At 46.2% G+C, this 72,089-nt stretch overlaps 1 long non-coding RNA gene across 1 annotated transcript; it reads right to left on the reverse strand.

The window, feature by feature from the left end:
- Positions 1-11,070: 11,070 nt before the first annotated feature.
- LOC142587507 (uncharacterized) lies at positions 11,071-16,099 on the reverse strand. Its single transcript, XR_012829558.1, has 2 exons — positions 15,500-16,099; positions 11,071-13,231 (listed from the first exon to the last, which is right to left on the reverse strand). It is a non-coding gene; the product is annotated as an uncharacterized LOC142587507 (long non-coding RNA).
- Positions 16,100-72,089: the final 55,990 nt, after the last annotated feature.

A 72,089-nucleotide genomic window follows, 5' to 3' on the forward strand; every position in this document is an offset into this window, starting at 1 on the left:
GAAGGACGATTATGGAATAGTGTAGAGCAGGTCATATCGTTAACAGTGTTAAAACATGGATGTTGATGGTTGGAGTGCATTTTTAGGAAATATGTAATAATAATAATAATAATATTTGGGGTTTTACGTGCCAAAACCACTTTCTGATTATAAGGCACGCCGTAGTGGAGGACTCCGGAAATTTCGACCACCTGGGGTTCTTTAACGTGCACCTAAATCTAAGTACGCGGGTGTTTTCGCATTTCGCCCCCATCGAAATGCGGCCGCCGTGGCCGGGATACGATCCCGCGACCTCGTGCTCAGCAGCCTAACACCATAGCCACTGAGCAACCACGGCGGGTAGGAAATATGTAAGGCTGATGTAACTTCTCTTCTCTGTAGATGGAGCGACCATTCATTTGATTCCGCGTATAAGCTTTCAATCGGGCTTGTTCTGAAAGCACCAGTGGCTAAGCGGATACCTAGATGGTGGATAGGATCTAGGATCTTTAGTGCACTCGGAGCGGCAGAGTTATATACGACGGCACCATAGTCCAATCGTGATCGAATTAGGCTCTTATAAACATTAATCAGACACTTCCTGTCGCTACCCATGTTGAGTGGGATAGAATTTTAAGTAAGTTCATTGTACTTAGACATTTTTCTTTAAGATATTTAATGTGCTGTATAAAAGTAAGCTTGGAGTCTAGTATAATACCTAAAAATTTGTGTTCTTTGTTTATGGGTATTTGATGTCCCCACAGTTGAACACAAAGATCTGGAACGAGGCCTCTCTTTCTAGTAAAAAGAACACAAGAGCTTTTGTGGGGGTTGATCTTAAATCCGTTTTCGTCAGCCCACTTGGAGACCTTGTTCAGGCTCTGCTGTACCTGTCTCTCGCATACTGCGAGGTTGCAGGATTTAAAGCCTATTTGTATATCGTCGACGTATACGGAATAAAAAATGGCCGGTGGCAGTGAAGCACGTAGTGTGTTCATCTTAACAATAAAAAGAGTGCAGCTGAGCACACCTCCCTGGGGTACATCAGTTTCCTGCGTAAAAGGACGTGACAGTGCATTACCGACTTTTACTCGGAAGGTACGGTTGGACAAATAACTTTCTATTAGGGCGACCATATTGCCACGGATGCCCATTCCCGACAAGTCTCTCAAGATTCCGTAGCGCCACGTTGTGTCGTACGCCTTCTCCATATCGAGGAACACGAATAGGAAATATTGCTTATGTAGAAAGGCGTCGCGAATGTTTCCCTCAATGCGCACAAGGTGATCAATTGTGGACCGCCCTTCCCTGAAGCCACACTCAAAGGGATCAAGCATTTGGTTTAATTCCAGGAAATGTATGAGTCGCCGATTAATCATTTTCTCAAACAGCTTGCAAATGCAACTTGTGAGGGCTATCGGGCGGTAACTTGACGCCAACGAAGGATCTTTACCTTGCTTCAGAATGGGAATCACAATCGCTTCTCTCCATGCAAGTGGAAGATATCCAGCAGCCCAAATAGTGTTAAAAAGTGCAAGTAAAGTCAGTTGTGTATCAGTGTGTACGTTCTTAATTATGTCGTACATAATTCTGTCAGGTCCTGGTGCAGAGCTCTTGCATGTGATCAAGGCAGCTCTTAGCTCGGCAATGCTAAAGGGACGGTTGTAAGGCTCATTCTCTCGACCTTTACTTGTTAATGGCTTACGTTCTTCTGTTTGTTTGTATTTGAGAAAGGATTGTGTATAATTTGTCGCACTTGACACGCTCTCAAAATATTCCCCAAGTGAGTCCGCCTGAGCTTGTAGGGTATCGCCTTCTGTGTTTACTAAAGGGAGTGCATGTGCTTGTCGCCCTCTTATCCTATTGACCCTGTTCCAGGCTGTCGCCTCATCTCTGAACGAATTAATACTCGATAGAAATTTCTGACAACTTTCTCGTCTGGCCTGTCGGCGGGTTCGCCTGCCTTCGGATTTTACCTTTTTAATGTTGACTAGATTCTCTGCAGTGGGAAAAGCGCGTAGCAACCCCCACGCCTTGTTCTGATTCTTACGGGCGATCCTACATTCGCTGTTCCACCACGGCACACGTCGTTTGCATGCCAGACCACTCACTTCGGATATGCATTTTGATGCGGCATCTATTATGAATGATGTAAGATATTCCACAGCAGCATCAATTTCTAAAGAAGACATGTCGGCCCATGAGATGTTAGTGAGAGCTCGAAATTTCTCCCAGTCGGCTGTGTCTATCTTCCACCTAGGAGCTTGCGGAGGATATTCGTTTTCTTTAGATGTTCTTATCAGTATAGGGAAGTGGTCGCTCCCGTAAGGATTGTTCGTTACTTCCCATTCGAGTTCGGGCAGTATGGACGGGGAAACTATGCTAAGATCTATTGAAGAAAAGGTTCTGTTTGCTAGGGAGTAATACGTGGGTTCCTTCTTATTCAGTAAGCACGCACCTGAAGAAAAGAGGAACTGTTCAACGAGACGACCTCGCGCGTCTGTACGAGAGTCGCCCCACAGGGAGCTGTGCGCATTGAAATCGCCGAGAACAACATAAGGTTCTGGCAATTGATCTATATAGGATTGAAATTCTTGTTTCGTTAATTTGTAATGTGGGGGTATGTAAAGAGAGCTAATGGTGATGAGTTTGTTTAGGAGAACAGCTCGAACCGCCACTGCTTCGAGAGGCGTTTGTAGCTGTAAAAGTTGACACGCAATGCTCTTATGGATAACAATGGCGACACCGCCCGATGATGCAACAGCATCATCGCGATCTTTGCGAAAAGTTATGTACTGTCGGAGAAAGTTTGTGTGTTTGGATTTTAAGAGTGTTTCCTGTAAACACAGCACATTTGGATTGTGTTGGTGGATTAGTTCTTGTACATCATCAAGGTTTCTAAGGAGACCTCTGACGTTCCATTGTATGATTTGTGTATCCATATTTAATGTAAATTAGTGCTGTGTGTACGGAAACGGAAAGATGCCTTAGGTTACAGAGCCCTTTCGAGGCCCTGTAATAGGTGTTTTGTTCTTTCTGAAGCGTTCGAGCGATTCTCGACGCTCCTTAGGCGTTTGGTGCGCCTTGGGGACTGGTGTAGTGTCCGTTGCCTCGTGTGAGGCTCCGGACACGAGCTCTTGCGAGCGAGAGGTTTTCAGGGGGAGTCCCACCTTGGAGGGCAAGACCCCTGTGCCCACCAGCCCGGAGGTCGATGAAGCTCCCTGAGGGATTTGGCTGTGCTGGCCGTTGCCAGCGCTGGAGGGGGCCTCTGAGGTTGGGGCAGCCTCGGCTGCGCCCACCTTCGGGGTCGATGGCTCCGTGTGCTCGGTTGGCGGAGCAGCGCTAGCTGCAACCACCGTGGGGGCAGATGGCGTGACTGCCGACTCACTGCCTGTGGGTCGGACAGCCGCCGGAGGCCGTTGTGACGCTGTCCCCTGACGCGCCACATCGGCAAAGGTTTTCTTTGGCAGGTATGCTACCCGCTTTCGTGCCTCTTTGAACGATATATTCTCTTTTACTTTTATAGTCACAATTTCTTTTTCCTTCTTCCAGGAGGGGCACGACCGCGAGTACGCGGCGTGGTCCCCGTCACAGTTTACACAGTGTAGAGAGTTGTTACATGCTTCAGTGGCGTGTTCAAGCGCACTGCATTTGGCGCATGTTTGGCGGCCTCGGCAGCTCTGCGAGCTGTGGCCAAAATGTTGGCATTTGAAACATCTCAAGGGATTCGGCACATACGGTCTTATACGAAGCTTGATGTACCCGGCCTCGATTGACTCGGGCAGGACACTGGAGTTGAAGGTGAGTATTAGGTGTTTGGTCGCAATTTCTTTTCCGTCTCCCCTCATCTTGATTCTTCTGACATATATGACATTCTGTTCGCTGAAGCCCTCCAAGAGCTCAGCCTCAGTCAGCTCCAATAAATCATCATCGGAGACTACGCCACGGGTGGTATTCATGGTACGATGAGGAGTTACTGTTACTTTGGCGTCACCAAATGAAACTAGATTGGGTAGATATTCATATTGTTTCTGGTTGCGGAGCTCCAAGAGGAGATCGCCGCTTGCCATCCTGGATGCTTTATAACCTGTACCAAAAACTTGGGTAAGAGACTTGGACACGAGGAATGGAGAGATTCTTCGCACGGGTTTGCCTGGTGTTTCAGAGTGCACTACATGGAAACGAGGAAAAGTTTCTTTTTAGCGGGCAAAAAATTCAAAGAGAACATCGGTGCGCCCCCTCTTGAGGGAGCGATCAGGTAATGGGGGGAAAAAAGAAGCCATAAGAGATTGTGATTTCGGCAGTAACGCCAGCCACCCACCGTGGAGTCCTACAAGGGGACGCTGCAGGATCCGTAAAACACGGCCTGCAAACGCCAGCAGTACGTTACCACTATAACCAAATACGAAATAACCTAGGTTGGCTATTCACACAAGGTTAACCCTTGCTGCCTGGAAAAATTGGAAGTAAGTGGAAGCTAGGAGAAGACAGGAGAGATAAAAAGTGAGAGAAAGACGAAGATTAGAGGAAGAGAGAGACAGGAAAAGGCAACTACCGATTTCCCCCGGGTGGGTCAGTCCGGGGGTGCCGTCTACGTGATGCCGAGGCCAAAGGGGTGTGTTGCCGTCGCCGAGGGGCCGTAAAGGTCCAAACACCCGGCATTGGCTCAACCCCCAGGATCCCCTTTTCCCCGGACGCGGCTAAGCCGCGCACGGCTACACGCGGGAGGGTCCAACCCTCGTGTGCTCGGGTCCGTGGTGTCGCAACACACCAAACGCCTGCTGACGCAGACGCCCCTGCGGGGATTAGTAAAATGCTGTCCCTAAATAATTGTATTGTCTATCGCGCAAATTCTGATTTCTTTCGCCGTTATGAACCTTTCACACCAATAAAATGGCATTTTGTCTTACGATGTGCATATCTAATAGTTTTAGACAGAATCACGTCCCAGAATTTTGGACGTAGCTCCTCCGGCTGCTTTCATGAAATTTTTTTGTCATATATCGTATAGGCATAAGTATTGCACGCCTTCAGAAGCGCGTCCTTCTGCGCATGCCCCTGAATTTTGTTCATGTCTCCTTCGACCATCTACGGAACATCTCTGCAGACCGCTGACGTGTATTGTTGAGCAACGGTTAAAAAAAATGCTTTTTCAGAAGCTCTGCCGAAGTTAACGATCTTCCGGTTAACTACGTCAAACGTATACCTTTTTTCTGATAACATATGCTTGTACCGCACTTTGTCGTATTTAGGACGATGTGCCTTCAATGCCCATATATATTCAGGAGAGTATCCTGTTGACGTTGCTAACTGGAAGTTGCTGAATTTTGGCTGACCTTTTGAAATAGGATTTTTATAAAGTGCTTCTCAGTGAGTTAGGCTAGCGCATTGCGGTGAAGTTTGACGGATGGCCGGAGAGTCACTTGTCCTATATTTATGGGCCCGCACAGAATGACGCACGGGTCAAGAGTTATAAAACAGTCCCTATACAAAAGGTTACAATACAAAAAGACTGCGTGTGCCTATTTTAAAAGTTATTATATGCTTTTTAATTCATATTTGAACGAAATTGTGACCTATGCCAGCCAGTATCCACATTCCACGTCTACCCGTGTCGCTTCTAACAACCGCTATTTACTACCAAAACCTAGAAATAATTATGGTTAATTTACTACTAATTTTTCAGCCACAGTTCTTTGGAACTCATTGGGAATAATTGGGGATAAGAGTTAATGGAGAATACCTTAGTAAGTTGCGATTCGCTGATGATATCGCCTTGCTTAGTAACTCAGGGAACCAATTGCAATGCATGCTCACTGACCTGCAGAGGCAAAGTACAAGGGTGGGTCTAAAAATTAATCTGCAGAAAACTAAAGTAATGTTTACCAGTCTAGTAAGAGAACAGCCGTTTAGGATAGGTAGCGAGGCACTGGAAGTGGTAAGGGAATACATCTACTTAGGACAGGTAGTGACCGCGGATCCGGATCATGAGACTGAAATAATCAGAAGAATAAGAAAGGGCTGGGGTGCGTTTGGCAGGCATTCTCAAATCATGAACAGCAGGTTGCCACTATCCATCAACAAAAAAGTATATAACAGCTGTGTCGTACCAGTATTCACGTGTGGGGTAGAAACCTGGAGGCTTACGAACAGGGTTCTGCTTAAATTGAGGACGACGCAATGAGCTATGGAAAGAAGAATGATGAGTGTAACGTTAAGGGATAAGAGCTTTGGGTGAGGGAACAAACGCGAGTTAATCACATCTTAGTTGAAATCAAGAAAAAGAAATGGGGGCATGGGCAGGACATGTGATGAGGAGGAAAGATAACCGATGGTCATTAAGGGTTACGGACTGGATTCCAAAGGAAGGGAAACGTAGCAGGGGGCGGCAGAAAGTTAAGTGGGCGGATAAGATTAAGAAGTTTGCAGGGACAACGTGGTCACAATTAGTACGTGACCGGGGTAGTTGGAGAAGTGTGGCAGAGGCCTTTTCTCCGCAGTTGGCTTAACAAGGCTGACGATGATGATGATGACGCATTTCTGTATGCAACATTGCCTGTATCAAATCAAAGTTTATGGAGGTATGAGGCAGCACAAGCCACATTATGGAAATGATGTGTGTAGCAACTGTGACAGGAGAGAAGCTGACTCAAAAACTTTAATGAAATAGTCATGATTGGTTTATTTGCATATACAAAACAAGGTTATTCAACGTTTTTCTTTCGCAACTAAAAATAGATTTTCTCTTTCTCTCCTTTCTTTCCTTCGCGGCCACGAACCAATAAAGAAAAGAACCTTCTGGCACAGCGCTGCGTGGTAGCACACATTTATTTGTACAGCGGCACCACGAATGATGCAAATATACATAAATGTTGATGGTTCGTGTACAGTACGTCTAAATACGAATACAGATAAGTTTATGCCATCATAAGGAAGGCGACCTCAGCATCGTCGGAACGCACAGGCATGTCGGGCAATATGCCAGTTGCTAATTCTCCGATCTCCTTGGTGTGGTAGTGGCACCTACACGGGCAGAAGAGTAAGCTTAGAGGCGTTTAGTTACTTGTTTAGGTTGTACTGCAAAGGGCTATCAACATGTAAGGAACGAGGTAGGAATAAACCACAGACAAATAAAACATTACCAGAGAACATCTAATAAAACACGCAAAAGTTGAGTATGATCTATCATGGAAATTTCGGGAAGAAGAAAACTTCAAGATTATTTATTTAAAAATTATTAATCAGCTCAAAATAATAATTGCAAAATATTTCCAGTCAGTTGTACTCCACTCCAGTACAAACAAAGAACACCGCAAGAATGTGACAATTTAACAGTAAAAACGCGATGTTAAGTGATTACAAACTTAGTTGCTGGAATTAACATTCTTTAATTAAGGATGCTTTACAATTCATTTGTATACATATGACCAGATGAGCACAAAACACCGGTTCTGTGCATGATGTTTAATGCCGTGTGTACGCACAAAAGTGCAAGATATACGCGACTTTTAGGAATAACCAACACGGTGCCTCATAGAGATAAAAAAAAGGTATGTTTATGAAGCCAGCAAATAGTTCGCTTCAATAAAACTGAGTATCGTAAGCATGAGCATGAATTGACGGTGAAATACACGGCACGCACAAATCAGCTAATAAACAATTCAGCAAGAAGCATTGCTTACCTAGGTCACGTTTATTGATGCCTTCGTCGTTCGTTCCAGCAGTCACAACATAAGCGATGCTCACCACTCTCACGGAAGCAAAGAACCTTTAACACTGTGCAACGGCAATGCGTCTCCTTGACTCTAAAAACTAAGGGAGTGCCGGGCACTCTCTTTGAGGGAGTAGCTGCTCGTCCCATATTTCACTCTCTTTTCGAGAGTAGATCGACCCTCTTTGAGAGAGAGTAGGTCAACTCCTCCTGACAGAGTTTTGTTACTCCACCGCAAGGGATTGCTAGTACTCTTCCGCAGAGTGCTAATACTCTCCCCGCAGGGTTAATAGTACACCGCCAGACCGAGTACTTCTACTCCCCCAAACAGAGTGCTTGTACTCCTTCAGAACAGAGTACTAGTACTCTTCCCAATACCCTCTTAGCCAAGTCCTGGTCACGCATGCGGGCAGGAAATCAGATCAAATTAGGGCCGCTGATATACTGTTCCCTAGGCGGCTCCTCAGAGACACTGGCCCGATTCCAAGCGGCCTTCAGAATATGCGTGAGCATAGTTATGCAGGATATTAAAGTCATTTTTTCCTGGCTATTTGCTGCCTACCGTGAGGCGTGACTGCTCCGAAGCGGCCTATGCGTATGCGTAACGAACGCCACTGACGAGAAAAAAAAGCGAATTATCACTTAATCTGCAAATATCTTCGCAAATTTCACAATGAGGAGTCACGCAATGTAATTAGAATACAATTGTCAAGGGAATCACATACTTATCAAGAATCACAATGCTCTATCATCATGTGAATTCGAACCCGCGTACACTCGCATTTGTACAATTCAAAACACACATCATAACCATTACACCACAGCGCCGCCACGCCAAGTCGTGTTCTTTTAGAGGTTATATTTATACCTAACGTATTTGATGAATCGGCTGTGGTGTGTGGGGTTTCTCTGCAGTGTGCTGTGCTGTTGTGTACTGGAATACGTGTGCGTTTGCATCATTTCCATTCCTTGCTACGACTAACGAAGGAAGACAACGTAGACGACAACGTGAGAACTATTCACGGCTTGTCGTCACCGCAGGAAAATAACAAATGTGCCGTTCAGCTCATGATCGAATGCTTCTCCAGTCCATGTTCTCCAAAATACGCGGATACAAAGTATTGCGCCAACCATCCACGTATGTGAATTTAATTCGCGCGTATACTGGTGAGCAACTGCGACGCCAGTACCAGGCATTTCGACGTGCCTCACGCTGCCGTGTAGGCGTTCTTTTCAAGTGCATTAGTTTAGAGTTTGGTTCAGTCCGCTGTGAGCTGTTGTCCTGCATTCGCAGCGGATCGTTAGCGTTTTGAAGCGCATGCATTCCAACATTTGGAGACCGCTTATGCCGATAGCCGCGTCAAATGCATTGGCACGCATGTTTAAATGACTAATGTGTCCACTTGTTACGCGTGCACTGCTCGTATCCTGTGGCAGTGCTCGTTCTAAAAGCTTCGAAGACCATCTACACTCATGTGTGTGTTCTATTTATATATGCACAGGATGGACTTGCCGGCTAGTTGGTTGAGCATTTTAGAAGAAACAGCGCAACACAAGGACGACGCAAAAACATGCCACACCACGAAGCGCTGGTGTGGTTGATGCTTTTTTTCGTCCTTGTGTTTGCGCTGTTTCTTCTTCCACGATGCACGCACACCACAGGTACGCGAAAGTTTAGGAGCATAAGTGGTTAACTCTGTTTTCCCCGTTTTCTCTCGGTGTCAATGGCACAGTGCGTTGCCCGGAATTGTGCACGCTTACCCCCATATGCAGAAATGCATCATAACTTGAAGCCCATGCTTGACTTGATCTAAACGATGCAAGTCGTGAACGCACCAAAAGAAAGGCAGTGAGCGTCGTGGGGGACGTTCGCACCAGGCGTCGTTTATATCAAGTCAAGCATGAGCTTTGTATTAAGATACATTTCTGAATACGGGGGCTAGACATCTGCTTCTCGAAGAAACGCCCGCCAAAACCAGGCACATTCGTAAACTTAACTAGGCAATACGAAGCTCCATAGAAAAAAAGAAGAGTGGTATTAAAAGCTTTCAGTATTTTTCTTTACTCCAAAATAGTTGCGCTCTCGTGGCTTCACTGTACAGAGATAGTGCAGCGTTAGCTAGAAAGCATGAATTTCCTAACTCCATGCCAAAATAAGCTTGTAAAATTATTTAGGTGCTAGAATCCAGGGTTTGTAGCGAGCCTTGAAAATTCTTTATTTCTAAAATGCCATTTTCAAGGCATTGAAAACCCTTGAATTTTTAGAAGTACTGGAAAGTCCTTAAACTTGTACACTTGGCTAGACTTAGCAGACATTGCCAAGCGCTTTTTTCCCTTCTGTGACACTCTTTCGCATGTCACAGAAAATTGTCTCTGGAGGTAATAGGAGGAAAGCGACATCCTTAAAGTTGAAATTACAAAGGAGCTGCAGATACCAGTTTTATGCACATGGAACCGGCGACAAATGTGCTTGGAGGAGCAGGAGCAGGAAGCTCAACAGTTGAGGCATTCAAAGAGAAGCCGTGAAGAGTAAATTGAGAGCGACAGACACAATAAAAATAAATTAGAAATGACTATTGCTTATTTGATGGTGAAAAAAGCTGAGGCAACAGATGACATCACATACACTGTCAAACCAAACAGTATTCAAAAACTGCAAATGTTGCAGGTCCAAGTAGTTAATTGTGCTATTGCAGAAAAACTTTGAGCGCTTTCTTGAAATGCTTCCTTGTGTGCGTTTAGTGGTGGGCGGTGAAAGGCAAATTAGCAGTCTTTCAAATGTTTGAAATCACTGAAATGCGATTTGTTTTGTTTTCTTTTGTTTGCATTAAAGTTAACGGTGTTCTTGAACAAGTTATTGCCTGTCCAAACTACTACACACATTGCACGAGGTCCTTGAAGTTACTGTGTCGGGGCCTCGAAAGTCCTTGAAAACCATTGAATTTTTTTCTTCAATATTGCTACGAACCCAGTAGAACAACTGTCATGGAGTAAAAACCTTGGCTGAACAGGGGCTTATACGCAGAGCACAGGAAGACTAGAAATGCAGTAGTAGGCATGGAGGGCCCTGAAAAAAATGTGCCACATCCGCTCGTCTGCCTTATGTTTCTGCACCGACTGTCGCATTTTTAATAGAAGTGCACTTTCTGTTCTACTCCAATAAACGCAACATTACGAACTCCAGTGTGGGGCAGTCCTTCAGCCAGTGCAGAACTTTTTCTGTACATCTGAGTCAGCTCTGTCATTTTTCCAGCATTGTAGTACAAGATTTGTTAAACTGGTTTAGCAGAATATGAGCAGTATACTCTTAAATTAGCTGTTTATTTGTATGCACAAGTTCAGGTCCTCAGTTTGGTTGCATGACAAATTGCCATACCTCAATAGATACAAGAAACAATTTTATTACAGTTTAATAAAATCCAAACAGTAATAATCACAACAATATAATGACATACATTTCTTTTGGTACGTATACAGCCCATGTCCTGGCAGTGTATAAATTCAACTATACACCACAAGTACTGTGTCCTGACCACTATTATTCACATGTGTAAAACCATCACAGCAATTCAACAAATATCACAGTAATTAGTGACATACACTTTGTAACTGCTTTACATGAGCATAATGTATACAAATGGTCCCTGTGTACCTACACATGACTAGTGTTACCCGAGTACTATTACTCACAGGTGTAAAACCAACAAAGCAGTTCTTTAAAAAATATCACAGCGCTTAGTGACGTACATGCTGTAACTCCCTTGTAGAAACTTAATACAAACACGTGAGGACACAGAAAGCTAGCAGTGGGCATACATGGGAATACCACCGCCTCAATACTAATTCACAAGTGTAAAACCAACCAAGCAGTTCTTTAAAGAATATCACAATGCTTAGTGACATACATTTTCTAACTAGCTTATATAAGCTTTATACAAACATGAGAACATACACAAAGCTAGCGGTGCACCCGCATAGAAGTGCGGCCATCTGAACACGATTATTTGCAAGTGTAAGCTCAACAGAACAGTTCGTTATAGTGACGCACATTTTGTAACTGCCTTATACAAGCTTAGTGCAAGCACAAGAATGCAGAAAAATATAAATTAAAAACTTGCTCTATGCATACACAAACAGATCAACACAAATGGTAAACACTGCTTTGAAGACAAATGTGACTGTGGCAAAGCGCAGTGCTGTGCCGGTTGAAATTGCCACCCACAAAAGTATTGAGCAATGCTTAAACCACAGGCAATAAAGTGCTGAAAGACTGCGTCTCTAACGTAACTATTTTAATTCAAATTTCTTGAATATAGGGCTCGCTTGCAGATAAGGCATCTGATCCAACTGACCTGATTTTACACCTGCTACATGCATACAATGCACTCAGATATAACTGGTAATAATAATTATAAAAGGCATTTAAAAACTTGATAGTATGATGAAGATGCATGACTAGAAAAGTTCTGTCCCCCTCGTACTTGTTAAAAAGGTGTAAGTACGACACATGTTCTTTTTTCCCTCAATTTTTGCATTAATGGACAGCCGGGAACCTCGAACCGACACAAAAAACAAGATACTGCTATGTTAATAGTGTTATGAATAATTTTTTGCGAAAGCTTTTTACAGACAAGTTGCAGTCTCGTTTCTGGAGGTTGAGCTGTATCTTGCAAAATAACTTGAAAAGTGGTCACATGGGAGCATGACACTATATCATAATGTTAGTTTCAGTTTACTCTCTTGCCCTACAAGTCGCTGCTCACTGTGGCCAGTGATGCAACAGCAGTGTCTGTGTGATTTTCATCACACTTCCGTCCTATGCCATTCTTACCAGAGTTGGCGGCACATAGATACCCAAATTTCGATAGTGTTGCTTTCTCAGGTGGTTGCTTTTGATTTGCTCAATATCAGTTGGCACTTCAGCTGCATCAAACTTCTTTTTTACCTCTTCAACAACAACATCAACAACAATCTTATGACACCTGTGTTGTCCTTCTAGTTGCCTACAAAGACCAGTCAATCTAGCAACAACACTGACAGTCTCTACTATCTTGTAATGGGAGAGAGGTGTGTCCCACCATGTGTTCCACATTGTTGTCACTATGTGGGCTGGCTGGGGAGGCAACAACTGTAATATGTTTGCATTTGCATATATTAAAGTGATGCTTGTACTGTGTTATAACACCTAACTTAGTCTTGCACTTGCTGCACAGTAACACTGGCTCACAGTCGTGGTGAAAAGCTTTTGTATGTTGAGCAAATGAGTTGTATCCACTACAAAAAAAGTCAGTGATAGCACACATGTTGCTCTACCAGGCCTGGTGTGGTTCCTTCTGACACTGCTGCTGATGCTGACGCGCTGCTGCTTGCCTCGTACACTGTTGCAGCTGCAGTAGACATGGCAGTCTCTGTATCTATTGCTGCCGTGTCATCTGTCATGGTAACTTCCAAGTGGTATCGGGCTCACTTCTGCAACAGAGATGTTGTTTGCCCCTTGAGGGCTCTCATGATCAGGGCCAATAATTTCGTAGGCATTGTCTCCTGCATCGAAGAACCAATAAGAACAGCATGAATTAATAAAGATAGCTCTAAAAAGTACGGACATCAAGACTTAACCACAAGCTTTGCACATAAGTGATCGGGCTTAATGAATAATACTTGCAGGAGGAGTTACACAATTGTTTGTGTATATTACAGTAAAGCCTCACCAGAAGATATTCAAGAGGCACGGGAAACATGTCTCTCGAAACCAAAAATTTTAAGACACTGAGGAGCCAGACTAGATCACTTTATTATGCATCATCACTAAAGTATGTTTTGATATATCTGAAGGAATAAATGCTCAGGGTGGCTTAAAGGGCCTCTAAACCACTTCTCGACATTTTTTGAACATTTCAAGTAAACACGCGTATCGAAATCAGAATGCCGTCACGATCGACAAAGCCAAATGCCAGAGTGCGTAGCACTGCCGGAGCACCACAATATGAAGAAAATGACCCCGTGCGCCTCTCTGGACCTATCCTGCACCCCCCAGTTTGTCCTGACGTCACCAGGCTGTCTCTGATGATGTCACCAGTTTCCGGTGCTGTCGATTGGTCGAACGAAAGTGTACGACTGCCGGCAAGGCCTGCAAGCAAATACACACACTCCTTCTTCCTCGTCGCGTTGCCCGCGATGCCATTGTGGGCAGCCAATGGGGGCAAAGAACAGAAACGCCAACAGAAGGGTCTCCCTATGAGGCTCTTCAACACGAGTCACCATACAGTTCCGTTGTATTAGCGCCACTCCTCGCAGGACGACGGGCCAGCGCGGCAGGAACAGAGCTCGTTGGTGTTGGCCTGTCCCGTAACATTTGGAGGTGTACTAGGCAAGGAAAAGACGATACTGTCCATATGGCGTGTACCAGATGAAAGAGTAAAATGAGTGGGGACTACTTTTCCATAATCAAACACACGTAGCTCCACTATTACTGCACCGTTTCGAAAAATTCTCGTGGCTACCTGTTCATTGCCTTATTGTGTAGAACTGCAACACCGCAACTAAATTTCAACCTCGGTGGTTTAGAGGCCCTTTAAATAAGACATTCACAGCTTTTTAGTGACTGTAGATTGTGTTAGCTTCCTTCCCAACTTCTGGAATTTGAACACTTCACTTTGCAAGCCTTGTTGCTCGCAGTACCTTTGAGGTGCTCTTATACGCTCGTCAGCTTCAACTGCCGACACTTTCTGCCCTGCACTGTCCTCGTTGCCCTCCTTTTCTGGTTCATGCTAAAAGAGACATGCGCAATTGACTTGTGTAAGGATTGCGTGATCTTTACGCCCTTCGGAGCACACAAGGTGCACAAAGTGAATGTGTCTGGGTTGTGTGCCTTCGAAGTAGTGAATACTTAAAAAGTCATCCTTAGTAACAAAGGTGTCTCTTGTATACAGTATTGTTAACGTGGCAAACATCGGAAAACCAACCAAACCATTTTCAGATGTCTCTTACAACCAAGTGCATCTTGTAATGAGATTCTACTGTACTGAATATTTTTCAACTATGGATCATCTGCATGTACATATAGTCATAAAGACATGTTGTGTGGAATGGCGAATCGGGAAACAGTTCGTACTCTTACTTTTTGTCCCTAACATAAGCAGCTGATAACAATATGATAAAAAAGCAGGCAATGAGGCTAGAATGGAACATAATCCTTCAGCTCTAAACAGTTTTTCGGGCCCACATCATTCCCTCATATGACATAAGGAAACAACTTGATTGCAGTAATGGCTGCACGTGATCTGAGTTGATTGAAACAAACTATACGTAAGATTGTCCTGCTGGTGATCCTGGCTGCGCGATGCTTCTCATGCTTTTTGGCACGATTCCTTTGTTTCCACTCCACTTTTTTTTCAGATTTTCTCCCCTTTCCCTTCCCCCTTGTGTAAAATAGCACACTTGAAGTATCAAATCTGTTGAACTAACGTGTGTATCAAACCTGTTAACATGTGTGCTTCTCTGTGGTCTGTGTTGTATTTTTGCGCTGCACAATTCAATTCAAGATGAAAGATGGAACGTCCCTGCCTTTAGTTTAATTGTGTGTGTGTGTGTATGTCATGTTTTGAAATATATGTACATTCAGGAGTGCCTGCATGCCCTTCTCTCCTGCTCCAGTGACGAAAAGGAGAGCCTGTTTATGTACCATAGTAAAAAATTCAAAGGTTTTCGCTGTGCCCATTACATCCCTTATCATATGGATCTGTCACAATACAGAGTAGCAGTGGTCCATAATACTAGCCCATCCCAACATAATTATAAATTAACACATACCGACATGCTGCGAAACAGCTGTTGCAAAGCCGCTGGTGAAGGCAATTTCCGCAGCACTGCAGTGGTACAGCCGAGTTTCACCTGTATAGTGACAAATCCATATGCGTGTTAGCAACTCAGTAGTTGCTGATGGTTTCATAAGCTTTACACTGCACAATAAAGTAATCTAGACAACTTTGTTGGAACAAATGCACATAATTAGGACACCACTTAAACACTAACACGATTAATTGCCCCCAATCTCTCACTCACTAAGGGATAATACTACGGAAACATCGGTGGAGAGCTCAGATTAACACAGCCCATAAAGGACAAGCGTTCTTTGAGGAAAACAGCTATAACAGCGGTTAGTTTTCTTGATCATTTTATGTGGTAGCTTTGATTTAAATGTCATGCAGTACTATAAAATACGAAGTGCCACATTTCTAGCAGCAGAAGGCGTCGTCAGGCTCATGGTACAACAGATTTTTGCACTGTTTGTCAGTGAGCCGACACATACAAAGAAAACCGAATTCACACATACATATACAGTGTCAAGTGCACTTCTCCTTCTGAAAACGCAGCCACCAGTTCCAATGTTGCTGAAAGGAAAGGTAATATAAAGTGCGAGACTGCATGGAACTGCCACTTATGACTGTGAATGTATGGTCTGCTGATTGCAGAGGTAGTCACATGCTACTTCTAGTCTCTTTTAGAAGCATTACTAAAGAATAAATGAAATTCTATTCATAAGTCACGAATTTCATGCATCCACAGTTTGGCTAAATAACTTGTGAGAAAAAGGCATGTTTACCTGGAATAGCAACCTTTTTTCCTGCTGCAAAACTTTCCTTCGAATTAATGAAATAACTTTACAGTGTCATAATGCGTTTCTCGCAACTACTTGCCGGCAGTGGCGAGTTAGTGTTTATATGTGACTCATTGGGCGACAATACTGCCAAACACAAATGCTTCACGAACACGAGAACACGTCCCTCGCAGAGAATAGCAACCATATATGCCTCTGTGAGACATGATCGCACCTTTGTGGTCAAAATCTACATTAGAACGACATCACCATCTCATTTAAAAAAAAAGCCTCCGTACAAGGCAGCCGCCAACTGCATAATGTGAAATTGCAACTGATGTCCACTTACTGGTGGCCAGTATTTGAGTCACTTTTGGCAGTTGACTGGGTGCTGAGAAATGCACGTCCTGGGTTGTCCCTGCAAAACATACAGGGTTATGTCAAATGTTGAAAATATATATATGCCGGCATTTCATCAGTCGCAAAACAAACGAGTAAACTAATAAACAACTGTAATGTAAACAGAGTACACATCATAAGATAGGCTCTCAACTGTTAATGCATTACGCAAGAAACCTAATGCATAGGAAAGACTATATGTATACACACGAAGCTGACACACAATTTAATTCGCTCTAGGTTTTTCCGTACAGTATATTCAAATTATAATGTCTCGTGGTTAGAGCAAAATTAGTGTAAATTACGAACTAAATTATCTACCCTGGAAACTTTTCTTCAATATGCACCTGTGCGTGCTTCGAACGAGTAGCGTTGTAAAATTTACGTACATGGCATTTAAAATAGTTGCTGAACACGCATTTCCTTTGCCCTGTATCGTGTACAGTGAGCTACATATATTTGCCCCCCCCCCCTTTTTTGTACTAGCCATACTGCGTGCCATTGCACCTATACGCACGTCAATAAACCTCACGACACAGAAATAAAAAAAGCGCCAATCACCCATGCCTGCATGTTGTAGTGGGCCTAACCTAACCAAGCATGGGCTGTTGCTTTTTATAGTAAACACAGGCACCGTGCTCATTGCATGTATCATGTCGCTAAGCAAATATGCAATTTCATTGTACCACTATTTTTTTATCACATGGATATACCTGTTGAGAGGCAAGACAAAAAGCAGTCACTTCTCAGAACTAATCAGCTTTCTTAAAACACATTTTTAACTTTTCAATGACACTTGCTGCTATGTGTTTGTCTCCAGAGAGCATACTTGATTTGACTTTCCAATCAGAGACATTACATAAATATACCATGTTAAGATGACTGCCTGGAGCACGTGAGAATTTTCATCTTCGTGTAACATACTGTATCTTGATTTTGTTGACATTTGGTCAAATGGTACACCCAATATACCCACATACTAGTTTTCTTGTCCAAATAACATGCCAATGTATTTTGATTTTTTGGCATTGGCTCCTCTGCACTACGTGAAGTCGCGCTGCACTGGCTCTTTCACATCCTCGTGTCCTTGCAGCTGCCTTCTTGCGTTATATAAAGCGGGTGCCTGAAAAATATCGTATGCAAAAGTCAACACAAGGGCATGGTGCAAAACAACATCAAGACAGTCAAAGCCATGGCAATAAAAAAGTCTTAGCTCTTAGTCTTCCTAGTGAAATGCATGCAAAACATCCAAATGACTGCAACAGTCAACTGCTAAACTAACTTCAATTTTTAGATTTAAGCAAAAAAACAAATAAACCACAGTTCATCCTTGTTTTTCATGAATGTTAGAATACTCCTGCTAATGAATGGAATATTGGTCATTTTCAGACGTCACAGGTCTGTCATGAGTCTGGTGTATCGCAAACACCACTTGTGACACATCCTAAGCACGTGCCCAGTGTGCCCCCCCCCCCCCCACCATCCCTGGTTGTGCCACTGCTGAAGCCATAATTTGAGGATTATAGCTGCAAACATGATGCTCAGTAGGGATGAAAATATTGTCCTTCAGCTCAATGGATATATGGATGTGCCTATAAAAAAGGGCAACAAGGCTTGTTATGGCAAGCTTAACCACATTTCAATACTAACAAGTTCACTGCGGCCTGCATCTAAGCTTACTAAAAGGCATGAACTTATTTTCATGCATGAGGTGCGCAGTGGAGATCATTTTTGACAGACCCGACTACTGCTGCAGTTTGAAATCTAGCATTTTAGATTCTTGTAGGCACGTAAAAGTTGCAGTTAAACCGCAGTTATTAGTTTATTACACCAACCTATTGTTCTGTGTACGACAGACTGGTAACACGGAATTAAAGCAACATTTTATTTTGATATTTTATTTCTCTACTAAAAATATTCAAGCGATAAACACATCTTGATCTGCCATGCTATAGCAAAATGCACACATTACGCTCGTAACCCCCAGAGGAAGGCTGATGTAGCTGTTCATATGACATAACTCTGACACGCCAACTCATATTAGCAAATGCACAGGCATGTCCAAAACAATAAGCGTATGCAAAGCGCCCCTGCAATTGTTTTTCCACACAGCAGCCGTTATATTCGATGCCGATGCGTAACTAGCTGCTCGACAATTCACCGAATTCGTAGACATAAGCATCCTTCCAGTTTCGCACCGTGCACGAAAACCGCAACAGGAGACAAAACCAGACCTATAATCACACCATTTCAACATGAGCAAAAACAGTTCAGTCTTAGGGATAAACACTGTGAGAGCGATTTATTGCGCGACGACGACGAGCGACAAAATGGGCCGTCGCTTGAACAGATGGCTCGGTTCTGGAAATCTAGAAATTGTCGCTGGTCGCCCGAAAATGCTATGAGCGACTAGCCAATAGCGCGAAGCCGGAACTGGATGTACTTTACATAAATCGCTCAAATACTACCGATTGTCGCGCGGAACGAGCAAATGATTCAATTTTTATACGTGCAAGGATAAGAAGGTACTGCAAGACCTCCGGAAATATATTATGCTACTTTTTATAGTAAAATACATCAACGTAAATTACTAAAGCACGCGTCACGCGTGACTGCAGCTCTCGTGCCGGCAACAAAGGGGAGGCGTCGCTCAAAATCGTCGCTCGCACGGAGTACGACTTGTAGGCGACGAGCGAACGCGACAGCCATCTCCGTCGCGTCGCTTGTAGCTGCCGCGCGCAAGATCGCTTATATGGGGTTTATACTTTTTTTCAGCATAAAACATGGATTCCTGATGCGTTTTCAGTAAGTTCAAGATAACGCGCCCAACTGACCTCTTGCAGCATGCAGCTGAATGCCTGCGGCAAAGTTTCTAACTAGCACTGGTGCTGCACGTAACTTCAGTGGTCGCAGATTCCCCCTGCGCGAGACACCATCAAGCGCGCGGTTTATTTATAAAAAAAAGCATGCTGCCAGCAAAATGACGTTTTCTGTTATGTGATTCCTTAGTTCAACAGCGTTCCGTACACAGTAGACTGCCAAACTGAATAAATTCAAACACACAAAACGCACGCTAATCACGCTCCGCATAGGCTCGGAATCACGGGCTGGTGAACTGACCATTTTAAGCGTCCTCTCGCCTGGCGTCTTATTGAACATACCATAGCTCTGGCAGCGTTTGCGATTTTTAAAGCTCTTACGGACAACGGCAAAGTGATAAAATCACATGCAGTTATCGCGACGACTGCCTTTTTCGATTGACATCGAGAGACACAGCGCGTATGTCTAGTCCTTTGTCAATCGCGTCGGCTAAGCGCAGCGACGACTTCCTGGCGATAGCATGACATATACGGACAATGTGCACCTAAGTTAGAATTCACTTACCGTGGAGGATTTGCTGTTATATCCAAGGCATGACGAACGACAGTCGTGTTTTCGTGGCGACGCGAGATGGCTGACATACGATCTCCCTTGGCTGGCCTTTGCTGCTGAAATGCATTGGCTGCTGCTGTGCTGCTCGGCGGACGCTCACCTTTCTCCGGTGCTGTGTTGTTCCGCGATCTTGAGCGCGCGCGCGCGCGGTGGAGCAACTCCGAGTGAAAAAGTAGAGCGCTCGCTACGCGTTCCGTTGAACTGCGGCGGCCTGTTCTCTTAGAAGCAAAACGATGTGTTCTTTGCACAGCGTGCATGAATGATACATTGCCATGTTCGGGGCCAGCCACCTACAGTTGAAGCAGAAGATTACGCTACGTTTTGTTTTCTATTGCCGCAAGAGTCTCTCTTTTCTAATGTCGCAAGAGTCTTTTCACTCTCTCTCTCTGAAGGGGAGAGTGAAAAGCACATTTCACTCTCTCCTTGGTGACAGAGTGAACAATGCATTTCACTCTCCTCGACATTTTGCGAGAGTAAAACGACGCTTTGAAGAGTGAACCGGCAGCTTCACTCCTGCGATACCCTTCCTAGTTTTTAGAGTGTTGCAGCGACGATGCAGCGCGCTAAACACATCGCTGCTCCACCGTAGCATGGCTTCTTTTATGTGGCACGCGCGCCTTTAAGAGTATTTTTGGCAAGTGTACCACGCGTCACGTCGTGTGGGGAAAGTGTACCATACACAACAAGTGTGGTAAGCGCATGCCACCAAATCATAGAGCGTTAAAACGTGGTTAACACGACAAAAGAAAGCGTGATACGACCGTTACAAAAACACCGCATCTGCGATAATCTTCGCGCGATGCTCCTTGAGTGCTACACAACGCAGAGGAGATATGACTGTGCTCATGTTTCGCTGAAGCTGAATCGCGTTTTATTATGGCATCCATCTAAAGAGCGTGACTAAAAATAATAATCAAGGTACAGTTCCGTCAAAGTTTCCCATATTAGTATATCGAGATTCTAATTCTATAGCTTAAAGACGTTGCTGTTCGTTTGTATTTGTATATTTTCTCTCTGCTCATTTGGCCGGCCGCCATTGTGGCCTCACACCGTGTGCGCGTGTTCATCTCTCTACGAGACCTTACTGGAGCGGCTGTCGCCCGCTGTCATGTGAATATAGCGGCGTCTTTCTCGCGTGTTAGTGAGCGGGCAAAAGTGATGCGTGTCTGGCGTTCTCTAAGGAAACCGACATTTGCTGCAGTTTAGGAATCACCCTCTTATGCGTTAGAAACGTAAAAAAAATAATCACACAGCGGCATATTACATTCCGCGTCAGTGTAGAAAAAATTTTTCCCCTATAGAATACTTATTGGGCCTGCTCGAGCCTTTTATTCTGTCGGTCGAAGAGTTTGTGCACTATTCCTGCATGTGCCCACGAGCGCCCTTCACTGGATCCTGCTGTCGAAGGGTGACATCTTTCAGAAGACATAACAAACGCCACTAAAAGAAGCAGTGATACACATGAAAATAAAAAAAAAGTTATTGGGTACAAATGTATATTCACTCACCACACTACATCTACGTTTAGTCATTGTGCATGTAGGTTTTAAATCGCAGCCTAAAATGACGGCAGTGCGAGCGGGTGGCTTTCCACCACCCTGAACCATAGTTATATTTTATGCCACAGCATCGTTCGCCGCAATTATCTACGATGTAAGGTGAATGCTATTATGGCTTGCTTTTACACTATAATGGCAAGTATGCAGTATATTCAGCACAATGCGTTGGCGGGCTTGTTGGTGCGAATCCATGAATACATTTGTTAAGCGCAAAAAGACAGACACAAGAAAGACGACAGGACAAGGCGCTACTCTCAACGGTAGTATATATTACCGCCCACTGAATTTCTGGTGGTTGAATTGAACATGCGTTCGTGCAAGATCTGAACTGTTTTTTATATTGCGAAAACAACCATTCCGACTGGCGCTAATAACATCTCAATTTTGTCCAACCTACCTCCGTCCCGTGGAGCACACAATATTTCAAACGTTTGTCCTGGCTGAAAATGTCATATCAGGATTGCAATGCGACACCATAATCAGGAAACATCCAATCCCTACAGAAGGTCTATGAACTACGAATTACAACATTCTTTAAAAGTTACAATCTAAAAGTTACGAGACATTTGGCGTTGCAGTAACATTTAAAATGGATGCTTTGACACATGTAATCTCTAGCTGCGATGCAGATTAACAAAATCAAAAATATCAAGTTGGTTTACTAAAACCTCTTAAACTTCGTAAAGTAGTGACACTCTCCTCCTCCGCCTTCACCCCTCCTCGTTTCTCCTCTTGTTCGCGCTCCCTCCTCGACCGTGGCGCCAGCTACATTGCTGGAGCGTAGCGACGGCGCCAACATGCGCTCCTTGCCACTCCGCAGACACTTCTCGAGCAAAAATGGCGCAGATGCAAGGCGCGAGGGCCCACGTGGTGCTATTAGGCCAATAGCGACGCGGCGGCGGCCTCGGCCAGAGCACGCGAGGAGGCGGCATTCTTCAAAGCGTGACATTACTTTACGAAGTTTAAGGGGCTTTATGTTTTCTTACTTAGTAACGTTTATGTGATAGATTACTTGCAAGTAATTAAAAACGAGGCAGATCTGAAAAACGTAAAGCGGCCATTGCACCATAAACGCAGTTGCAGCTGAACCGCTAGCGCAGTCTGCGTCACGCGCAGAATGCTTCTTCGAAATTTTACATGACCTTACCAATTGTGGGAAGTGGATGAACTGAATGGCTTACGGAGCATCCAACAAAGCCACGCTTCAGTTGTCAGACATTCGACTACTAGTTCTGCGATTCGTTTATCAGCCTTCCCGTAGCTCGCCAATGACCAATCTGCCACCCAACCAAGTTCACCTGCGACGTGACGCCTGCAGCAGAAAGGATGTTCTACATCCGCCCCTAAGGACGCGAGTAGATGTGCTGGCTAACACGACCATGGTTAACTATAGTCGATATATATAAACACCGAAGAAAGTGTACGAATAAAGCGGCGCCGCGGTAGTTAGAACATTGCGCGCGTTGTCCGTAAACATAGGTACACATCCATGCTGCGGCCAGTTGTTTTTTAAGGCGAAAGTGTTTTATCCTACGGTATTGAGTAAACTTGTTGCAATGGCTGTGAAGTCGCTGCCAACGCGTAAAAAAAATTGTAGGACGCTTAAGCTTCAACTTTTAGAGTGGAATGCAACAGCACTCAGAGATCCTCGACTGTTTGTCGCGCTCTCGGCTATAGTAGCATTCTTCTTTTAGTGCGATAGCAATTATTGGACACTCAAGCCGCATTTATGCCGTCACCTTCGACGTCGACGTGAGGTTCCGTATTAGTAAAAGCATGTGGGGAAGAGCCGGCGAACGCGGTTCAATCGCTTGCGCGAGCGAGGAACGCGGCCAGTATGCGTGCCCTCTCCTGTTGAGCGAAGAGGGGCGTTCATGTCCGGCGGCTTCTACGGTGCCTCGACGTCCACCTCACCCGCCGCTCGGTACGGAGTGCAGGCAGGAAGAGGCAGCCAAGGCGTCTACGACGCGGCCACGCGAATCGCGGACGCTGCAGTAGACGCGTTTGGTGGACACGTTGCCGCCGCTCCTGTGTTTCGAAAGCGGTCTGCGATGTTTGCAGAGTGCGCATAGTGCCGGTAGCTTTGCATGCGCTGTGCTTTCGGCATTTCTTACGCGTTGAAGCGACAGATGCACAGAGGTAAATTGGCTCGCGCTTTCTGCGGCGATTCGTAACTTCAGTGTTTTTACAGACAGTTTCCGCTGTCATCGAGCTATGTATGTTCATGTTTACCTGTGTGCTTGACACCGTGCTGGTTAATTTAGTTGAAACGTGTTGACGGGCTAATTGGTTTGAATCCATGAAATAATGCGTAAGCGCGACTGAACAAGGACGTAGAAAGAACCGGACACACAAATAGAGCGCGGTCTCCTTGTGTCTGTCTCTCTACGTCCTCGTTGAGTCACGCTTACATATTCTGTGATTTTTAATTTAGTTAGTAAGCAAATGTTTACTAGTTCATGCAGCCGATAAATCTACAATCCTTACTTCGTAGAGCTATCTGCTAATTTGCGTTTGCAATCGGTGCTTCGCCTTTCCGGCAGAACTGCGATATTTTTGATACACCTTCGCCTCCGCGCCCGGCTGGCATGCATGCGCGGAGGCGAGCGCCACCTGGACGGTGTTGCTGCAAGGAACGGAGCGTAGGGCGCCGCTCTACTAACGGCTAAGCGCTGAAAAAGGGGTTTGGGTTTGAGTTACCGCGTACCAGAATTATGCTTTCGCGTATATTACAATTACAGATGAATGTTATCATGTCTCTAGCTTGTGCTTAATTCGTAATTTCCGATCTTTCTGATACGTTTTACTGGCAAAAATTCAATTAGTTTAGTGACGCTTCTTCGCCACGCGGAGGGCTTGCGTTTTTTGAAATGATTTTTCGCTTATACAGGGTGTGCGGAGGCAACGACGCGCGGTGGGGCGCTGACCCTCACTCTAAGAACAGTTTATAACCTCTGGCGAGCCCCTTCTGCCACACAACAATAATCGTCATCTGCCTTGATGCGTTTCCTTTCTTTAACGCTGCGAGCCCGGAACTTTCCAGTAACGAACGGCACGCGTGTTATCAGCATACAACAGTTTATACTATTTAGAGTGCCCCTTCTGAGAACGGGCGTGCCGTTCGTTACTGGAAAATTCCGGCCTCGCAGCGATAAAGAAAGGTAACGCATCAAGGCAGAGGACAGTTATTGTTGTGTGGCAGAAGGGGCACGCCAAAGGGTGTAAACTGTTCTTAGAGTGCTTAACACTACCACGTAGTATGCTACATCCTGACAGGTACGGCAGCGCCACGTAGGAGCGGTGACGCGAAACACTGCATCATGACGCTAACGAGCACCGACCGTGAACGTTTCGGTAGTCTCATTAAAGCTTCAAGCTTGGGCAGAGAATAATGGTATTTTGGGGGAACTTCGGAATGGCTTCAGAATAGGTACGCGTTTAGATGATAACTTATTTGTTCTTACTCATTGTATTGAAATATCAAAAGAAGAAAGCAGACTGTTATATGTGGCCTTTTTATACAATACAAAAGCATATGACAACGTAGACCGCAAGGTTTTGTGGGATATTCTGAAACGGGAAGGCTTAGGTGACGATTCTCTACAGCCTTTGAGAGAGATTTACCTAGAAAATACCATTTGTATTGAATGGGAAGGGATGAGAGGCGAGGTGAAAGTTCATATCAACAAGACACTGAGGCAGGGGTGCCCTTTATCCCCGCTGCTGTTTATGATGTACATGGTGGGATGGAGAGGGCGCTAGAAGTAATATCGGGTTTGATCTCTCATGCAAACAGGCGGGTACACTAGTACCGCAGCAACTCCCAGGTTTATATTATGTGGATGACATTGTGTTGCTAGCTAACAAGCAAAGTGATTTGCAACGTTTGTCTAATACCTGTAGGACGGGAAGGCAACAATTTAGGTTTTAAATTTAGTGTTAGAAAATCAGCTGTTATGTTATTCAATGAGAACAGTGAACAGACAGCGGAGATACAAGGCCAGGAAATACCTCGGTTAACAGAATATAAATACCTTGGTATATGGATAAACGACGGCAATAGATATATGGAAACACAGGAAAAAAACAAGAACAGTGTAGGGGAAGAGAAATGCAGCCATAATGAAACACAGAGCCCTATGGGGATACAATAGGTACGAGGTCCTCCGAGGTATGTGGAAAGGTGTAATGGTTCCAGGACTTACTTTTGGAAATGCGGTTGTTTGCTTTAAATCAGGGACGCAATCAGGACTCGATGGGAACCAAAGGTCAGTGGGTCGCATCGCATTGGGCGCTTACGGGTAGAGTACAAATGAAGCTGTGCAGGGTGATATGGGTTGGACTAGTTTTGAAGTGAGGGAAGCTCGCAGTAAAATTGAGTATGAAGAACGGCTGTGGAATATGGAAGAAAGTAAATGGGCTGGGAGAGAGTTCAGGTATCTGTACAGGAAAAGCATTGATTCACAGTGGAGGAAAAGAACTAGGAAGCTTACCAGCAAGTATGCGGCGTGTATGGTGGGCAACACAGCAACAAAGGTCAAGCGGAAAGTCAGAGAGGCTAAAATAATCTCATGGGTGGCGGCAATGAAAAATAAACCTTCCATGAGTAACTACTTAAGAGGAAAAAACGAAATTAGGAAAGAAACCATTTATCATAACTCAAAGGGAAGCTGATTACTTTTAGAAGCGAGATCGGGATGCCTTAGAACACGCACCTATAAAGCGAGATATAAGAAGTTACAAGAAGCATGTGCTTGCTGCGGTAAAGCTCGGGAAACTATGGAGCATCTTTCATTAGAATGTGAAGACGTCTACATAGCGGTCGATTTAGGCACCACTGGCCTCTTTGAAGCCCTTGGGTTCAGCAGGAGCAGTGGAAAAGTAAACATGTCCGCAATAGGCATTAGTAAGAGGCCATTGGAGGATTGGAGGGACGAAAAGTAGGGAAACGACAAAAAACGGAAACGTACAAAAGCACAGTTAGGAATGGGGCATAAGAAAATTAGGGTGTGTAGTTCATAGTGCTTATTTTTTAATTTTTATTGTTTAACCTAATTAGGACATTAGGCAGTATAATAGCAAGAGCTTGGTGGGGAATCCCACCACTCCGTTCCAAAGGAGACATCCATAACATCCATCCACCCATCCGCATTGAAGCCTCCAACATGGCGCATGCGATATAGGCCTTCTGCTTAGGTGACGACGCAGTTTCCGCAGATAGTTACTTTTTCGCGTCTGATTGCCTGTGACGCCTCGTCGCCTACCAAGTTTAGCGTCGACATGCATCAGCTGCGCTTACACATCACCAAGCGCTTCGCTCCCGATGGCATCAACTAATGGGGGCGCTAGGTGGCGCGGAAGGGCAACGACGTTGACGGGCGAATCTCCCTTTGGTCCAACGAGAGGCACGCCAACGTGAAGCGGAACTCCGCGTGTTTATAGTGCAAGCTGTGGGCTCTGGCACTCGTATTCCTGAAGCTCAGCGCGTCGCAACTCAACTGGCTGCCACAGACACTCGTACCACAATGCTCGTGCCTTCGCCCAAGTGTCTCGGCAGCAGGACGCCGTCCCGCAAATCCTGCGCCTTTCGCTGCAGCGCACCGTATGCTCAGGAAGCAAACAAGCAAACTCAATTTCGTGTTCTACTGATTGCAACGAAAGAAGTAGAAACCATATCTCTTTTTCTTTGACTCAAGATAAACAAGTGGTTTCTGTCTGCTTGCCAACACACAAACAAGTTGTGTGTTGGCTGTCTGCTTTTACACCTTTGACGAGCGGCTTGACGAATACGCCTGATTCTAGGTCTTCCTTCTGCGGCCGCTTGACATGAAATCAAGTGAAGAACCAGGCTCCTACAACTTCTGTTCTCTTTTACTCTGAATTTTTTTCCATCTGAAGGGCTAGAAATTCATAAGTTACGTAAAATTCAGCTAGCCCAGCTTTCTCCCATCCGTTATTCAATTCTGCCTTGTGCGGCGGGTAGGATTTAGCGCATGGGCGCTTTTTTGATGTAGTAAGCCCACGCTGACGTAGCAACCCTTGTGCAAACCATGATGCGATGACGTTCAACACATGCTGTCGCAGAGCCAGAAGTGCCCAGTTGGACTCAAAGTGCGTGGATCGTCGGTAGTAGGGTGAGTCATTTAGGCTCCGATGAATGCATGTTCGCACGAGAAGTCGGTGAACTAGCTTATCAGTGAAGAACCTGAATGTAGCCTGTGCATTTGAAGTGACTCTAATATACCGGCACACCATCCTGACGCCTCCTATAGGTTATCCTATGGATCCTAGGTCTCCATGTAGTGTACACACTGTGATGTCGTTAGCTGGTAGAAAAAAACATACCGATGGTAACCCTGTGTAGATGAATTCCTTCACCGATTTGCATACGCACAAACAATAAACATACGGGATGGCGCAGTAGTAGAATTTCTTGAAACTACTTTTGGTAGAGGAGCCTGTCTATTTCCTTGTGATAACCTCGTATACTACATCAATCGTACGGGAAGCTAGCGTATGCAAGTAACACATTGCGAATTCAGCCACCCTCATGGCCATTGTTCATTGCTAGGTATCGAGAACACCCCCTGTGGTCTGTGTGTCGTGTACACCATGTGACGTCGTCAGCGTGTGGCAAAAAGAACGATGATATTTTTTATTTATATGACTTAGTTCGCATATGTTGACAAGGAAATTTATTCACCCGTAGGCACGCTTTACAACTGTAGTATGAACGAAAAGTACAATATAAGGTACAGCACATGTAATACATCATACTTGATGTAAACAAAACAGATCAGCAAACGAAATAATAGACGGTGTCTGCTTGACACTGCCTTTGCCACACGCAACAGCAACAACAACAAAACTCATTACAGCGTCCACGCAAAAGCATTATTGTCAGCCCCGAATTTATGAAAGGTACCCGCGGCACATACAGATCCAGTCTGAACTCGGGCAACAAAATTGAGCATTATTCTGGCTGTAGAAAGATTTTGCGTCGGGAGACGGTTATATACCGCGTAGACCAGTGGCGAAGAAACTCGGCTTCACCGAGTTTGAACAACTGTTCTTCAAGATGACCCCATACTATCACCCGTAGTTTTCGCATTCTGGGGTACATTGCTATATTTGACTGCCGAGATCGTACTGCAATGTTGCGGAAGCACCACAAAACGTTGCTAGCGCTGTAGTAGACGAGACTCGCAAACCGATTTCGGCGCTGTGGTGGCCGCACGATGGATATTCCGAACAGTCTTGCAACTAGCTTCCAGAAGGTGCGTGCTACAACGCAGTCTTTTACTACATGCGCGTTGGTCTCTGTTTGTGCGCAATATATGCATTTATCATTCGCTACCATACGCCAGCGTTCAAGCCTGTCTCTTATAGGTAGAATGCCCCACTGATATTGCCAATGAAAATCCTTCTGTTGAGAGGGCAAATCAGGTGAAAGCACGGCTGTCTATTTTTGTGTAGTAGCATTTTTGAACCAACGTTTCAGAGAAGAGCCTCTTCTATCTCTTAGTGATAGTCTCGTATACTATATCAAGCCAGACGAAGGGAGGATAGACCTGTCAATTCAACGAACGTTTCATAGAGGAGCGTGTTCGTCTGTTAGTGATGTGTTTAGAAAAAGTTTATTTCGACAAGTGACAATACGAACACTGAGTCATAATCACGGCACGATTCCACCCGGACGATAACATGTAAGAAACGAAACAAAGCGCGTTCTCAACGTAAGTAGTGTCCGAGTCCTCACGCACCAACATATAGACACGTATACCCACGGAAAGGCACAGTTACACATAAACTAAATGCCACATGTACAAAATGATTTTCAATATATACAGCGTACACAATGGTTATATACAATGATGATGTGATAGAACACTTTACACAATTTTGAAGTGATGTGCACGAGATGTGTATATACAAAAATGATCATGTATACGAGAGTGCACACACACAGAAATCACGGGCACGTGCATTCTATGTGCATTAAATGAATAATTCTGATGGTCTCGCTACAAGAACCAGGTTGGACGAAAATTCAGCCATACGCGTCCATCAGCCACCGACAGGAAACGACATGACCACTGTCGAAGGAACTCTTCTTCTCCAAGGAAGAACAACTCCTCCGACAGAAACGACAGTAGCTCAGAGTAGAGCCTCCCCATAAGTGGAAACAGAGCGCGGTGACGACGTCCCATGGCAACTGCCTCGCACCGGTTACGCCATAGACAGAAGGCCCCCGCAGCAATTAAAAGTCGCGCGAAGCGGCCACGTGAGCAGCGACCAGATGTAATAAAGCGGTTAACACCAAGGCCACGAAATCCAGTATGCACGGCCCTCCAAAATATCCTGGCAACGACGTATTTCAGCAGTACCTGTTTATTGGATTCTTGAAGGGGGCAATTGGTACACTGCGAAGATGGGACAACGCCCGACCGCTCAAGCCTGTCCCGAGTTGGAAGCACTTGCCACCCTAGACGCCACATGAAGTCGCTTAGGTGGCCAGGCAAAAATGACGCCGTTATCGCATCCCACGACACATTATTGGAACGTGCGAGGCGCGCTGGGGGAACTAGAGGAAGCAGTAAGGCTGACATAGTATCTACTACGCGGTTTTGGAGAACGTCTACATCAGTGCATACCTGTTGTATGTGGCGATAAAATGCCACGGCCGTACAGTAAAATGTAGGTGCGTTTAACACTAGTGGGCCGCGATTTATGTGTACGCCCGGTAACATGTAGCGAATTTTCGTGCCAAGGAAGTAGCAAGCGAGTTCACGCGCTGGACACTGATCATGCTGTAACAGACGGAGCAGAAAGCGCAGAGCAAGCAGCCGGCAGCGGACAGACACGGATGGGAAGGCGAACCCACCGCGAGAGCGTGGTTGCCCAAGCGCCGCGCGACAGACTAGTTCTGTGCGGCCCGACGAGAAGAAGGCACCAAGAAGGGATTGCAAGGACCTAATAACCCGTAATGGTGGCTGTACGACGTGACAAACGTACCACACTCGGCCGCAAAATACAGACTGCGCTAAGTGCCTTCTTTCTGATAGGGGTAAGTCATAACCTTGAACATCTTCAATATTTCGCCTTACATCTTCAAGAATTGAGAGCCACACAGAGTCTGATATGCCATTAGAGGTGTAGTCAAGGCCTAAAATGCGAAGAGAATTGCTCTTTTGAAGACGGAAAAGGGGACTTAGGCGTGTCTGTGGTGAACCAATGAACAAATAACGACATTTTGAAAAATTTAGCGCAGCACCTGAAATATTTCCGTACTCAGTGAAAATTCGAAGGCTACGGGTTAAGCTATCTTCATTCCTGAGATATAATGTGATGTCATCGGCGAAGGCTGTCACCTTCACAACACCGCTACCAGGCAGTGGGAGACCGCATACGTAAGGGTCTCTCACTATTGAGCGCAGAAATGGTTCTAGGCTGACCACAAAAAGTACTGGGGATAGAGGGCACCCTTGACGAACGCCACGAGTAACGGGAAACGGTGCACTTTCTCGACCATCAAGGAACAATGTACTTCGGATATTTGAATAGGTATTCCTAATAAGTTCAACAAAATTTGACGAGAAGCCGAACGAGGTCAGTACATTAAAAATGTAGTTATGTTCAAGGCGATCGAATGCCTTTTCTTGATCCAGTGAAACTAAGAGACCACGTGCCGACCTGGTCAGCGTGTATGTCATTATGTCACGAGTAACGAACGAAAGACTGTGTATCTCTCTGCCAGGGACTGAGCATGCCTGATGGTGTCCTATTATGGAAGGCATCAGGCTTCTCAAGCGCCGGGTGAGAACAGTTGTGAAGGTTTTGTAGTCGACGTTGAGAAGCGTGATTGGCCTCCATTCCTCTGGACGAACTGATGACGGATCATGCTTAGGTATCAGCACAATACGACCGTCCCGAAAACTAAACGGTAAATCAAAGTTCTCTAAGCATTGGCTGATAACCGATACGAAAGTGGCACAAATATCTTCCCAGAACGTTAGATAAAACTCCACGGGTAACCCGTCCGGCCCTGGGGCCGAGCCACGCTCCATGGAAGATAACGCTGCCTTCACTTCCTCGGCTGATGGTCGTGCTAAAAGACGGTCAGCTACCTCAGGTGGAACCTGAGGCAGCCCACTAAGCAAAGTATGAAGTCCTTGAGAGCCAGATTCTATTTGCATGGTCGTACGCGCCATGTTTTCAAAATGCGTTACAAATAGCGAATAATCACGTGTGGGAGGTGGTGTAAGAGGAAGTGTTCTTGGGGCCGCAGAACCGAATGCATTCGGCTGTCTAAAAAGCGAGTTTCTTGAAAAGCGCAGAACTTCGGGGTGCGCACACGGATTACGTCTGCATCGCCAAGCAGCAGCTGACAAAGACGACGCCGCGATGAGGCGTTCGAAACGCCTCCGTAGCTCACGCTGCCAGGACCGCATCAACGGAGTCAGTTGATTGACCCGAAGGGCGATGCGCAGCTTCGTGGCAGTATCCGCAAGTTCCTCTGACATACGTCGTCTGAGTGCACGTCCTTCAACTGAACAGTGTAGACGCCACTGCACCTTGAGCGCATCCCATGACTCTCGGTCAGATCTAGAAACAGAGGCGCCCAAAACTCGTGACAAACAAGAGCGCGTGCGCGCGTCATGTAGAACGCGCATGTCCAGACGCCAGGGTTTTACTGATGAGGAAGCAGGGAAGCGAATTTCAAGTATTACTGGTTTGTGATCGGAAATATAAACCGCGGATGAAGGTAACGTTATCACATCAGACTGGGTGACATACTGAGCTAAACTGCTTGGCACATAGGCACGGTCTAACCTGCTTGACGACGCACCGCGTCGCGAGGTCCAGGCAAATAAAGAACCATGAAAAAGTTGATATGTATCTAGCAACGAAAAATGCTGGACGAGGCGCCGCAACTCCCGTGCGTTCCGATCAGGGCGACCCCAGCCCGGGCCTTGTACATTTGCTCGCGTGTCTAAGACGCAGTTAAAATCCCCAACGAGCACCACGTGACGGCCGTCAAGGAAATACACGTCCAGGTCTCGGAAAAAATCATTGGACTTAATGGCCTGCGCGGGTCCATATATGCACAAAAGCCGTAACCTAAATGAAGATAGTGCACAATGAAATGCCAATATTCGCCCAGTCCCATCATAAAAGACATGATGATCTCGCAAGAGAGCTCTGTTGAAAATAATAATACCAACTCCGCTAGATCGTGATGTAGCGAAGGAGAAGAAACCGTCTAGGTTAAAAGTGCGTTTGAAAGTAAGGACATGTCCAATGGTGAAAAAATTTGTTTCTTGTAAACACAGTATGTCACACTGTTTTGCGCGGGCCACGCTGATAATTTCGGCTTGTTTTACAGGACTTCGGAACCCTTGTGCATTTAATGAAATAATCTTCAAGGTGTCAGCCATAATTAATTAAATGTATCACCAAACTGACCTGGTCGTGTTGTTCAAGTCGGCGCCCCGGGAACAAGTCCAGGGGTTGAGCAGTGCACGCGTCACTTCTTCGACCCTCTCGAAGAAGGCCGAGGTTTTTTGGGCCGCTTTGACTCGGCACGGCGATCGGGGCCGCCTTCCGAGCCAGAGGCTGACGCATGAGCGCGCTTTACGTCTCGTGGGGCCGCCATTTCTATGTCGAGTTCATCCAGGCGTGGCGACAGTCCAACGCTGCTATCAACTCCGAGGCTGAAGATGTTTTCTGATGCGGATGATGTCGGTAGCGGTAGGACGGCGGGATTGATTTCATCGTCGCCGACAACCTCGGCAGCCGGGGGCCCACCCGGATGCAATGGCTGCGCCGCTGTAGGAGATGCAACTGAGGCGGATGAAGCCGCAGCAGACTTCGTGGGTACATCGACTGCAGCGATCGCAGAGTCAGGCGCTTTATCCGCGTTCAAAATTTTGCTGGGATCAGGAGGAGTGATGGTAGCAGCCGAAGTGGAGGCGCTTTCGGCCACAGCACGCGTGCCCTTCGCTGCTTGGAAGGCCAGCGAACATGGCGTGTTGCGATCCGCCACGTCACGGTCTTCTTTTTCAGTAGAGGAGGCCGGCGAACATGACGCGCTGGGACTTCTCGAGCTGCATGCCTCTTCTTTTTCATTTCTTGACGCTAGTTCTTGCGGTGTCAGTGCAATTTCTTTGGTTATGGCCTCACGCGCAGTCGCAACCTCAGCTGACGACGGCGGTAAGGGGGGAAAGGCCCCAGTAGCAGCGTCTGAGTATGAACGCCGCACAGGGCACGCGACTGTAGGGTGACTATCCCCGCAACGCCGACAAGGACGGTCACACCCGTCGCTTTCGTGGCCATGGACGCCACGACGGCCACAGAACGCTGCGGTGCACTGTGCAGGGTAGTGGTCGCTGGAACCGCATCGACGACACACGCGTTGCAAGCCGCGGTAGTCAAACGTCACACGATGACCAGAGACTCGCAGATAATTTGGGACCGGGGTTGTGGCACTCATTTCCATACGCACGAAGCGCGTGCCCGTGAGCACGCCACGTCGTCCGCTCATGAGACCAGCATTGACAGACAGAACCTTGCCGTATGGTGATAGTGTCTGGACGAGGACTTCATTCGGAACGAAGGACGGCAAAAAGAGGCAGGTTACGTTGGTTACCTGCGGGCCAACGGGAACGATGGGACAACGCTCGCCACCGATGACGATGCAGCCAGCATCGACGATTAGATTCATGGAAGCCATGCTCTTGACGGTGACTTGAAAGTTGAGGCCTCCCATGTGCTGAACGCAGTAGACCTCAGAGAGGCCAACTATTGAGGCCGTCGCGTCGACGACGGTCTCGGGACCATTCCCCGTTGGGACAACAACATCGAAGACGTGGGCCTTCGAGGGAGTCCATGACGCTGTAGGCGCCATGGCGTGAGAGGTGGACGTCCCCGACGTGGAACACGCAGGGGCGTCGGTAGAAACGCTTGTTCCGTTGCAGAAAATCCGGTGTCGGCGTTCCGCGTCAGATTGGGGCAGGCAGGGGTCCAGTGTCAATGGAGCCAGTCTGCTAGCATTTGTTCACTGCTTGGTATGCTGAACACCCATCACATTGTCGCGAGGATTGTTCTCAGTTTCGACTTAATAAATTGTAACAATGATTAAGTTTATAAAAGCAGGAGTATAGACATTTCAAGCACCTTCTTCAGCTCTCTTTGTTCTTTAATTCAATATTTGTATACTTGGCATACCATAGCAAGGAGTGATATTTCCGCCGCAAAATGCAAGCTGTTTCCGCGCATCACACGCTATACGCGGATGATATTACGATCTGGACGAAAACGGGCAGCGACGGAGTGATCGAGCAACGTTTACAACAGGCCATCCAGTGCGTAGAAAACTACCTCGTGGGCACGGGACTCGCCTGCTCGGCCGAAAAATCCGAACTGCTGCTATATAGACCAGTCAGAAAGGGGCGCCCACCTAAATGCTACACCCCCGTGGAAAAGCAAAAGATCCAATTAACGGCATCAAATGGCCTACCCGTCCTGATAGTAGAGAAAATCCGGGTACTAGGAACGATGATAGAGCATAAGGGTGGCAATGGCGAAGCACTTCGCAAGATAACGGCAAAGGCCACCAGCACGATGCAGCTCATTCGACGCATCACCAACAAACACGCGGGCATGCGCGAAGGCAGCGTCATCCGACTCATACAAGTGTTCGTCATTTCTCAGATAAGGTACACGGCAGCGTTTAGCAACTGGACGGTTGCGGAAAAAAACAAGCTCAACGCGCTCATACGCAAGGCGTACAAATGTGCGTTGGGACTTGCGCCTGGAGTTAGCACCACCAAGCTCTTGGAACTAGGACTACACAATACGCTCGAAGAACTCGTGGAGGCGCAACATGTGTCCCAACTTGAACGCCTATCCAAGACCCGCCCGGGGAGACACGTACTTGAAAATCTCGGCATCACATACCACTCGCAAAACGGCGTCAAAGTAGACATTCCAAGACCCATGCGCGAGCAACTATACGTACCCCCATTGCCTCGCAACATGCACCCCCAACACCACACGGAGATGCGTAAAGCGAGGGCACAACAAATGAACAAAAGTTACTCTAACGACAAGGCGGCGGTCTTCACCGACGCAGCCCGCTATCAAGACAGGAAGAGTTTCGTGGCGGGAGTTACTAGCCACCGAGGCAACCACCTCACGAGCGTCACCGTGAACACGGCACATGCCGAAGCGGCAGAGGAAGCGGCCATAGCACTGGCCCTCACACAAACCACAGCTACTTACGTGATCTGCGACTCGCAAACCGCAATTCGCAATTTTGCAAATGGGCGCATCTCGCAAGAGGCGTATCAGATACTCCAGCGACATCCCATACACCAGGGAGCCGACGTTGATAACCGAAGGCATTTGCTATGGATCCCGGCACACACTGGAATAAGCACCCCCAACGAAGCGGCTCACGGCGTTGCTGGAGGCCTGACTCACCGAGCAGCATCGGAGGACGAGCCCCCGCGGGGTACTGCAAATATCTGGGCATGGGAGGATCGTATGACCACTTTTCACGACATCATGGCACACTACCAATTACAAAGACGCATATACCCATTCCCTCACGCTCGGTTAGACAGGACGCAAGCAGTACACTTCAGACAATTACAAACAGACTCTTACAGAAACCCCAGACTCATGCACGCCATGTATCGAGACATGTACACTACAAACAGCTGCACATCGTGTGGCGAGGTTGCCACACTAAATCATATGTTATGGGAGTGTCGGGACCTAACAAACAAGTCGGGCAGTGCCGAACCCTCAGTCTATTCCACCGCCAGCCTCCAGTCACGCTGAATGACCGCACTGCTCAGCTCTGACCTGACAGCACAACTCTGGGCCGTCCAGCGAGCCGAGGAAGCCGCTTCGAGACAAGGTCTCGGAACCGCGTCCGCGGCGGGTGCCCAGACCCACTAAAAGGACGCCGGACTCAAATCTTGTTGATTTGAAATAAAAGTTTACGCTCTCTCTCTCGGGTTATAACAAAATCGCAAGGTGCTTGCACTCCGAAAATGCGCTGGCATAACTACCGATCTGCATAAATTTTGTAGAGCAGATATTTCATCAAAATAATTGCAGCTACACCTGAAAGACGAAGCACCGATTGCGATAGCAAGTTACTATATAGCAGGTACGAGGTAAGCATAGTCGTTTTCTCGGTCGTAGAAATTGTAAACATTCGCTTGCTAATTGACCAGTGATAAAATATGTAAGCGTGACTCGACGAGGACGTAGAAAGAAACCGACAGACAAAGGCAGCACTGTCTTTCTGTGTGCTTGTTTCTAGGTCCTTGTTCAGTCGCGGTTACACTTTCAATCAGGGGTTCAAACCAACTAGCACGTTACCGTGTTTGTCTAAATTAACCAGCACGGTGTCACGTATGTGTGCACAGGTAAACATAAGCACATCCCGCTCATGACAGCTGAAAGTGTCTGAAAATACTGGACTTAGAAATCACGACATCAGCCGTGAGCCAATTCACCTCCGTTCATATGTCGCCTCAACGTGAACGAAACGTCCAATGCACAGCCCGTATGAAGCTACCGGCACTACGCGCACTCTGCGAGCAACGCAGATCGCTTTCAAGACTCAAAAGCGCCTTCAACATATCTTTATACACAGTAAAATAATTTACATCCTGGATGGTGAAAACTGCGAATCATAACACCCTTAAGGGGTGTTTTCATTCAAGAAACATCCCATCATCGTGACTTGTTGCGAAGCCTTGGGCAGGTCGAGATGTCATAACACCCTTTTACCGACCAAAATGCTGCACTGACTAAGAATATTGGGGGTGGGTGCAAGCGTGTTTTTGTTTATTTTTATCACGTTCACAAAGATACGGTTGCACGAAGAGATAGCGCGTCCCACGGCACTGCAAACCAGTGGCGGATCTAGAAGCGAGCCCTGCCCTACACCAACCCCTTCCCCGCGAGACATGTCGGGCTTTCAATGTCGACAAAACTCCCGAAGAGAGTCCTCCTCCGTCTCACTGTCTGTTTTGATTAACCATTTTAAATATGTCCTGCGAAAAACCTGTTCCTGATACACTACTATCTATTATGTCATAGTGTTCTAGGTGGCACACAGTTCTTTGTTGTCGTCACGCACAAATTCCGCGAATCCAAAAGCGCGCAACTTCTTTTTCTAGTACTGAATATTTACCCAAAAGAAAAGTGTTCAAAACGTTTTCAGCAAGGCAGAACTAGTGCAGCTCTTGCTTTTGAGACGCCAGGAATCCAGCAAAGTTAATAAGCCAAGTGACAGCATGCAGCTGGACGCGCCACAACTGCACCAAAGCAATGCGGTCGTCTAGGTTTCTTTCAAGCATGACAAAACAGGCAGAAAAGGGCGCGACGTACCATACGCGGACAAAAGATACGCCGATTCGAGAAGCTTTGACCCCACCTGACATTCTTTTGCCGTTGTAGGCAAACTTATTTTACCTTTGCTTCTGCTGATTACATGTCCATAGGCAGCAACAAATTATTCTGTCTCCTATCATTGCTTTCTTTCAAATGGCAGGAAGTAATTATCACTATGACACTCTTGCATTCCTGCTAATTATTCTATAACCAATTTGCATATTATGCTTCATTATCGCAATATTACATCAACAAATGAATGAAGCAAATACAATTGGTTTAATTTTCTTTAAACGAAAGTAAAAACAGCGCCTACCAACACTTCAAAACTTTCTTGTAACGAAGTTTCTTCAAGCAAAAGTCGTAACACAGCCTACCAACTTTTTTAACACTTTCTTTTAACAAACTTTCTTCAAAGAAAAGTAAAAACAGAGCCTACCTTCTTTTTAAAACTTTCTTTTAACAAACTTTCTTCAAACGAAAGTAAGAACCGAGCGTACATACTTTAGTGTAACAAGCGTTAATAGGAAGTAAAAGCACATAGGATGGTAATAAAGTTGATAGAAAGTTGGAAAGAAGTCTAAAGAAAGTAAGTATGCATTTTTCTATGGGTTAGGTGCTGGTGCTGAGTTTGTCACTGCTGATCTCCGAGCTGAATAAACCCCCATTAAATATGGAGGAGGTGCTGGGTACAACCCGTATTCTGGAACTTCGTAATCCGACACTGCAGCCCGTCTTCAATATGCCGGAAGAAGGACCACCACAAGCACAACCCGCTGCCCCGATGACTACCGTGCTCTGCCCCAGCCCGTTGCGTCAACGCGACCCACCCATGTTCAGGGGAATTGAAGACCACAACGCAGAAGACTGGCTCGATGACTACGACAGGGTGAGCCGGCGCAACCACTAAGGCGACATAAAAAAACAGAATTTCGTGCCGTTTTATTTGAGCGGTGTCGGCCACGTGTGGCTCCGCAACCTCGAACGTGATCTCACGACGTGCATGGCCTTCAAGACTAACGTGACAGCCCAGCCATTCGCAAGCTTCGCGCCGAGCAACGTTTGCGTGGCCGTGTGCAACAGTGCGGGGAGGCATTTACCAGTTATATAGAAGATGTCGACCTCTGTAACAGCGTTGGCGTCACAATGGCTGGTGCAAGGAAGATCCGTCATATCTTAAAATGCATTGTAGACGAAGCCTTCCAGATGTAGTTGGCGAAATATCTGTTGACAGTCCCTGAACTCGTCAGTCTCTGTCAAAGCTTCGTCGAACTACGCAAACAACGCATAGTCACCCGCCATTGTACACTTCAGGCCACTTCAATGTCGAGCTTGGCTGTTACCCCGAATAACACTTCGCTGCTGCTACAGATCAAGGATTTCGTCCGTGAAGAGGTGCCCCGTCAGCTTTATTTGATTCCACTTACGCCATTCGAGTACTCCGTTGGCGCCCGTTCCCCAATCTGTCATCAATAAGGAGGTAGTCGTCCACGTTTTGCCTTATCACCAGGAGGCTCCGACGGCTGCTCCCCAGATGTACGCCGAAGTCGCGACGAGGCCTGCACCACAGACCTACGGTCCGCTTCGCCCACCTTTGCGCCTACCCGTACCCCCTCCACATTCTGGCCACTGGTGCACTATGCAGGACCACAAGACCATTGGCGCACGGAAGAAAATCGTCCGATTTGTTTTTATTGTGGCCGCGCTGGACACGTGGCACGTCACTGTCCCCTGCTTACACCGAAAGTTCCCAACAATGTGCGTCCCTATTCGCCACGTTTCCAACAACGCGGCAACTATTCAGACACCTTTGAACCTCCTCCAGCCGTCGAGACCGCATTCCCCGCCGCTCGCCATTCACGTTCTCCTCGCCAGCGCGCCCTTTCCCCCATACACTTGTGGCGGAGCCCTCTGCGCCAGGAAATCCTAAAATTGCAGTTCAGGAGGCGAGAACTGCGGTGTCGGCGAAATGTATAACGCCTCACACTTCCCCGAAAGACGTTATAGAAGTCGCAATAGAACGCACGTTGACGATAGTACTTGTCGACACTGGCGCTGCACTTTCCCCAATAAATGCGCGTATTTGCCGCAAGATGGGAAAAGTGACGAAGCCGCTTTCTGGACTGTCCCTTCGGACTACCAACGCGCTTCACGTCGAGCCATTCGGCGCCTGCACCGCTGGTGTCCTCATTCAGGACGTCCTTTATAACATAGCATTCATCGCGTTGCCATCATGTTCAGACGAACACTACCCAATACTTCACTGTAAATACCCAGTTGTGGTTAATGGCAGAGCTGTTCAATTAGCACCCCATATCCGGTTGCTGGAAACATTCTGCCGCAGAGTGTTCTCAAGAACACATACTGCAAACATGTCATAAAATGTACTCCTCTTCCACTTGAGATGCTTATGTAGAGAATGCTGCTGCAGAGCGTGCACAAACAATAAATAAAACAGCAACCCGCTTAATTACAGATGCTTACATTCCAATTTCTGCAAAGTCGTGCCAGACAAAATTTATGGCAAATTGGCATGCTTTCAGTACTTGCTGCGTTCAATATGCTGTAACATGTCCCCTGAAGAAATTGAAAAATCTCATTAGTAAAATGTTGTCCCTAAATAATTGTATTGTCTATCGCGCAAATTCTGATTTATTTCGCCGTTATGAACCTTTCACAGCAATGAAATGCCATTTTGTCTTACGATGTGCCTATTTATTAGTTTTAGACAGAATCATGTCCCACAATTTTGGACGTAGCTCCTCCGGCTACTTTCATGATCTTTTTTGTCATATATCGTATAGGCATAAGTATTGCACGTCTTCAGAAGCGCGTCCTTCTGCGCATGCCCCTGAATTTTGTACATATCTCGTTCGACCATCTACGGATCATCCCTGCAGACCGCTTACGTGAATTGTTGAGCAACAGTTAAAAAAAATGCTTTTTCAGAAGGTCAGCCGAAGTAAACGATCTTCCGGTTACCTACTTCAAAAGGATAGCTTTTTTCTGATAAAATACGCTTTTACCGCACTTTGTCGTATTTACGACGATGCGCCTTCAATGCCCATATATTTTCAGGAGAGTATCCTGTTGACGTTGCTAACTGGAAGTTGCTGAATTTTGGCTGACCTTTTGAAATAGGATTTTTATAAAGTGCTTCTCACTGAGTTAGGCTAGTGCATTGCGGTGAAGTTTGACGGATGGCCGGAGAGTCACTTGTCCTATATTTATGGGCCCGCACAGAATCACGCACGGGTCAAGAGTTGTAAAACTGTCCCGATACAAAAGGTTACAGTACAAAAAGACTGCGTGTGCCTATTTTAAAACCTACTATATGCCTTTTAACTCATATTTGAACGAAATTGTGACCTATGCCAGCCAGTATCCACATTCCACATCTACCCGTTTCGCTTCTAACAACAGCTATTTACTACCAAAACCTAGAAATAATTATGGTTAATTTACTACTAATTTTGCAGCCACAGTTCTTTGGAACTCATTGGGAATAATTGGGGATAAGAGTTAATGGAGAATACCTTAGTAACTTGCGATTCGCTGGTGATATCGCCTAGCTTAGTAACTCAGGGGACCAATTGCAATGCATGCTCACTGACCTGGAGAGCCAAAGTAGAAGTGTGGGTCTAAAAATTAATCTGTAGAAAACTAAAGTAATGTTTACCAGTCTAGTAAGAGAACAGCCGTTTAGGATAGGTAGCGAGGCACTGCAATTGGTAAGGGAATACATCTACTTAGGGCAGGTAGTGACCGCGGATCCGGATCATCAGACTGAAATAATCAGAAGAATAAGAATGGGCTGGGGTGCGTTTGGCAGGCATTCTCAAATCATGAACAGCAGGTTGCCACTATCTTTCAAGATAACAGTATATAACAGCTGTGTCGTACCAGTACTCACCTATGGGGTAGAAACCTGGAGGCTTACGAAAAGGGGTCTGCTTAAATTTAGGACGACGCAATGAGCTATGGAACGAAGAATGATGAGTGTAACGTTAAGGGACAAGAGCTTTGGGTGAGGGAAAAAACGCGAGTTAATCACATCTTAGTTGAAATCAAGAAAAAGAAATGGGGGCATGGGCAGGACATGTGATGAGTAGGGAAGATAACCGTTGGTCATTAAGGGTTACGGACTGGATTCCAAGGGAAGGAAAACGTAGCAGGGGGCGGCAGAAAGTTAAGTGGGCGGATAAGATTAAGAAGTTTGCAGGTACAACGTGGTCACAAATAGTACGTGACCGGGGTAGTTGGAGAAGAACGGCAGAGACATTCGCCCTGCAGTTGGCTTGACCAGGCTGACGAAGATGATGATGACGCGTTTCTGTATGCAACATTGCCTGTATCAAATCAAAATTTATGGAGGTATGAGGCAGCACAACCCACATTATGGAAATGATGTGTGTAGCAACTGTGACAGGAGAGAAGCTGACTCAAAAACTTTAATGAAAATGTCATGATTGGTTTATTTGCATATACAAAAAAGGTTATTCAACGTTTTCCTTTCGCAACTAAAAATAGATTTTCTCTTTCTCTCCTTTCTTTTCTTCACGGCCATGGACCAATAAAGAAAAGAACCTTCTCGCACAGCGCTGCGTGGTAGCACACATTTATTTGTACAGCGGCACCACGAATGATGCAAATATACATAAATGTTGATCGTTCGTGTACAGTACGTCTAAATACGAATACATATAAGTTTATGCCATCATAAGGAAGACGACCTCAGCTTTGTCAGAAAGCACAGGCATGTCGGGCAATATGCCAGTTGCTAATTCTCCGATCTCCTTGGTGTGGTAGTGGCACCTACACGGACAGAAGAGTAAGCTTAGAGGCTTTTAGTTACTTGTTTAGGTGGCACTGCAAACTGCTATCAACATGTAAGAAACGACGTATGAATAAACCACAGACAGATAAAACATTACCAGAGAACATATAATCGTACATCAATCGTACGGTAAGCTAGCGTATGCAAATAACACATTGCGAATTCAGCCACCCTCATGGCCATTCTTCATTGCTAGGTATCGAGAACACCCCCTGTGGTCTGTGTGTCGTGTACACCCTGTGACGTCGTCGGCGTGTGGCAAAAAGAACGATGATAGTTTTATTTATATGACTTAGTTCGCATATGTTGACAAGGAAATTTATTCACCCGTAGGCACGCTTTACAACTGTAGTATGAACGAAAAGTACAATATAAGGTACAGCACATGTAATACATCATACTTGATGTAAACAAAACAGATTAGCAAACGAAATAATAAATGGTGTCTGCTTGACACTGGCTTTGCCACACACAACAACGACAACAATAAAACTCATTACAGCGTCCACGCAAAAGCATTATTGTCAGCCCCGAATTTATGAAAGGTACCCGGGGCACATACAGATACAGTCTGAACTCGGGCAACAGAATTGAGCATTATTCTGGCTGTAGATAGACTTTGCCTCGGAAGGCGGTTATGTACCGCGTAGACCAGCGGCGAAGAAACTCGGCTTCACCGTGTTTGAACAACTGTTCTTCAAGATGACCCCAAACTATCACCCGTAGTTTTCGCATTCTGGGGTACATTGCTCTATTTGACTGCCGAGATCGTTCTGCAATGTTGCGGAAGCACCACAAAATGTAGCTAGCGCTGTAGTAGATGAGACTCGCAAACCGATTTCGGCGCTGTGGTGGCCGCACGATGGATATTCCGAACACTCTTGCAACTAGCTTCCAGAAGGTGCGTGCTACAACGCAGTCTTTTACTACATGCGCGTTGGTCTCTGTTTGAGCGCAATATATGCATTTATCATTCGCTACCGTACGCCAGCGTTCAAGCCTATCTCTTGTAGGTAGAATGCCCCACTGATATTGCCAATGAAAATCCTTCAGTTGAGAGGGCAAATCAGGTGAAAGCACGGCTGTCTATGTTTGTGTAGTAGCTTGTGTGTCGGAAGTACAAGTAATACACCTACGGGTAGGCGTAGTAGCAGCGTTTTTGAACCAACGTTTCATAGAAGAGCCTCTCTATCTCTTAGTGATAGTCTCGTATACTATATCAAGCCAGACGAAGGGAGGATAGACGTGTCAACTCAACGAACGTTTCATAGAGGAGCCTGTTCGTCTGTTAGTGATAGTCGCGTATATTATCAGAGAGGAGGTGTACCAGATTCTGTGTCAATGGAGCCAATGCGCTAGCATTTGTTCACTGCTTGGTATGCTAAACACCCATCACATTGTCCCGAGGATTGTTCTCAGTTTCGACTTAATAGATTGTAACAAAGATTAAGTATATAAAAGCAGGAGTATAGACATTTCAAGCCACTTCCTCAGCTCTCTGCGTTCTTTAATTCAACATTTGTATACTCGGCATACCATAGCAAGGAGTGATATTTCCGCCGCAAAATGCAAGCTGTTTCCGCGGTATAACAAAGTCGCAAGGTGCTTGCACTCCGAAAATGCGCTGGTATAACTACCAATCTGCATAAATTTTGTAGAGCAGATATTTCATCAAAATAATTGCAGCTACGCCTGAAAGGCGAAGCACCGATTGCGATAGCAAGTTACTATATAGCAGGTAAGGATAGTCGTTTTCTCGGTCGTAGAAATTGTAAACATTCGCTTGCTAATTAACCAGTGATAAAATATGTAAGCGTGACTCGACGAGGACGTAGAAAGAAACCGACAGACAAAGGCAGCACTGTCTTTCTGTGGGCTTGTTTCTAGGTCCTTGTTCAGTCGCTGTTACACTTTCAATCAGGGGTTCAAACCAAGTAGCGCGTCAACGTGTTTGTCTAAATTAACCAGCACGGTGTCACGTATGTGTGCACAGGTAAACATATGCACATCCCGCTCATGACAGCTGAAAGTGTCTGAAAATACTGGACTTAGAAATCACGACAACAGCCGTGAGCCAATTGACCTCCGTTCATATGTCGCCTCAACGTGAACGAAACGTCCAATGCACAGCCCATACGAAGCTACCGGCACTACGCGGACTCTGCAATCAACGCAGATCGCTTTCAAGACTCAAAAGCGCCTTCAACATATCTTTATACACAGTAAAATAATTTACATCCTGGATGGTGAAAACTGCGAATCATAACACCCTTGAGGGGTGTTTTCATTCAAGAAACATCCCATCATCGTGACTTGTTGCGAAGCCTTGGGCAGGTCGAGATGTCATAACACCCTTTTACACACCAAAAGGCTGCACTGACTAAGAATATTGGGGGTGGGTGCAAGCGTGTTTTTGTTTGTTTTTATCACGTTCACAAAGATACGGTTGCACGAAGAGATGGCGCGTCCCACGGCACTGCAAACCAGTGGCGGATGTAGAAGCGAGCCCTCCCCTACACCAACCCCTTCCCCGCGAGACATGTCGGGCTTTCAATGTCGACAAAACTCCCGAAGAGAGTCCTCCTCCGTCTCACTGTCTGTTTTGATTAGCCATTTTAAACATATCCTGCGAAAAACCTGTTCCTGAAGCACTACTATCTATTATGTCATAGTGTTCTAGGTGGCACACAGTTCTTTGTTGTCGTCACGCACAAATTCCGCGAATCCAAAAGCGCGCACCTTCTTTTTCTAGTACTGAATATTTACCCAAAAGAAAAGTGTTCAAAACGTTTTCAGCAAGGCAGAACTAGTGCAGCTCTTGCTTTCGAGACGCCAGGAATCCAGCAAAGTGAATATGCCACATGACAGCATGAAGGTGGACGCGCCACAATTGCACCAAAGCAATGCGGTCGTCTAGTTTTCTTTCAAGCACGACAAAACAGGCAGAAAAGGGCGCGACGAACCATACGCGGACAAAAGATACGCCGATTCGAGAAGCTTTGACCCCAGCTGACATTCTTTTGCTGGTGTAGGCAAATATATTTTACCTTTGCTTCTGCAGATTACATGTCCATAGGCAACAACAAATTATTCTGTCTCCTAGTATTGCTTTCTTTTAAATGGCAGGAAGTAATTATCACTATGACACTCTTGCATTCGTGCTAATTATTCTATTACCAATTTGCATATTAGGCTTCATTATCGCAATACTATATGAAAAAATGAATAATGCAAATACAATTGGTATAATTTTGTTTAAACGAAAGTAAAAACAGAGCCTACCAACACTTCAAAACTTTCTTGTAACAAACTTTCTTCAAGCAAAAGTCGTAACACAGCCTACCAACTTTTTCAACACTTTCTTTTAACAAACTTTCTTGAAATAAACGTAAAAACAGAGCCTACCTTCTTTTTAAAACTTTCTTCAAACGAACGTAAGAACCGAGCCTACGAACTTTCTTGTAACACGCGTTAATAGGAAGAAAAAGTACATAGGATGGTAATAAAGTTGATAGAATGTTGGAAAGAACTCTAAAGAAAGTAAGTATGCATTTTTGTATGGGTTAGGTGCTGGTGCTGAGTTTGTCACTGCTGATCTCCGAGCCGAATAAACCCCCATTAAATATGGAGGAGGTGCTGGGTACAACCGGTATTCTGGAACTTCGTAATCCGACACTGCAGCCCGTCTTCAATATGCCGGAAGAAGGACCACCACAAGCACAACCCGCTGCCCCGATGACTACCGTGGTCTGCCCCGGCCTGTTGCGTCAACGCGACCCACCCATTTTCAGGGGAATTGAAGACCACAACGTAGAAGACTGGCTCGATGACTACGACAGGGTGAGCCGGCGCAACCACTAAGGCGATATAAAAAAAACTGAATTTCGTGTCGTTTTATTTGAGCGGTGTCGGCCACGTATGGCTCCGCAACCTCGAACGTGATCTCACGACGTGCATGGCCTTCAAGACTAACGTGACAGCCCAGCCATTCGCAAGCTTCGCGCCGAGCAACGTTTGCGTGGCCGTGCGCAACAGTGCGGGGAGGCATTTACCAGTTATATAGAAGATGTAGTGGACTTCTGTAACCACGTTGACGTCACAATGGCTGGTGCAAGGAAGATCCGTCACATCTTAAAATGTATTGAAGACGACGCCTTCCAGATGTAGTTGGCGAAATATCCGTTGACAGTCCTTGAACTCGTCAGTCTCTGTCAAAGCTTCGACGAACTACGCAAACAACGCATAGTCACCCGCCATTGTACACTGCAGGCCACTTCATTGTCGAGCTTGGCCGTTACCCCGAAGAACACTTCGCTGCTGCTACAGATCAAGGATTTCGTCCGTGAAAAGGTGCCCCGTCAGCTTTATTTGATTCCACTTACGCCATTCGAGTACTCCGTTGGCGCCCGTTCCCCAATCTGTCATCAATAAGGAGGTAGTCGTCCACGTTTTGCCTTATCACCAGGAGGCTCCGACGGCTGCTCCCCAGATGTACGCCGAAGTCGCGACGAGGCCTGTACCACAGACCTACGGTCCGCTTCGCCCACCTTTGCGCCCACCCGTACCGCCTCCATTCCGGCCACTGGTGCACTATGCAGGACCTCAAGACCATTGGCGCACGGAAGACAATCGTCCGATTTGTTTTTATTTCGGCCGTGCTGGACACGTGGCACGTCACTGTCGCCTGCTTACACCGTAGGTTCCCAACAATGTGCGTCCCCATTCGCCACGTTTCCAACAACGCGGCAACTATTCAGACACCTTTGAACCTCCTCCAGCCGTCGAGACCGCCTTCCCCGCCGCTCGCCATTCACATTCTCCTCGCCGGCGCGCCCTTTCCGCCATACACTGGCTGGTGGAGCCGCCTGCGCCAGGAAAACCAAAAATTGCAGTTCAGGAGGCGAGAACTACGGTGTCGGCGAAATGTATAACACCTCATACTTCCCCGAAAGACGTTATTGAAATCGCAATAGAAGGCACGTTGACGATAGCACTTGTCGACACTGGCGCTGCACTTTCCCCGATAAATGCGCGTATTTGCCGCAAGATGGGAAAAGTGAGGAAGCCGCTTTCTGGACTGTCCCTTCTTACTACCAACGCGCTTCACGTCGAGCCATTCGGCGCCTGCACCACTCGCGTCGTCATTCAGGAAGCCCTTTATATCATAGAATTCATCGTGTTGCCATCATGTTCACACGAACATTAACCAATACTTCACTGTAGATACCCAATTGTGGTTAATGGCATAGCTGTTCAATTAGCACCCCATATCCGGTTGCTGGAAGCATTCTGCCGCAGAGTGTTCTCAAGAACACCTACTGCAAACATGTCATAAAATGTACTCCTCTTCCACTTGAGATGCTTATGTAGAGAATGCTGCGGCAGAGCGTGCACAAACAATAAATAAAACAGCAACGCGCTTAATTACAGATGCTTACATTCCAATTTCTGCAAAGCCGTGCCAGACAAAATTTATGGCAAATTGGAATGCTTTCAGTACTTGCTGCCTTCAATATGCTGTAACATGTCACCTGAAGAAATTGAAAAATCTCATTAGTAAAATGTTGTCCCTATATAATTGTATTGTCTATCGCGCAAATTCTGATTTCTTTCGCCGTTATGAAACTTTCACACCAATAAAATGCCATTTTGTCTTACGATGTGCATATTTAATAGTTTTAGACAGAATCACGTCCCAGAATTTTGGACGTAGCTCCTCAGGCTGCTTTCATGAAATTTTTTTGTCTTATATCCTATAGGCGTAGAGTATTGCACGTCTTCAGAAGCGCCTCCTTCTGCGCATGCCCCTGAATTTTCTGCATGTCTCCTTCGACCATCTACGGAACATCCCTGCAGACCGCTGACGTGAATTGTTGAGCAACGGTTAAAAAAATGCTTTTTCAGAAGGTCAGCCGAAGTTAACGATCTTCCGGTTATCTACGTCAAAAGGATACCTTTTTTCTGATAACATACGCTTGTACCGCACTTTGTCGTATTTAGGACGATGGGCCTTCAATGCCCATATATATTCAGGAGAGTATCCTGTTGACGTTGCTAATTGGAAGTTGCTGAATTTTGGCTGACCTTTTGAAATAGGATTTTTATAAAGTGCTTCTCAGTGAGTTAGGCTAGCGCATTGCGGTGAAGTTTGACGGATGGCCGGAGAGTCACTTGTCCTATATTTATGGGCCCGCACAGAATCACGCACGGGTCAAGAGTTGTAAAACTGTCCCGATACAAAAGGTTACAGTACAAAAAGACTGCGTGTGCCTATTTTAAAACCTACTATATGCCTTTTAACTCATATTTGAACGAAATTGTGACCTATGCCAGCCAGTATCCACATTCCACGTCTACCCGTTTCGCTTCTAACAACAGCTATTTACTACCAAAACCTAGAAATAATTATGGTTAATGTACTACTAATTTTTCAGCCACAGTTCTTTGGAACTCATTGGGAATAATTGGGGATAAGAGTTAATGGAGAATACCTTAGTAACTTGCGATTCGCTGATGATATCGCCTTGCTTAGTAACTCAGGGGACCAATTGCAATGCATGCTCACTGACCTGGAGAGGCAAAGTAGAAGGGTGGGTCTTAAAATTATTCTGCAGAAAACTAAAGTAATGTTTACCAGTCTAGTAAGAGAACAGCTGTTTAGGATAGGTAGCGAGGCACTGGGAGTGGTAAGGGAATACATCTACTTAGGGCAGGTAGTGACCGCGGATCCGGATCATGAGACTGAAATAATCGGAAGAATAAGAATGGGCTGGAGTGCGTTTGGCAGGCATTCTCAAATCATGAACAGCAGGTTGCCACTATCCCTCAAGAGAAAAGTATATAACAGCTGTGTCGTACCAGTACTCACGTATGGGGCAGAAACCTGGAGGCTTACGAAAAGGGTTCTGCTTAAATCGAGGACGACCCAATGAGCTATGGAAAGAAGAATGATGAGTGTAACGTTAAGGGATAAGAGCTTTGGCTGAGGGAACAAACGCGAGTTAATGACATCTTAGTTGAAATCAAGAAAAAGAAATGGGGGCATGGGCAGGACATGTGATGAGGAGGGAAGATAACCGATGGTCATTAAGGGTTACGGACTGGATTCCAAGGGAAGGGGAACGTAGCAGGGGGCGGCAGAAAGTTAAGTGGGCGGATAAGATTAAGAAGTTTGCAGGGACAATGTGGTCACAATTAGTACGTGACCGGGGTAGTTGGAGAACAGTGGCAGAGGCCTTTGCCCTGCAGTTGACTTAGCCGGGCTGACGATGATGATGATGACGTATTTCTGTATTCAACATTGCCTGTATCAAATCAAAGTTTATGGAGGTATGAGGCAGCACAAGCCACATTATGGAAATGATGTGTGTAGCAACTGTGACAGGAGAGAAGCTGACTCAAAAACTTTAATGAAAATGTCATGATTGGTTTATTTGCATATACAAAACAAGGTTATTCAGCGTTTTTCTTTCGCAACTAAAAATAGATTTTCTCTTTCTCTCCTTACTTTCCTTCACGGCCACGAACCAATAATGAAAAGAACCTTCTGGCACAGCGCTGCGTGGTAGCACACATTTATTTGTACAGCGGCAACACGAATGATGCAAATATACATAAATGTTGATGGTTCGTGTACAGTACGTCTAAATACGAATACATATAAGTTTATGCCATCATAAGGAAGACGACCTCAGCATTGTCGGAAAGCACAGGCATGTCGGGCAATATGCCAGTTGCTAATTCTCCGATCTTCTTGGTGTGGTAGTGGCACCTACACGGACAGAAGAGTAAGCTTAGAGGCTTTTAGTTACTTGTTTAGGTTACACTACAAACTGGTATCAGCATGTAAGGAACGAGGTATGAATATACCACAGACAGATAAAACATTACCAGAGAACATATAATAAAACACGCAAAAGTTGAGTATGATCTATCATGGAAATTTCGGGAAGAAGACAACTTCAAGATTACTTATTTAAAAATTATTAATCAGTTCAAAATAATAAATGCTAAATATTTCCAGTCACTTGTACTCCACTCCAGTACAAACAAAGAACACCGCAAGAATGTGACAATTTAACAGTAAAAACACGATCTTAAGTGATTACAAACTTAGTTGCTGGAATTAACATTCTTTAATTAAGGATGCTTTACAATTTATTTGTATACATATGACCAGATGAGCACAAAACACCAGTTCTGTGCATGAGCTTTAATGCCGTGTGTACGCACAAAAGTGCAAGATATACGCGATCTTTAGGAATAACCAACACGGTGCCTCATAGATATAAAAAAAAAGGTATGTTTATGAAGCCAGCAAATGGTTCGCTTCAATAAAACTGAGTATCGTAAGCATGAGCATGAATTGACGGTGAAATACACGGCGCGCACAAATCAGCTAATAAACAATTCAGCAAGAAGCATTGCTTACCTAGGTCACGTTTATTGATGCCTTCGTCATTCGTTCCAGCAGTCACAACATAAGCGATGCTCACCACTCTCACGGAAGCAAAGAACCTTTAACACTGTGCAACGGCAATGCGTCTCCTTGCAGCGACGATGCAGCGGGCTAAACACTTCGCTGCTCCACAGTAGCATGGCTTCTTTTAAGCGGCACGCGCGCCTTTAAGAGTATTTTTGGCAAGTGTACCACGCGCCACGTCGTGTGTGGAAAGTGTACGATACACAACAAGCGTGGTAAGCGCATGCCACCAAATCGGAGAGCGTTAAAACGTGGTTAACGCGATGAAAGAAAGCGTGATACGACCGTTACAAAAACACCGCATCTGCGATAATCTTCGCGCGATGCTTCTTGAGAGCTACACAACGCAGAGGAGATATGACTTTGCTCATGTTTCGCTGAAGCTGAATCGCGTTTTATTATGGCATCCATCAAAAGAGCGTGACTAAAAATAATAATCAAGGTACAGTTCCGTCAAAGTTTCACATATTAGTATATCGAGATTCTAATTCTATAGCTTAAAGACATTGCTGTTCGTTTGTATTTGTATATTTTCTCTCTGCTCATTTCGCCGGCCGCCATTGTGGCTCCACACCATGTGCGCGTGTTCATCTCTCTACGAGACATTACTGGAGCGGCTGTCGCCCGCTGTCATGTGAATATAGCGGTGTCTTTCTCGCGTGTTAATGAGCGGGCAAAAGTGATGCGTGTCTGGCGTTCTCTAAGGAAACCGACATTTGCTGCACTTTAGGAATCACCCTCTTATGCGTTAGAAACTTAAAAAAAATAATAACACAGCGGCATATTACATTCCGCGTCAGTGTAGAAAAAATTTTTCCCCTACAGAATACTTATTGGGCCTGCTCGAGCCTTTTATTCTGTCGGTCGAAGAGTTTGTGCACTATTCCTGCATGTGCCCACGTGCGCCCTTCACTGGATCCTGCTGTCAAAGGGTGACATCTTTCAGGAAAAGACATAAACAAACGCCACTAAAAGAAGCAGTGATACACATGAAAATAAAAAAAAAGTTATTGGGTACAAATGTATATTCACTCACCACACTGCATCTGCGTTTAGTCATTGTGCAGGTAGGTTTTAAATCGCAGCCTAAAATGACGGCAGTGCGAGCGGGTGGCTTTCCACCACCCTGAACCATAGTTATATTTTATGCCACAGCATCGTTCGCCGCAATTATCTACGATGTAAGGTGAATGCTACTATGGCTTGCTTTTACACTATAATGGCAAGTATGCAGTATATATTACTGCCCACTGAATTTCTGCTGGTTGAATTGAACATGCGTTCGTGCAAGATCTGAACTGTTTTTTATATTGCGAAAACAACCATTCCGATTGGCGCTAATAACATCTCAATTTTGTCCAACCTACCTCCGTCCCGTGGAGCACACAATATTTCAAACGGTTGTACTGGCTGAAAATGTCATATCAGGATTGCAATGCGACACCATAATCAGGAAACATCCAATCCCTACAGAAGGTCTATGAACTACGAATTACAACATTCTTTAAAAGTTACAATCTAAAAGTTACGAGACATTTGGCGTTGCAGTAACATTTAGAATGGATGCTTTGACACATGTAATCTCTAGCTGCGATGCAGATTAACAAAATAAAAAATATCAAGTTGGTTTACTAAAACCTCTTAAACTTCGTAAAGTAGTGACACTCTCGTCCTCCGCCTTCACCCCTCCTCGTTTCTCCTCTCGTTCGCGCTCCCTCCTCGACCGTGGCGCCACCTACATTGCTCGAGCGTAGCAACGGCGCCAACATGCGCTCCTTGCCACTCCGTAGACGCTTCTCGAGCAAAATTGGCGCTGAAGCTAGACGCGAGCGCCCACGTGGTGCTATTAGGCCAATAGCGACGCGGCGGCGGCCTCGGCCAGAGCACGCGAGGAGGCGGCATTCTTCAAAGCGTGGCATTACTTTACGAAGTTTAAGGGGCTTTATGTTTTCGTACTTAGTAACTTTTATGTTATAGATTACTTGCAACTAAAGGTAAACGAGGCAGATCTGAAAAACGTAAAGCGGTCATTGCACCATAAACGCAGGTGTAGCTGAACCGCTTGCGCAGTCTGCGTGACGGGCCGAATGCTTCTTCGAAATTTTACATGACCTTACCAGCTGTGGGAAGTGGATGAACTGAATGGCTTACGGAGCATCCAACTACGTCACGCTTCAGTTGTCAGCCATTCGACTACTAGTTCTGCGATTCGTTTATCACCCTTCCCGTAGCTCGCCAATGACCAATCTGCCACCCAACCAAGTTCACCTGCGACGTGACGCCTGCAGCAGAAAGGATGTTCTACATCCGCCCCTAAGGACGCGAGCGGACGTGCTGGCTAACACGACCATGGTTAACTCTAGTCGATATATATAAACACCGAAGAAAGTGTACGAATAAAGCGGCGCCGCGGTAGTTAGAACATTGCGCGCGTTGTCCGAAAACAAGGGTTCACATCCATCCTGCGGCCAGTTGTTTTTTAAGGCGAAAGTGTTTTATCCTACGGGCTTGAGTAAACTTCGTGCAATGGCTGTGAAGTCGCTGCGAACGCGTAAAACAAAAATTCGAGGACGCTTAAGCTTCAACTTTTAGAGTGGAACGTAACAGCACTCAGACATCATCGAATGTTTGCCCCGCTCTCGGCAATAGGAGCATTCTTCTTTTAGTGCGATAGCAATAATTGGACACTCAAGCCGCATTTATGCCGTCACCTTCGACGTCGACGTGAGGTTCCGTATTAGTAGAAGCATGTGGGGGTGAGCCGGCGAACGCGGTTCAATCGCGTGCGCGAGCGAGGAACGCGGCCAGTATGCGTGCCCTCTCCTGTCGAGCGAAGAGGCGAGTTCTTGTCCGGCGGCTGCTACGGTGCCTCGACGTCCACCTCACCCGCCGCTCGGTACGGAGCGCAGGCAGGAAGAGGCAACCAAGGCGTCTACGACGTTGGCCGCGTGAATCGCGGACGCTGCAGTGGACGCGTTTGGTGGACACGTTGCCGCCGCTCCTGTGTTTCGAAAGCGGTCTGCGACGTGCCTAACGTGCGCGCCCTCGCGTGCCTCACCTTCAAAGCAATCTGCGATGTTTGCAGAGTGCGCATATTGCCGGTAGCTTTGCATGCGCTGTGCTTTAGGCATTTCGTACGCGTTGAAGCGACAGATGCACGGAGGTAAATTGGCTCGCGCTTTCTGAGGGAATTCGTAACTTCAGTGCTTTTACAGACAGTTTCCGCTGTCATCGAGCTACATGTGTTCATGTTTACATGTGTGCTTGACACCGTGCTGGTTAATTTAGTTGAAACGTGTTGACGGGCTAATTGGTTTGAGTCCATGATAGAATGCGTAAGCGCGACTGAACAAGGACTTAGAAAGAACCAGACACACAAATAGAGCGCTGTCTCCTTGTGTCTGTCTCTCTACGTCCTCGTTGAGTCACGCTTACATATTCTGTGATTTTTAATTTAGTTCGTAAGCAAATGTTTACTAGTTCATGCAGCCGATAAATCTACTATCCTTACTGCGTACAGCTATCTGCTAATTTGCGTTTGCAATCGGTGCTTCGCCTTTCCGGCAGAACTGCGATATTTTTATACACCTTCGCCTCCGCGCCCGGCTGCCATGCATGCGCGGAGGCGAGCGCCATCTGGACGGTGTTGCTGCAAGGAACCGAGCGTAGGGTGCCGCTCTACGAACGGCTAAACGCTGAAAAAGGGGTTTAGGTTTGAGTTAAGCGTACCAGAATTATGCTTTCTCGTACGTTACAATTACAGATAAATGTTATCATGTCTCTAGCTTGTGCTTAATTCGTACTTTCCGATCTTTCTTATACGTTTTACTGGCAAAAATTCAGTTAATTTAGTAAATCCTTTGCGCCACGCGGAGGGCTTGCGTTTCTTGAAATGATTTTTCGTTTACCAGGCGCGGGGAGGCAACGACGCGCCGTGGGACGCTGCTCCACACTCAAGAAGAAGAGGAGCACGGAACAAGCGCTTCTACCGACGTCCCTACGTGTTCGACGTCGGGGACGTCCACCTCTCACGCCATGGCGCCTACAGCGTCGTGGACTCCCTCGAAGGCCCACGTCTTCGATGTTGCTTTCCCTACGATGAATGGTCCCGAGACCTCAATAGTTGGCTTCTCTGAGGTCTACTGCGTTAAGCACATGGGAGGCCTCAACTTCCAAGTCACCGTCAAGAGCACGGCTTCCATGACTCTAATCGTCGATGCTGGCAGAGTCGTCATCGGTGGCGAGCGTTCTCCCGTCCTTCCCGTCAGCCCGCAGGTAACCAACGTAACCTGCCTCTTTTTGCCGTCCTTCGTTCCGTACGAAGTCCTCGTCCAGGCACTATCACCAAACGGCAAGGTTCTGTCTGTCAACGCTGGTCTTATGAGCGGACGACGTGGTGTGCTCACGGGCACACGCTTCGTGCGTATGGAAATGAGTACCACAACCCCGGTCCCAAATTATCTGCGAGTCTCTGGTCATCGCGTGACGTTTGACTACCGCGGCTTGCAACGCGTGAGTCGTCGGTGCGGTTCCAGCGACCGCTACCGTGCGCAGTGCACCGCAGCGTTTTGTGGCCGTTGTGGCGTCCATGGCCACGAAAGCGACGGGTGTGACCGTCTTTGTCGGCGTTGCGGGGATAGTCACCCTACAGTCGCGTGCCCTGTGCGGCGTTCATACTCAGACGCTGCTACTGGAGCCTTTCCCCCCTTACCGCCGGCGTCAACTGCGCTTGCGACTGCGCGTGACGCCGTAACCAAAGGAATTGCACTGACACCGCAAGGACCAGCGTCAAGAAATGAAAAATAAGAGGCATGCAGCTCGGGAAGTCACAACGCGCCATCTTCGCCGGCCTCCTCTACTGAAAAAGAAGACCAGGACGTGGCGGATCGCAACACGCCATGTTTGCTGGCCTTCCAAGCAGCGAAGGACACGCGTACTGTGGCCGAAAGCGCCTCCACTTCGGCTGCTACCATCACTCCTCCTGATCGCAGCAAAGTTTTCAATGCAGATAAAACACCTGACCCTGCGATCGCTACAGTCGATATACCCACGAAATCTACTGTGGCTTCATCCGCCTCAATTACATCTCCTACAACGGCGCAACCATTACATCTGAATGAGCCCCCAGCTGCCGAAGTTGTCGGCGACGATGAAATCAATCCCGCCGCCCTACCGCTACCTACATCATCCTCATCAGAAAACAGCTTCAGCCTCGGAGTTCATAGCAGCGCTGGACTCTCGCCAAGCCTGGATGAACTTGACATAGAAATGGCGGCCTCACGAGACGTAAAGCGCGCTCATGCGTCAGCCTCTGGCTCGGAAGGCGGCCCCGATCGCCGTGCCGAGTCAAAGCGGCCCAAAAAACCTCGGCCTTCTTCGAGGGGGTCGAAGAAGTGACGCGTGGACTGCTTAACCCCTGGACTTGTTCCCGGGGCGCCGACTTGAACAACACGACCAGGTCAGTTTGGTGATACATTTAATTAATTATGGCTGACACGCTGAAGATTATTTGATTAAATGCACAAGGGTTCCGAAGTCCTGTAAAACAAGCCGAAATTATCAGCGTGGCCCGCGCAAAAAATTGTGACCTACTATGTTTACAAGAAACAAATTTTTTCACCATTGGACATGTCCTTACTTTCAAACGCACTTTTAACCTAGACTGTTTCTTCTCCTTCGCGACATCACGATCTAGCGGAGTTGGTATTGTTATTTTCAACAGAGCTCTCTTGCGAGATCATCATGTCTTTTATGATGGGACTGGGCGAATATTGGCATTTGATTGTGTACTATCTTCATTTAGGTTACGGATTTTGTGCATATATGGACCCGCGCAGGCCATTAAGTCCAATGATTTTTTTCCGTGACCTGGACGTGTATTTCCTTGACGGTCGTCACGTGGTGCTCGTTGGGGGTTTTAACTGCGTCTTAGACACGCGAGCAAATGTACAAGGCCCGGGCTGGGGTCGCCCTGATAGGAACGCACGGGAGTTGCGTCGCCTCGTCCAGCATTTTTCGTTGCTGGATACACATCAACTTTTTCATGGTTCCTTATTTGCCTGGACCTAGTCGTCAAGCAGGTTAGACCGTGCCTATGCTCCAAGCAGTTTAGCTCAGTATGTCACCCGGTCTGATGTGATAACGTTACCTGTATCCCCTGTTTATATTTCCACCACAAACCAGTAATACTTGAAATTCGTTTCCCTGCTTCCTCATCAATAAAACCCTGGCGTCTGGACATCCGCGTTCTACATGACGCGCGCTCGCGCTCTTGTTTGTCAAGAGTCCTGGGCGCCTCTGTTTCTAGATCCGACCGAGAGTCATGGGATGCGCTCAAGGTGCAGTGGCGTCTGCACTGTTCATTTGAAGGAAGTGCACTCAGACGACGTATGTCAGAAGAACTGGCGGATACTGCCACGAAGCTCCGCATCGCCCTTCGGATCAACCAACTGACTCCGTTGATGCGGTCCTGGCAGCGAGAGCTACGGAGGCGTTTCCAACGCCTGATCGCGGCGTCGTCTTTGTCAGCTGCTGCTTGGCGATGCACACGTAATCCATGTGCACACCCCGAAGTTCTGCGCTTTTCAAGGAACTCGCTTTTTAGACAGCCGAATGCACTCGGTTCTGCGGCCCCAAGAACACTTCCTGTTACACCACCTCCCACGCGTGATTATTCGCTCTTTGTAACACATTTTGAAAACATGGCGCGTACGACCATGCAAATAAATTCCGACTCTCGAGGATTTCATACATTGCTTAGTGGGCTGCCTCAGGTTCCACCTGAGGTACCTGACCGTCTTTTAGCACGACCATCAGCCGAGGAAGTGGAGGCAGCGTTATATTCCATGAAGCCCCATGGCCGGACGGGTTACCCATTGAGTTTTATTTAACGTTCTGGGATGATATTGGTGCCACTTTCGTATCTGTTATCAGCCAATGCTTTGAGAACTTTGATTTCCCATTTAGTTTTCGGGACGGTGGTATTGTGCTAATACCTAAGCACGATCCGTCCTCAATTCGTCCAGAGGAATGGAGGCCAATCACGCTTCTCAAGGTTGACTATAAAACCTTCACAGCTGTTCTCACCCGGCGCTTGAGAAGCCTCATGCCTTCCCTAATAGGACACCATCAGGCATGCTCAGTGCCTGGCAGAGAGATACACAGTCTTTCGTTCGTTACGCGTGACATAATGACATACACGCTGACCAGGTCGGCACGTGGTCTCTTAGTTTCACTAGATCAAGAAAAGGCATTCGATCGCCTTGAACATAACTTCATTTTTAATGTACTGACCTCGTTCGCCTTCTCGTCAAATTTTGTTGAACTTATTAGGAATACCTATTCAGATATCCGAAGTACATTGTTCCTTGATTGTCGAGAAAGCGCACCGTTTCCCGTTACTCGTGGCGTTCGTCAAGGGTGCCCTCTATCCCCAGTAGTCTTTGTGCTCAGCCTTGAACCATTTCTGCGCTCAATAGTGAGAGACCCTTAGGTATGCGGTCTCCCATTGCCTGGTAGCGGTGTTGTGAAGGTGACAGCCTTCGCCGATGACATCACATTATATCTCAGGAATGAAGATAGCTTAACCCGTAGCCTTCGAATTTTCACTGAGTACGGAAATATTTCAGGTGCCTCGCTAAATTTTTCAAAATGTCGTTATTTGTTCATTGGTTGACCACAGACACGCCTAAGTCCCCTTTTGCGTCTTCAAAAGAGCAATCCTCTTCGCATTTTAGGCCTTGACTACACCTCTAATGGCATATCAGACTCTGTGTGGCTCTCAATTCTTGAAGATGTAAGGCGAAATATTGAAGATGTTCAAGGGTATGATTTACCCCTATCAGAAAGAAGGTACTTAGCGCAGTCTGTATTTTGCGGCCGAGTGTGGTACGTTTGTCACGTCGTGCAGCAACCATTACGGGTTACTAGTTCCTTGCAGTGCCTTCTTGGTGCCTTCTTCTGGTCGGACCGTACAGAACTAGTCTGTCGCGCGGCGTTTGGGCAACCACGCTCTCGCGGTGGGTTCGCCTTCCCATCCGTGTCAGTCCGCTGCCGCCTCCTTGCTCTGCGATTTCTGCTCCGTCTGTTACAGCATGATCAGTGTCCAGCGCGTGAATGCGCTTGCTATTTCCTTGGCACGAAAATTCGCTACATGTTACCGGGCGTACACTTAAATCACGGACCACAAGTGTTAAACGCACCTACATTTTACTATACGGCTGTGGCATTTTATCGCCACATACAACAGGTATGTCCCGATGTAGACGTTCTCCGAAACCGTGTAGTAGATACTATGTCAGCCTTACTGCTTCCTCTAGTTCCACCAGCGCGCCTCGCACGTTCCAATAATGTGTCGTGGGATGCGATAACGGCGTTATTTTTGCCTGGCCACCTACGCGACTTCATGTGGCGTCTAGGGTGGCAGGTGCTTACAACTCGGGACAGGCTTGAGCGGTGGGGCGTTGTCCCACCTTCGCAGTGTCCCAATTGCCCTCTTCAAGAATCCAACAAACATGTACTGCTGCAATGCGTCGTTGCCAGTATATTTTGGAGGGCCGTACATACTGGATTTCGTGGCCTTGGAGTTAACCGCTTTATTACATCTGGTCGCTGCTCACGTGGCCGCTTCGCGCGACGTTTAATTGCTGCGGGGGCCTTCTGTCTATGGCGCAACCGGTGCGAGGCAGTTGCCATGGGACGTCGTCACCGCGCTCTGTTACCACTTATGGGGAGTCTCTACTCTGAGCTACTGTCGTTTCTGTCGGAGGAGTTGTTCTTCCTTGGAGAAGAAGACTTCCTTCGACAGTGGTCATGTCGTTTACTGTCGGTGGCTGATGGACGCGTATGGCTGAATTTTCGTCCAGTCTGGTTCTTGTAGCCAGACCATCAGAAGTATTCGTTTAATGCACATAGGATGCAGGTGCCCGTGATTTCTGTGTGTGTGTCCTCTCGTATACATGATCATTTTTGTATATACACATCTCGTGCACATCACTTCAAAATTGTGTAAAGTGTTCTATCACATCACCATTGTACATAACTATTGTGTACACTTTTTATATTGAAAATCATTTTGTACATGTGGCATTTAGTTTATGTGTAACAGTGCCTTTCCGTGGGCATACGTGTTTATATGTTGGTGCGTGAGGACTCGGACATTACTCACGTTGAAAACGTGCTGTGTTTCGTTTCTTACATGTTATCGTCCCGGTGGAATTGTGCCGTGATTATGACTCGGTGTTCGTATCATCTCTTGTGGAAATAAACTTTTTCTAAACACGACGCGGGACCCTTAACACTGCCGCGTGGTATGATACATCTTGACAGGTACGGCAGCGCCACGTAGGAGCGGTGACGCGAAACACTGCATCATGGCGCTAACGAGCACCGACAGGGAACGCTTCGGTAGTCTCATTAAGGCTTCAAGCTTGGGCAGAGAATAATTTCATTATGGCAGAATTTCAGAATGGCTTCAGAATAGGTAGGCGTTTAGACGATAACTTATTTGTTCTTACTCATTGTATTGAATAATCAAAAGAAGAAAGCAGACCGTTATATGTGGCCTTTTTAAACAATACAGGAGCTTATGACAAAGTAGACCGCAAGATTTTGTGGGATATTCTGAAAGGGGAAGGCTTAGGTGACGATTGTCTACAGCCTTTGAGAGAGATTTACCTAGAAAATACCGTTTGCGTTGAATGGGAAGCGATGAGAAGCGAGGAGAAAGTTCATATCAACGAGACACTGAGGCAGGGGTGCCCTTTATCCCCGCTCCGGTTTATGATGTGCATGGTGGGATGGAGAGGGCGCTAGAACCAAGCAATATCGGGTTTAATCTCTCATACAAACAGGCGGGTACACAGCAGCAACTCCCAGGTTTATTTTATTTGGATGACATTGTGTTGCTAGCTAACAAGCAAAGTGATTTGCAACGTCTGCCTAATATCTGTGGACAGGAAGGCAACAATTTAGGATTTAAATTTAGTGTTAGAAAATCAGGTGTTACGGCATTCAATGAAAACAGTGAACAGGCAGTGGAGTTACAGGGCCAGGAAATACCTTGGTATATGGATAAACGAGGGCAATAGATATATGGAAACACAGGAAAAAACAATAACAGTGAAGGGGAAGAGAAATGCAGCCATAATGAAACACAGAGCCCTATGGGGATACAATAGGTACGAGGTCCTCCGAGGTATGTGGAAAGGTGTAACGGTTCCAGGACTTACTTTTGGAAATGCGGTTGTTTGCTTTAAATCAGAGGCGCAATCAGGACTCGATGGGAACCAAAGGTCAGTCGGTCGCATCGCATTGGGCGCTTACGGTAAGACTACAAATGAAGCTGTGCAGGGTGATATGGGCTGCACTAGTTTTGAAGTGAGGGAAGCTCGCAGTAAAATTGAGTATGAAGAACGGCTGTGGAATATGGAAGAAAGTAAATGGGCTGGGAGAGCGTTCAGGTATCTGTACAGAAAAAAACATTGATTCACAGTGGAGGAAAAGAACTAGGAAGCTTACCAGCAAGTATGTGGCCTGTATGGTGGGCAACAAAGCAACAAAGAAGGTCAGGCGGAAAGTCAGAGAGGCTAAAATAATCTATGGGTGGCGGCAATGAAAAATAAACCTGCCATGAGTAACTACTTAACAGGAAAAGCGAAGTCAGGAAAGAAACCATTTACGGTAACTCAAAGGGAAGCTCATTACTTTTCGAAGCGAGATCGGGATGTCTTAGAATACATAAAGCGAGATATAAGATGGAACAAGAAGCATGTGCTTGCTGCGGTAAAGCTCGGGAAACTATGGAGCATGTTTTATTAGAATGTGAAGACGTCTACCAGCGGTCGATTTAGGCAGCACTGGCCTCTTTGAAGCCCTTGGGTTCAGCGGGAGCAGTGGGAAAGTAAACATGTCCGCAATAGGCATTAGTAAGATGCCATTGGAGGATTGGTGGACGAAAAGTAGGGAAACTGCAAAAAACGGAAACATACAAAAGCACAGTTAGCAATAGGCAATCAGAAAATTTGGGTGTGGCAGTTCATAGTGCTTATTTTTTATTTTTTATTGTTTAACCTAATTAGGACATTAGGCAGTAAAATAGCAAGAGCTTGGTGGCGCAACCCACCCCCCGTTTGAATGGGGACGCCCATAACATCCATCCATCCATCCGCATTGGAGCCTCCAACAGGGGCACGCCACCGCATCGAGTATGCAGCGTACTCAGCTACTGCTATTGCAGGTGACCGTCACTTGGGCCGTTTGCTCAGCACTTCCCGGCACGTGCAGACTGCGCACCGATGACGCAACACCACCTCGGCTTGCCTTGGTAATCGCAGCGCCAAATCCAGACAAGACCTTCGCGCACATCTGGCAACGGCGATTGGGGACTACGACGGACGCCACCGGAAGAGGACTTAAAAGCCAGCCAGCAAGCGTCCACTTCGGGCACGGCACCGCATCGAGCATGCAGCGTACTCAGCTACTGCTATTGCAGGTTAGTTACGTACGGTGTGCTTCATGCATTAGGAGTAACAACTGCTGTTTGATCGCGGTGTCGTGCCCAGTTGAGTGGATTGATGTTTTAAAGCGTTCTAATTTACTTCTGTGTTCGCTCTACTCTGCAATGTTTGAGTTGCTCCTCTTGCTTTCTGGCGACGTTGAGTCGAACCCAGGTCCAATGTCAAAAGCTGAGGCAGATGCGTTTGCCTCCGCTCTTGAGGCGATACAGAAACTAGAGGCCGCACAAGAGGCGCTCTTGGCGGAATTAAAAAGCGCAAAGGACAAACAAGCTGCCACTGATAATGAACTCGTCATTCTAACAGCCAGGATTGCGGCGCTTGAGCTAGCCACTTCCTCAGAAAGCGTTGCAGACCCAGGCGTGAAGGAAAAAGGGAGTAAGACTTTACGTGATGTCTCAGATCAGCTGCAAAGAATAACTTCAGGATGTGAGGACGCAGAAAACAGGCTCAGACGAAGTAATTAGCTGTTTTTCGGGATAGAAGATGACCCTAAAGAGGACAGGGCTACCCCTGAAAAGAAATTCATAAAACTGTGCTCTGAAAAACTGCAAATTGCAACAATCAGTTCGCAATTTGAACGCGTACATAGGCTTGGGAAATACCAAGAAGGAAAGAGCAGACCTATAATAGCTAAACTAACTTTTTTTAATGACAAGCAACGCATCTTGTCATCTGCACACAAATTAAAAGGCTTAGAATATTCAATCGCTGAAGATTTCTCGCCAGCTACGCGACTAGCTACAAGGAAGCTGCTTCACTTCGCGAAATGTCAAAATGTGTCTTTTAAGCTGTCAATAGATCGGCTGCTTATAAATAACCAGACTTACACGTACGACAAAGTCACTGATACCGTTTGCATGTCGCAAAGATAGCTAGACATAAGCACTTGCCCACGGGCTCTTCAACAGTGAAAGCTGCCTATCACTGGGTCTTTTTGACACTATCTTACGCAAACATACGAAGCATCATGCCCAAGCGCGAATTAGTTTGCTCCCTGCTTGACGATAACGAATCTAATATTCTAGTTCTTACCGAAACTTGGCTAAATCCTGACATTACAGACGACGAAATTCTTCCTGATAACCATTCTTATAATATTTAGCGCAAAGATCGAACTAGCAAGAGAGGCGGTGGCGTTCTTCTCGGTGTTAAAAAATCATTATCTTCCCTTATTATCGACTCGAACTCATATCTTGAAATTGTGTGGGTTGAAGTAATCATAAATACGACCAAACTACTGGTAGGTGCCTATTCCGTCCACCTGACTACAGCACTTCTTTCGTTACAGAACTACGCAATAGCATAAACACGGCCCTCAAGCTCTGTCCAGCGCATTCTGTTTACTTCTTCGGTGATTTTAACTTTCCGCTCATAAATTGGAGTAATCTATCATCATCCTGTCGAACATCAGTGGATTTTCTTAACTTAACTTTAGATCTTAACCTATTCCAGGTCGTTAACAAACCTACCCGTGGTACTAACATTCTAGACCTTATACTCACCAACACTCCTGAAACGATTGAATCCGTAATTCATCTAAACGGCTTTAGTGATCATGATCTACTTCAGGTAACAATCAATGTTCCACTACCCTTTTCAGGGATCTCAAAGAAAATAATACGTGATTATAACAAAGCAAACTACTCTAAAAGAAACGATGAACTTGAAGTACTTTTCAACCGCACGCTACTTCCTTCTTTCTAGAATCGCTCGGTGGAAGATAACTGGGTATGTTTCAAGAATAAAATGTCTGCTCTAATTAACAAATATATCCCGTTGATCTCTATAACAAATGACAAAACAAATCCTTGGTTTACTAAGGCCCTACGTAAGCTTAGGAATAAAAAGAAACATCTGTACAATACCGCTAAACGCGTCAATAATGCTCCTTCGTGGGAAAGGTACAGGATTTGCTTAAGAACGTACTGTTCCGCCTTAGCTGCAGCTAAAGATAAATATTTCTCCACAGATTTACCTTCTTTCTTACGTTCGAATCCGAAAAAGTTTTGGCGAGTTATATCACCTGACCGTGACTCAAACCGGATAGCCTTACATAGCGATAGAAATACTCCTCTCTCTGACAATGAATGCCCCTCTGCGTTTAATACGTTTTTTTCATCGATTTTCAGCCGCGAGGATCATACCAATGTACCTGATGTTGCTGATTATGACTGGAAATTCATGGAAAGTATTGAAATCTCGGTGGAGGGGGTTGTATGTCTTATTAATAATTTGAAGTTATCTACTTCATCTGGTATTGATAATATTAGTTCCAAGATATTAAAAAATACCATTTCTATATCCAGTCACATTCTGTACCATATATTCAAGCAGTCTTTGTCATCGGGACAACTGCCCAATGACTGGAAAATGGCCAAAATTATACCCATATTTAAAACTGGGAATAAAAACTCCCCGGAAAATTACCGTCCAATTTCATTGACCTGCATTTGCTGCAAGATGCTCGAGCATATAATTGCTTCTCATATTTATAATCACCTAGAGTCCAATAATTTCTTTTTTCGCCATCAACATGGTTTCAGGAAAGGATTATCATGTGAGACACAGTTACTCGAATTCACGACTGACGTGCACCTTAACATGAACAATAACCAGCAGACCAATTGCATTTTTCTTGACTTTTCCAAAGCATTTGATCGTATAGCTCATTGTCGCCTTATTGCACAATTAACTGCACTTCGAATTGACTCCTTCACTCTAACATGGCTTCGTAATTTTCTTTCGAATCGTCAACAGTTCACAGTAGTTAACAATATCGCTTCGTCTCCTACTTACGTTACTTCTGGTGTGCCTCAGGGCAGCGTTTTGGGCCCTTTACTCTTCCTAATGTACATAAATGATTTGCCACTTAATGTTTCTTCTCACTTACGTATTTTCGCTGACGACTGCATTATTTACAGATCAATTAACAGTACTGACGACCACCTGGCCCTTCAAAATGACCTTAGCCTAATTCACAATTGGTGTAACACCTGGTTAATGGCTTTAAATGTATCAAAATGTCAGGTAATTTCTTTTAGTCGTAAGCGTGACAACTCACATTTTTTATACAACGTCAATAATAAACAATTGTTACATACAATATCGTATACATATTTGGGTGTTCACCTAACCGAAAAGCTCTCCTGGACAGACCACATTGCAGCCGTTTGCGCAAAAGCTTCAAGGACATTAGGTTACCTACGTCGTACTCTGGGTAATTCACCTTCCAACATTCGCAAATTGGTTTATCAGACATTTGTTCGTCCACAGCTCGAGTATGCATCATCCATTTTGTCCCCGCATCCTACATACTTAATCGACATGCTTGAATCAGTCCAAAACCGAGCTGCCCGTTTCATTACACGTAATTATAGCCATCGCTCCAGCGTAACGCAAATGAAACTCGATCATTCCATACAGCCTTTAGTTCTTCGCCGTAATATCGCTGTTTCACGAATATGTTTACAATGCCACACAATCCACACTACATATCCAGATCGCCTCGAACACGTCTCGCCGATTAATTAACCACTTTAGTTTTGCGCGCATGTACGGTACGACACATGCTTTTAATTTTTCCGCGCTCCCTACGGCCATTCGCTTGCGGAACGATCTGCCTGATCACATTGCTTCAGAGTCAGATCAAGAAAAATTTCGTCATCTCCTACACGAGCATTTTTCATAATAGCACTTACAAATCACTTTATCTTGTTTCTTACCCTTGGCAATGTGCTTCAAACTTCTTGTGATTTTTTTTATTGACGCATTGCTATCTCGCTCCTATGAATTGCTATTTTATGCTGCGCCACGTGTTCACTTGTATGCCCTGTATATATTATAGCTTTTTTGCGTCTGTTTCCCTAAATATCCCTTCACGAATTGTACTCCCTGATATGTTCATTTTTCGTGTATTTTACTTTATAGTAAAATAGTCGAAATGTATTTTACCTTACGTTGAGTTTTACTCGTGTTATTTTCTTAAGGGTACCTATGTGGCCTTTCATTACTTCAGTTGTTTCTTTTACATGTTTGTGGTAGTAATGAGCCCTGCATTGAGGCGTATCTTTTGTGTTACACTTTAGAAGGCTGTTTACTCTTTCTTTTCCCCCTTGATTTTGTACCCCCCTTACACAATGCCCCCATAGAGCCTGTAAGGTATTTAAAATAAATAACTAAATAGAGCATGCGATATAGGCCTTCTGCTTAGGTGACGATGCAGTTTCCGCACATGGTTACTTTTCGCGTCTGATTGCCTGGGACGCCTCGTCGCCTACCAAGTTTAGCGTCGACATGCATCAGCTGCGCTTACACGCCACCAAGCGCTTCGCTCCCGATGGCATCAACTAATGGGTGCGAGAAGTGGCGCGGAAGGGCAACGACGTCGACGGGCGAATCTCCCTATGGTCCAACGAGAGGCACGCCAACGTGATGCAGAACTGCGCGTGTTTCTAGCGCAAGCTGTGGGCTCTGGCACTCGTATCCTTGAATGAATCTCTGCGCGTCGCAACTCAAGTGGCTGCCACAGACACTCGTACCACAATGCTCATGCCTTCGCCAAGCGTCGCGGCAGCAGGACGCCGTGCGCCAAGCAATCCTGCAGCTTAGACGCCGTCCCGCAAATCCTGCGCCTTTCGCTGCAGTGCACCGTATGCTCACGAAGCAAACAAGCAAACTCAATTTCGTGTTCTACTGATTGCAGTGAAAGAATTATAAACCGTATCTTTTTTTCATGCGATTTCGTATATATATATATATATATATATATATATATGTATAATTGATACATTGACGCAAAACAAACAAGTGGTTACCCCTAAGTGTGTGTTGGCTTTCTGCTTTCACACCTTTGACGAGCGGTTAGACGACTGCGCCATGATTCTACGTCTTTCTTCTGCGGCCGCTTGACATGAAATAAAGTGATGAACCAGGCTCCTACAGGAGGACGCCAGGTGGCGCCGAGGAAAACAGACGTGTTCGCTTCGGCTCCGTCAATAATCTTGCCTAGTAGCGGTCAAAATAATGTGACCACCACGGAATACGCAGGATTTGTGTAGGAAGACACCAGGAACACCCTGATACCGCCATTTTTTGAAAAGTGGACCCGGCTTCTTCCAAGAAGATAAGTCCATCGCCCGAGCATGCCGGCCCGCCACGCTAAGCCTAACGGCGTAGCGGAGCGCGGACCCCCGACATTCAGCTCCCAGCCCAAGCTTAGCGCCGCCACAGCCCAACTTCCAACGTACAACGACCCGGCAGTAGCCCACCACACCATGGACATGGATGACCAAGCCATCGAACACCAAACGGGATCTGCGGCCGACGCTGAAGAGGCCTTCCTTTCACCTGACTAGGTGATACAGGGGGAATCAACCAGCGACGCCGACGAGAACGAGGAGAAAGACTCAGCAAGGGAAGACGACGAAGCCAAGAACGGTCAGTGGCAACTTGCACTATCTTTGTGAGCACGAAAAGGTTTAAGAAAACAAGTGCGAGCAGCCTCTGATGACAGCGGAGCTCGAGGCGGCGGTGAGGGCAACAGCAGCTGCAACGCCAAGGCGCCTGCGGGAGAGCGAGGTAAACCCGGCGTAGCGTCTGTAAGAGCCCGACGTCGAATGCGCACAGCGTCTCTGCCCAGAAATGACATGAAAATTATCATGCATCCCAAGCCAGGGCTAGTTGTAAAAGAACTTAAAATCTACGAAGTTGCGCGAGCGATAGAACGTGCAAGCGGCGACCCGGAGACCTGCAGGAGCGATAAATTTCTGCTTCGCCTGCGCAACGGGTCAAACATAGTCATTGTAAGTACCCCATACGAACAAGTGGCGGAAAAGATCGTGAAGATCAAAACGCTGGAGCTCAATGGCACTAAACATCCGATGAACACCTACATAACCACCTCTGAAGGGTACCTTAAAGGAGTAGTACACGGAACGGAACGCGAAACCCCGGAAGATGAACTTTTAAGTCATCTCTGAGTGCGCACTCAAGGAGTGACAATCGTCCAAGCCCGGATGATCGGCAAGTCTGAAAACGCAGTGATAACGTTCGATGGGCCGATAGTGCCACGCTTCGTCTACTATTACGGTGGCGAAACACCATGTGTGCCGTATTAACCCACGAGACAAAACTGCAAACTGTGCAAAAGCAAGGGACATAGAACGGACATTTTTCTAACGCCCATGGCAAAGGCGTGCAGCGATTGTTGGCTAAGGGACCCTCCTGAGACCCACACCTGTGATGCAGAGTGTGCCCTGTGCGGGGGCGCTCATCCCACGGCGGCATCGGAGTGCACCAAGAAACTCAAACGGGTCCCCCAAAGGGGCAGGCCACCATTGTCGCAACGTCTACGCCGACCACAAGCCAACGGAATCCTCCAGAGACGCTGGTTCGGCACAGACCGTGAGGGCTCTGCATCACCAGACGGGGCCCGTTCCAGGTCCCGATCCAGTTCCCGATCCAGGTCCAGCTCCCGAGACCGCTCCAACTCCAGGGACAGTGGCAAAGAGAGGGGCCAAACAAGAAAACAATAGCAGAAGAGCAAGAATACGCTGAACAAGGGAGGCAGAAACAAGGTGCGCAAGGCTGCAATCGCCTCCCAACCCGCACACCAAACAACACAACTCACACGCCTAGAACGCGAACTAGAGCTAATGCGAGTGCGAATAGGAGACCTAGAAATAGAAAATAGGCAATTGAAAAAGGAACAAATGCAACAACCACAACACGAACCTAAACCAGTCCAGACAGGACAGAAAGGACAAAAACTACCGAATTTAGAAGGTGACACCATAATTACCTTGTCGAGATTGAAAGAAACCATAAAAGAAGTTATGCCCACCGTCATAGAGCAGGTGATGATTCAGGTAGATCGAAAACTAGAAGCTCTGGACAAGAAAATCCAGGCACAACAAATAGAATTTACGAAAGCATCGAGAAAACATGCCACAGGCAGCAGCATAAGAGAAAAAGCAGAGAAAGTATACAACAGGCCAGGCCTGTCGGCCATGACCCAGGCGACACACAATGCCTAAACATTAAAAGCACGCTTCCGAAGAGTGCGAAATATGGCAGTGGAACTGCCGCGGGTTCCGGCGTAAAATGGGGGAACTGTCGCAGCTGGTGATGGCACAAAAAAGATCACCAGCTATCATAGCATTGCAAGAAGCCGGAACAAATCCAAAATTACAGCGATACGAAACCTTCAATACCGACCGTGAAAACTGGAAGGTCGCAATATAGGTGGACAAGAAAGTCACAGCAATATGTCACAAAACCATAGAAGGAATGGATATTCCGCATATAATAACAGAAATCACATATAAAGTCCCCAGAGGAAAGAGTGCCTTCATGATTAATGTCTACAGCCCGCCGAGTCAGAAAAGAGCAACGTTCGAAAACTATTTCAAGAGACAGCAAAAATGGCGAAGGGGAGACCTCTAGTGATAGTTGGGGATTCTAATGCCAGACACTCAAGCAGGGGGTATCCAACCCAGAACAATAAAGGCAAAAATATTATGGAACAGATAGAAGCACTCGGAATGACACTTCTAAGAGACCCTGCAATGTCAACAAGAACAGGGAATAGTATCTCCGCAGACACAAGTCCGGACCTAAAGATAACCAAAATTGTCCAAATGCGGAGTGGTGCAGCACCCTCGAAAATCTAGGAAGTGACCACTGCATTATGAGCACCACAATCCGCACAGCTCAAATCCGTAAACAAATAGGTACAGCTAAAATAACAGACTGGCGGGTGTACAGAGAATCGCTTAAATAACAAACCACGGACATAAATGATTTAGATAATTGGTGCGAACGCATACGAAATATAAAGGAGAAACATACCAAAACCATCACCAGCACGGACAAAAGACCTGAAGTGGACCCTCACCTATTGCATCTGTGGGATGCAAGACGAAGCCTGACCAAAAGTTGGAAGCGACAGAAATGCAACCACAAACTCAAAATGAAAATCAAGGAAATAACCCAGAAGACCGAGGAATACGCTAATCAACTTACAACAGCCAACTGGGAGTGCTTCTGCGAATCACTTAATGGAACCCTAGGGACGGCAATAACGTGGAACATCCTCAGAGGAATGATTGACCCGCTCAAAACCAGACGCGAAGGACGAAAAAACTTGGAGAGATTGCTACACTCGTACCCAGGCACAAAAGAAGAACTCCTTCAGGCAGTCCATAGAAAACGCTTCGGTAACAAAGCCCCGATACCCCCATACCAAGCTGATTACACCGGACTCCCAAACCCAGAAATGGATGAACTCTTCACAGTGGCAGAAGTTAGAGCAGCAATCGCCAGTACAAAACGGAACACAGCGGCAGGGACGGACCAAATATCAAATGCCATGATTAGAAACATGAATCATGAAGCCATAACAGCCCTTACGAACTTTATATATGACCATTGGGTCAAAAGAACGATACCGCAGCAATGCAAACACGCTGTGATAATCATGATTCCAAAACCAGGGAAGAAATTTGCTTTAGACAACCTTAGGCCCATCTCTCACATCATGTCTAGGAAAGGTGTTCGAAAGATTAGTAAATACTATACTCCAACGTCATCTTGAAGAAAACAACTTAATGCCTGACACTATCTTTGGCTTCAGACCACATCTGTCAATACAGGACATACTCCTGCTTTGAAAAGAGGAAGTATTGACGAACGTCCCCAAGGCAGGAGAACACATTGTCATGGCTGTCGACATAAAAGGGGCCTTCGACAACGTAAGTCACAAAGGGATACTGGATGGACTTGCAGAGACCAGGTGCGGTGAAAGGACGTACCGGTACATCCGAAGCTTCCTCAACCAGAGAACAGCAGTTATCAGAGTAGGAAACAGTGAATCTGAAGTCATCCATCCTCCTAACAAAGGAACGCCACAGAGTGCGGTGATTTCGCCTACACTTTTCAACATAGCCATGATTGGAATAGGTAAAGAACTCCAAGAAATCCCCGACGTCCGTCATTCCCTATGCGCGGATGATATAACGATATGGATAACCAAGGGCAACTTGGGAGAGAAGGAGGAAAAGCTCCAACGGGCAGCCAATATAATAGAAAACTATATGCAACAAAGAGGACTGCAGTGCTCTGCGGAGAAGTCAGAACTCGTTCGCCTCACAAAAACCAAAAAAC

Source organism: Dermacentor variabilis, chromosome 7 (assembly GCF_050947875.1).
Source record: "Dermacentor variabilis isolate Ectoservices chromosome 7, ASM5094787v1, whole genome shotgun sequence".
Lineage (NCBI taxonomy): Eukaryota > Metazoa > Arthropoda > Arachnida > Ixodida > Ixodidae > Dermacentor > Dermacentor variabilis.